General features: G+C 46.0%; 1 long non-coding RNA gene across 1 annotated transcript; it reads right to left on the reverse strand.

Annotated features, from left to right (window-relative positions):
- Window positions 1–47,434: 47,434 nt before the first annotated feature.
- LOC132657457 (uncharacterized) lies at window positions 47,435–60,413 on the reverse strand. Its single transcript, XR_009595669.1, has 3 exons — window positions 56,656–60,413; window positions 55,573–55,718; window positions 47,435–50,690 (listed from the first exon to the last, which is right to left on the reverse strand). It is a non-coding gene; the product is annotated as an uncharacterized LOC132657457 (long non-coding RNA).
- Between the last annotated feature and the right edge of the window lie 535 nt (window positions 60,414–60,948).

Below are 60,948 nucleotides of genomic sequence, written 5' to 3' on the forward strand. Positions count from 1 at the left end.
GGGCACATATTTCTAAACCAATTGCTATGGCAGGAGGATGAAGTATAATCACTGGCCCATTCTGGGTCAGCTTTACCAGTCCACATGGGATTCTGGTAGGGCCATGTTTTGCCATTATCACCCCCAATCCTTTTGCATCCCTGTGTAGGGGATGTCATGCTAGGGAGGCCTGACAGACATGGTCCCGGCACTCCAGATATTTACAAGCTCTGTCTTTGGCTGCGGGGAGGGAAGGACTGAATAACATCTGGCTTCATTTCCCACTCATTGAGGAGCTTGCTGGGAAGGGGCACTTTGAGAAGGACTAACGGGACTGCTCTTAGAATTTTGGTTCTGTGCTAAGGGAGACTAGAGCACATTTGTGCAGAGTGTGTGAATTATGACTCAATACCAACCCATGAAGGCCTCCAGCTTCCTAATATGCAGGCCGTCTTATCCTATTTACATTAATATTTTTGCTTGCCCTTCTCAGGTGGCTCTTGTGGTAAAGAAGCCACCTACCATTGCAGGAGACATAAGATACATGAGTTTGGTCCCTGGGTTGGGAAGATCCCCTCTAGAAGGAAATGGCAACCCACTCCGGTATTCTTGCCTGGAAAATTCCATGGACAGAGAAGCCTGACAGGCTACGGTCCATAAGGTCAAAAAGACTTGGACATGACTGAGTGACTTAGCACAATTTGCATATACATAAAACCTACAACCAGTTGGGTGAGAGAGCCAGTGTGTCACTGAGGGACAGGCAGTACACACAGCTAGCAAACCTAGAATCAATGTAACTGACCTTTCTATTTTTGCATATAATCCATCGTCACAGACAAAAGTCTTCATACAGGTTGGCCTAGGCAGCTGCTGATGGGAAGAGAGTTTCCTGTTTTACAAGTTGACTAGCCATTCCAGACACCCACCTGGAAGTTAAGGTACACGTGGTCTTTTATCCCAACTCCAAAAAATGTGTGTGTTGCGTGAAAAGAGTTAGTTTAGGTAATTTTATACTGGGTGATCTTTGTTACGTTGAATAAGCCTGTAACAAACAGAATTTGAAAAGTGCCTTGGGTTGGTTTCCACTGATTACATGAAAGCTGGTGACTGTTTTGGTGGTTCCTGTAGGTTGACTGACCCCAGGCCCACCCTGCTCTGCCTCAATTGGGGCCCCCGTTATACCCACTTGACTGGGTAAGGGAGTGAAAAGGAGGAGGAAGGCTCCTTCAGCAGGGCTGGAGTTCAGCCCCAGCACTGCTGGTGCCCACACTCCCCTCCTCGGAGGCCCAGGCACAGCAAGGCCAAGCTGGTCTCTCAAGTTTACCTGGAGACTGAGGGCAAATCTCCTCCCACGCCTGCTTTCACACAGCCGGCTGAAGACAGTCTGTAGCCCCAACAGCTTTTATTACTCTGCAGAGGGTGCTCAGAGGAGCAGGAGGCATTTAGTAGAACACCAGCCCATTTGTCTTCAAGGCAGACCTCAGAGGAGGGTAGAAGTGCTGTCATTTCAGATCTGAGGCATCAAGAGTAGGGACAGGGCCTGGTCTCACGGCTGTTGCCAAGCAGGGCCCTGAGGGGCTCCCAGACACGGAGGCCTTTTTGTCCCCTGTTTCTTATAGGCAAGACTCCAGCCTCCATGACCTTTTCACATGAGTTCCAAAGAGCAGATTTGAACAGTTGCCAATCAAGGAACAGCCAGGAATCTGCCTTAGTCAGGATTAAAGGGACCAGAGAAGCTCATCAAAATTAGGACCACCTGAGACCCTGCACACACCCTAATCTTGTCAATGCGTGCTAAGTCACTTCAGTCCGTTTGACTTTGTGATTCCTTGGACTGTAGCCCACCAGGCTCCTCTGGCCATGGGATTTCCCAGGCACGAATACTGGAGTGGGTTGCCATGCCCTCCTCCAGGGGATCTTCCTGACCCAGGGATTGAACCAGAGTCTTCTACCACTCTTGCATTGGCAGGCAAATTCTTTACCACTTAACACCACTTGGGAAGTCCATTCAACCTTGATGCAGGTGTAATCCTCTCAAATCTTTAGCCAAAATCTTGTGGAAGAGGGTGGAGGAATTATTAAGTCCTTGTGGAGTCTGACATAGCTCAGAAAACTCAAGTTTGCAACCTTGTCAGTAACCCCACCCTTTTGAAACTTTGCAGAAGAAGAATGCAAGATTGTTACTACCTTGATCCTTATCACCTAGCCCTGCCCGACTCTACAACCTGTCCCTTTTCACCAGGGAGTGGGGCACAGTTCTTGAGGTGCTAGCCTATTGTGTTTCCCTTTCGTCTGGCAAAGAAATAAAGCCCCTTTTTCTTTCTCCTCCATAACTCTGCCTCGTATTTCTGTTTGGCATCGGTGCACCGGGAGCCAAGATTTTGGCAGCACAGTCAGGCCTGGGCTGTGACTGAGTTAGAACACTGAGACATTCCAGGTTCATTACCACCTGCAGCAGACAGCCTTTTACAGGAGAATCTTGGAAGCTGAGAGGTTTCTTAAAAGTAGAAAATAGCCTCCTGGCCTTGGCCATGCCGTCCACTCGGCCTGGGGGTCCAGGTGGGGTATCTCTTTGAGCCCATTAGGAACACTTCTGCACCGATGCTGTGAGCTTATCCTAGAGAGGGCGAACAGCAGTGAGTTGCAGAGGAAAGGAAGCATGTACATTTCAGCTCCAAGAAGCCCTTTTCTGTTTTCAATAGTGTTAGGACTTCGAGAAGAGAGCTGTGCATCCTAGGGCTTACTGGCTCAGCTATTTTTACTTCTCCCTCGCTAGCTTTTAGGCCTGAAGAGCATTCACCTTAATAATAGTCATAACAGTCCTAATACCAGCAGCCTGCCTGTGTGAGGGCCGTTTCTTTTCGAGCAGCCTCACAGCTCTCATCTCATTTGAACAACCCTGGTAATCCTCGCCGAAATCTCTCCAGGGCTTCTAGAGCCAGCACTTCTGAACCACTTTGAGGCCCAGGAAACTGGGGGGTGAGGTGGGGGGCATGGTGTGTAATCTGACAAGGGTAGAATCTTCCCTGGAACTTTCAGCTCCAGCCCCGACCCACGGCCTTCTGGCTGACTGATTGGCAGTTTAACAAGCCAAGCTGTATCTTTCTTCTTATGCCATGCAGTCCTTCCGGGCATGGTTTGTGTGTTCTCAGCTTCACATTTTGTTTGATGATGTATCTATTCTGGGGCTGGGTGCTATTAGCATGCAAGGCTGGCTTTGCAGTTCCCACGGGGACACTGTTGGTGAGGCTCCTGTGCTGGTTGGGGAGAGAGGTGAGGGGTCAGGGCAGGGCCGCCCACCTGCCTCCTACCATCACTCTGCACTGGAGACTGGGCGACTACAGAGACAGATGGGCAGAGAAGTAACAAACTGAAATGTTCTTTTTTTTTTTTTTTTCGCCGTGCTGCATGGCTTGCAGGATCTCAATTCCCTGACCGCAGATTGAACCCCAGGCCAGGGGAGGTAGTGCTAGGGGTAAAGAACACCCCCGCCAATGAAGGAGACACGAGATATCTGGGTTCAATCCCAGGTCGGGAAGATCCCCTGAAGGAGGGCATGGCCACCCACTCCAGTACACTTGCCTGGGAAATCCCATGGAGAGAGGAACCTGGTGGACTACAGTCCATGGAACTGGAGCTGGACACGACTGAAGCAACTGAGCACGGCACAGCACTGTGACGTGAAAGCCTGGAATTGTAACCAAAAAGACCCTAATGCTGGGAAAGATTGAGGGCAGGAGGAGAAGGGGACGACAGAGGATGAGATGGCTGAGTGGCATCGTCGACTCCATGGACATGGGTTTGGGTGGACTCTGGGAGTTGGTGATGGGAGTTGTGCTGCGATTCATGGGGTTGCTAAGAGTTGGGCACAACTGAGCGAATGAACTGAACTGAACTGAACTGAGGCCACCAGGAAATCCTCTGGAGCCAGGCCTGGGCCAGACCCTTAAATATAAGTGAAACGAACAAGTTCAATTAGAAGGAATAGAGGAAATCGGTGGAAAAATTCCTTAAGTGCATTCTTAAAAATCAGTTAAGTGTAGGTGAGTGAGCAGGAAACAGTGACAGGTTCAAATAAGGTGGCACTCCCCTATACCTGGGACAGAATTCATGCTCAGAATCACAAAAGAGGCTGTTAGGCATGCAGGGACAAGGCACACTTTTCCTGGGAGGGGTGGAAGGGTAGGTTTGAAGAGAGGCTGGGGAAGAAATAACAGTGACTCTCAAAGCCTGTGCAGAAATCCTCCAGTCATGTGCATCAGGTGCAGATGAACTTCAGACTTTCACACCAGTTTTAATCCTGTATCTGTCTGGAGGGGAGGTGCAGTAGTGGCTCCTGCAACCTGTCAGTGTAAATTGGACAGTCAGCTGGGCTGAGAAGATTTCCCAGAAAATTTCTGCCCTGGGTCAGCCAGGGCGCCATTCAGATTCTGTTCTGCTTTCCTATTTGACAGAGTAGCCCCCAAAGGTAGGAGGACAGACTTGACCACGGGCTCATTTATACTGTCACACCCTGGTATCTACAGCTCCGGTGCTCATCAGCTCATCAGGCCAAGCTGAATGCTGCCAGGAGCCCTCACATAGGAGTCAACGAGGTGGGCTGAAGCTCCAGCCCCACCACTCCTGAGGCTGGTCACTCCTCTCTGAGTCTTAGTGGTTCAGGCAGAGCTAGAGATCGGTGGGTCATCATCACCCGCCCCTCCCTCCACTGATGATGACTCCCCTTTAAGGGAGAAGGACAAAAAAATGCCTCCCTGGTCACCTCCCTTTCCCTGCTTTCAAGATTTGAGAAAGGCAGAACACACCCAAAGTTTCTTTGACAAGCTGTTATTACATTTCCTTTGTCAATTTCATGTCTGTAAAGCACATGAAATTAGTCATAAAGACAGCAGTAGTGACGTTCATTTAGAGAGGCTTTTTGCTTTCAGGACGCTGCTACCCCTATTATCTCATTTGAAACAGCCGCATGACTCTATAAGTATTCTACCCCTATTATTTCATTTGAAACAGTCAGGTGATTCTATAAGAATAAATACTTATTCTGTAAGTATTCTATAAGTAAGGGGGAAGGAGCTGCAGTTCATGTGCGTGTGTCTGCTCAGCTGTGTTGGACTCTTTGGTCAAGAATACTGGAGTGGGTTGCCAATTCTTTCTCCAGGGGATCTTCCCAACCCAGGGATCGAAACAGGGTCTCTTGCATCTCTGCATTGGCAGGTGGGTCCTTTACCACTGTGCCACCTGGGAAGCCCTGGAGCTTTACCTGGTCCCAGGTAATCGTGATGGTGCTTCATTTGTGTACTCATTGACTCTTTGCAGCCTCACACCTGGTCACTTGGACACCCTGATACTTGGCATCAGGAGCCCAATTTGTCAGATGAAGAAAATAAGATTCAGGGAGCTTAAGTGTACTTGCTTGCTTCACTAATGGTCCTTTTTTGGTTGTTGGTTTTTGTTGTTGCAAAGAGGCGGATATAAATTAATTAGTGCTAAATGAAAGCTGCCTGCCCATGGCCACCCTGCGGACTCCTTGACCCCTGTGGTTCCGACTTGAAGCTGGGACACATGGGAAGAATCACTTACAGAAACAGGTCGTAAATAATTTCAGAGGAATCACACTATATACTTGAATCTCTTGAAGGGCATCAAGGAGGAGCCTATGTTTAATTCCCAACCAATCCTCCAGCAGCTCTTTCCTTGCCTCCCTAATTCCATCCCAGATTCTCTTGGACTCCATGTTCAACACTCCCTTCCCAGCCTTTGCTCTCACCCAACTCAGGTGGCTTTTGCTGCCCTTTTCTCTTCGTTTTGTACTCTTCTTGTCATTTACTTCTCAATTGTATACCTGCTGTAAGAGGTCTCTTAGACTTAGATTTATGGCGTGTGTAACTGTGCATACGTCAAAAAGAAAATAAAAATGCAAAAATCTCTTTAAGATACGTTTCAGGCATTGGGACTTTCCTGGTGGATCAGTGGTTAAGATTTCCTGCTTCCGCTTCAGGGATCATGGGTTCAATCCATAACCAGGAAACTAAGACCCCACATGCCTCATGGTGTGGCCAAAAATTAAACAAAAGTTTGAGGGAAAAAAAAAAGATTTGTTCCAGGCAATGACAACTATGTCATCACTGCCACCTGCTAACAGTAACTGTAGGGCATTCCAGTGTCAGAATTAAACCCCTGTGACCCACTACCTTGCTGAAGACGCAGAATCGTTCCTGACACTATCGGAAGCCTCTGTGTTCACCTCCATGATCACGTCTCCATCCTTCCCACCCCAGAAACAGGCATTCTCCTGGATTTTGTGTTTATCATCCCGTCCTTTTCCCTATAGTTTTACCAAATATGTAACCTACACAATGCATTGTTTGGTCTTGTTTTTGACCTGCTTCAAATTATATATATTCTTCTGTGACTTGCTGTTTCATTTCATTTTGAAACAGCCTTAAAATGTCATTCACATACCACATACACAATTCACCCGTTTAAAGTGTACATAAGGAGACCCAGTTTTGAGCCCTGGTTTGGGAAGATCCCTGGGGAAGGGAATGGCTACCCATTCCAGTATTCTTGCCTGGAGAATTCCATGGACAGAGGAGCCTGGCGGGCTACTGTCCATAGTGTCACAAAGAATAGGGCAAGACTGAGCAATGAACACTTTCACTTAAAAAATAATAATTTTTACTATATTCATAGAAATATGCATCCATCACCACAATCAGTTTTAGAGTATTTTCATCACCTCAGAATTAAGCTCTAGTTATCACTCTCCTTTCTCCCCAGACCCAGCCTCAGCCCTAAGCAACCACTAATCTACTTTTCGTCTCTAGGACAGAAAAAACATAGGATTTGCTCATTCTGGCCTTTCATATGAATGAAGTCATATAACATGAAGTCTTTCATAACTGACTTCTTTCACTTAGTGTGATGTTTCTAACATGCATCCATATCATGGCAGTACCTCATTCCTTTTTAACCACAAAATAATATTTCATGGTATGGATATGCCACATTTAAAAAATCTACTTGTCCAATGATGAAGGCTTGCTTTTTCAAATTGAACAGCATCCTGGAAGAAATGGACAGAGTCTTAGAAAAGTTCAATCTTCCAAGACTGAACCAGGAAGAAATAGAAATTATGAACAACCCAATTACAAGCACTGAAATTGAAGCTGTGATTAAAAAAATCTCCCCAAAAAACAAAAGCCCAGGACCAGATGGCTGCACAGGAGAATTCTATCAAACATTTAGAGAAGAGCTATTGCCTATCCTTGTAAAACTCTTTCAAAAAATTGCAGAGGAAGGAACACCTCCAAACTCATTCTATTAGGCCACCATCACCCTGGTACCAAAACCAAACAAAGACAACACAAAAGAAGAAAACTATAGGCCAATATCACTGATGAACATAGATGCAAAAATCCTCAACAAAATTTTAGCAAACAGAATTCAGCAACACATCAAAAAGTTCATACACCATGATCAAGTTGGGTTTATTCCAGGAATGCAAGGATTCTTCAATATATGCAAATCAATCAATGTGATACACTATATTAACAAATTGAAAGATAAAAACCATATGATAATCTCAATAGATGCAGAAAAGGTCTTTGACAAAATTCAGCACCCATTTATGATTAAAACTCTTCAAAAAATGGGCATAGGAGGAAACTACCTCAACATATTAAAGGCCTTATATGATAAGCCTACAGAAAACATTATTCTCAATGGTGAAAAACTGAAAGTATTCCCCCTAAGATCAGGAACAAGACAAGGGTGTCCACTTTCATCACTATTATTCAACATAGTTCTGGAAGTCCTAGCTACAGCAATCAGAGAAGAAAAATAAAAGGAATCCAGATCAGAAAAGAAAAAATAAAGTTCTCACTGTTTGCAAATTACATGATACTGTATGTAGAAAACCCTAAAGATAGTATCAGAAAATTACAAGAGCTAATCAGTGAATTTAGCAAAGTTGTAGGATACAAAATCAATACACGGAAATCACTTGCATTTCTATATACTAACAATGAAAAATCAGAAAAAGAAATTAAGCAAGCAATCCCATTCACCACTGCAACAAAAAGAATGAATTATCTAGGAATAAACTTACCTAAGGAGACAAAAGAACTGTACACACAAATTATAAGACACTAATGAGAGAAATCAAAGATGACATAAACAGATGGAGAGATATTCCATGTTCCTGGGTAGGAAGAATCAATACTGTGAAAATGACTATACTACTAAATGTAATCTACAGATTTAATGCAATCTCTATCAAATTACCAATGGCATTTTTCACAGAGCTAGAACCCCAAATTTCACAATTCGTGAGGAAACACAAAAGACCCTGAATAGCCAAAGCAGTCTTGAGAAAGAAGAATGGAGCTGGAGAAATCAAGCTTCCTGACTTCAGATTATGCTACAAAGCTACAGTCATCAAGACAGTATGGCACTGGCACAAAAACAGAAACATAGACAAATGGAACAAGACAGAAAGCCGAGAAATAAACCCATGCACTTATGGGTACCTTATTTTCGACAAAGGAGGCAAGAATATACAATGGGACAAAGATAGCCTCTTCAATAAACGGTGGTGGGAAAACTGAACAGCTACATATAAAAGAATGAAATCAGAATACTTCCTAACACCATACACACAGATAAACTCAAAATGGATTAAAGGACCTAAATTTAAGACCAGAAACTATAAAACTCTTAGAAGAAAACATAAGCAGAACACTCAACGACATAAATCAAGGACATAGATCCTCTATGACCTACCTCCTAGGTTAATGGAAATAAAAACAAACGTAAACAAGTGGGACCTGATTAAATTTAAAAGCTTTTGCACAGCAAAGGAAACTATAAGCAAGGTGAAAAGACAACCCTCAGAATGGAAGAAAATAATAGATAATGAAACAACTGACAAAGGATTAATTTCCAAAATATACAAGCAGCTCATACAACTCAATGCCAGAAAAACAAACAATGCAGTCAAAAAGTGGGGAAAAGACTTAAACAGACATTTCTCCAAAGAAGACATACAGATGGCTAGCAAACACATGAAAAGATACTCAACATCGCTCATTATTAGAGAAATGCAAATCAAAACTACAATGAGATATCACCTCACACCAGTCAGAATGGTCCTCATCAAAAATCTATAAACAATAAATGCTGGAGAAGATGTGGAGGAAAGGGAACACTCTGTTGTTCCCACCAACACTGCAATGTTGGTGGGAATATAAATTGATATAACCACTATGGAAAACAGTATAGAGATTCCTTAAAGAACTGAGAATAAAACCACCATATGACCCAGCAATCCTACTCCTAGGCATATACCTTGAGGAAACCAAAATTGAAAAAGACACATGTATCCCATTGCAGCACTATTCATTGCAGCACTATTTACAAAAGCTAGAACTCGGATGCAACCTAGATGTCCATCAACAGATGAATGGATAAAGAAGTCGTGGTATATATGCACAATGGAATATCACTTAGCCACAAAAAGGAACACATTTGAGTCAGTTCTGATGAGGTGGATGAACCTAGAACCTATTATACAGAGTGAAGTGAGTCAGAAAGAGAAAGATAAATATCGTATTCTAACGCATGTATACAGGATCTAGAAAACTGGTACTGAAGAATTTACTTACAGAGCAGCAATGGAGAAACAGACATAAAGAATAGACTTATGGGCATGGGGAGAGGGGAGGAGAGGGTGAGATGTATGGAAAGAGTACATGGAAACTTACGTTACTATATGCAAAATAGATAGCTAACGGGAAATTGCTGTATGGCTCAAGAAACTCAAACAGGTGCTCTGTATCAACCTATGGGGGTGGGATGGGGTGGGAGATAGGAGGGAGGTTCAAAAGGGACAGAATATGGCTGATTCATGTTGAGGTTTGACAGAAAACAACAAAATTCTGTAAAGCAATTATCCTTCAATAAAAAATAAATTTGAAAAATTGAACATCTTGTAAGATTTGTCCACACAAATGTGTAAAAGCTGCTATTAATTTCCACTGTAGCCTGTATTCTCTGTGCATTAGATGACAACTGAAGCTCTTCTCAGTGCTTTGCTATTACAGATTATTTTGCTATAAAGATTCTTGTGGTTTCTCCTGGAGCACATATGTGAAGGTTTCTCCAGGGTATAATCCCAGGAGTGGAACTGCAGCAGATAGAACCTTCCATGGGCTTCCCTGATTGCTCAGCTGGTAAATAATCTGCCTGCAATTCAGGAGACTCTTGTTCAATTCCTGAGTTAGAAAGATCCCCTCGAGGAGGGCATGGCAACCCACTCGAGTATTCTTGCCTGGAGAATCCCATAGGCAGAGGAGCCTGGTGGGCTACAGTCCATGGGATTGCAAAGAATCGGATATGACTGAGCAACAGAGCACACAGCACAGAATCTTCCATAATGATGGAAGCGTTTGATTCTCAGCGACTGGTTGCCACATGTGACTTTTGAGCACTCAAAATGTGGTTTGTGAAACTGAGCAGTTGAATTTGAAACTTTATCTAATTTTAATTCATTTAGATTTAAATAGCCATTGATGGCTCGTGACTGCTGTATTGGAGGAGCAGCTGTCTAGATAGACTTCCTCCTTCTATTGCCAGCAAAGGCTGCTGGTTCTTCCTTCCTGCCCTGAATATCCTGAGGGAACATGAGTTCTGTTCTTGCTAAATCTGTGGATTGAATGTCTAGGTTCAGGGACTTTCACAGAGAAGGAAAGGAAAAGGAGGGGTCGTGTGGTGGGCTACAACCTTCAGGCTGTGACTTTCAGCCCTAGCCCTGAGGAATCAAAGCCAGAAAGGAGTTGAGGCCAGGGAGACACTCCTGTGGTTCTGCAGAGCAGGGGTGCTGAGGTGGGCTCCACTTCACGTTGGACTTTGGGGTTTCAGACCCAGCCAACAGCGCAGAATCCACTCTGAGGGCGCACTAGACTGTGGAACATGGGATTTCAAACAGAAGACAGCATCCCATCGCTTGCTGTTTAGTTAAGCTAAGTAGCAAGATGAGATGAGAGATGAGAGAGTGGGAATGTGTTCTTCAGGGACACTTGTTTGAGCCCTGGTCCCCTCTTCGGCCTCCTGCTCTGGTGTCAGAGGTCACTGTGTCCTCTGTCTCAGATGTCACAGTACCGAGATCTCCAGCCCTCGCTGCCGTACGTGTCTCCCTGATGGCTTCTGGGCTGCTCTTTCCACTACCTTAGCCATGACATCACCTCTGTATCACATTCTGGGAATACTGTTTGGGTCTGAAGTTCCTAAGAAGGAGCTAACCCTGATGGATCTCTCTTCTTTAAAAAAAAAAAATTATTGGAGTATAGTTGATTTACAATGTTGTGTTAGTCTCTTCAGTACAGTAAAGTAAGTTATACACATACACGTATCCACTCTTTTTTAGATTCTTTTCCCATGTAGGTTATTACAATTAATGAGTATTGGAGCAGAATTCCCTGTTGGTGGAAACGTAAATTGCTGCAGAATTACCATATGATCCAGCAATCCAACTCCTGGCATGCAGCTGGAGAAAACCGTAACTTGAAAGGATACTTGCACCCCAATGTTCATTGCAGCACTGTTTATAATAGCCAGGACAGGGAAGCAACCTGATAGATCTCTCTCTTGCAGAACTTGCAGGCTCCTCATGATTGTGTGACATCCCTGATGCCTCTGTGGAGGGACCATGGTGGCTGCTCTATGAGGAGGTGGCTGTGTTCTCTGTCTCCTGGGCTACTGCAGCCTCTTTTGCTTTTGTCCCCTTGGTCACAGCTGGCTACGGGCTGGAGGGAAGATGATTTGAGGGTTGACTTGTCCCTTTCTTCCTCTTTCTTTCTTTACAGTGTTGTGTTAGTTTCACGGATATAACTCAATTGAGAGTGACTCAATTTTGTTTTTCTTTTTCATATTTTTTCCACTGTGTTTGTTACAAGATACTGAGTATAGTTCCCAGTGCTAAACTCCTACTCCCTCTCACATCACCCGCCCTGTCCTGGGGACAAAAGATGCTCTTCTTCATGGGAGTTCTGTCTGTCACCCTCTCCTTTCCTTCTAAGCCTGCGGCTGTCAAGAGTGGCTCGTGGTCACCATCCGGACAAAGTTATCCACATGTCATAACAACTCTTTTGCTGATCTGGATCAATGGCCCTCAAACACAGGTGTTCTTTTTTTTATTTTAATCTTTTTTAAATTTTGGACATGTACATACTGCTTTATTTATATTTATTTCTTTGTTTTTGGCTGCATTGGATCTTTCGTTGCTCTATACGGGCTTTCTCTAGTTGTGGAGGGGGTGGGCGGCTCCTCCCTAGTTGCAGTGCAAAAGCTTCTCATTGCGATGGCTTCTCTTGTTGGGGAGCACAAGCTCTGGGCACGGGGGCTTCAGTAGCGGCACACCTTGTGGCTTGAGGGCTAGAGTATGCAGGCTTCAGTAGCTGTAGCTCGTGGGCTCTAGAGCTCTGGCTCAGTAGTTATGGTTCGAGGCTTAGTTGCTCCACGGAATAAACACAGCTGTTCTGGATCACTTTCCTCCGACAGCGTGGCCTCAGCTCCTCCCTGGACACGTTAGTCACGCCCACTGCATGACCATGTTCATCCTCTGCAGCCCTGGGGGACTTGCAGGGATATACATCTCTTATCCCTCAGCCTCCAACAGCTGCTCTCCAGGGCAGGGCATGGACCAACCCCCACCCCAGCATCTCTCTCGGAAGTCTGATATCATCTTAAATCATCTGGAGATTTCTCATACTAAGATTCCATACTAAGGCTTAGATTCCATACTAAGCCTGTGTTGACACCAATATAAAAACAACACGCTAACTGATTGTCCTTAGAGTGAAACAGAGGCACCAGTTGATCCTGCCATTGGAGAGACAGGGACACCCCCGGCTAACTTCAGGCCAACCTGGGGAATGCTCCCTGCTGTTGAGATGTGAGGGAAATAGGGCTGGTGATCCTCACCTTAGGGGCTCCCTGGGCAAAGTGTGATCCCTCTCTTGTAAACAGACTGGAGGGATCAGCCCAGTTTCCTAGCTCAGAAGTGGTGGGGCCGTGACTTCATTCTAGCTCTTTGGACTCTCCTGATCTGAGGCTCTTTGCATGCGCAACTGGCCTGAACAGCAGTGAGCCAGAGGTATAAAGCAAGAGCACTCTTCTCTCTGCCTAGCAGTGGGAGTGCAGCAGGGGAGTTTATTTACTTATTTGCTGAGAGATGGGCAGTAAGTGACTTTTTCTTCCATGGTTAGAGCTGGTTGCAAAGACAAAGAACAAGCCCTCAGTCATTTAGTTTTGATCATCTTGAGAGTTGCCAGTGGACATTAAAAAAATGATTTTATAATTTATTTTTTCTGTGGCTGTGCTGGATCAATTTTGAGCTTTCCAGCTGGCACAGTGGCAAAGAATCTGTCTGCCAATGCAGGAGACCCAGAGCTTCGGGATAGATCCCTGAGTCAGACAGATCCACTGGAGGGGAAAACGGCAACCCACTGCAGAGTTCTTGCCTGGAAAACTGTGCTGGGTCTTTGTTGCGATGTGGGCTCTTCTCTAGTTGCGGCGAGTGGGGGCTACTCTCTACTTGTGGTGCAAAAGCTTTTCATTGCGATGACTTCTCTTGTTTCAGAGCATGGGCTTCAGTAGTTTCAGCTCCTGGCTCTAGGGCACAGGCTCAATAGTTGTGGCACAGGGATTTAGTTGCTCTGAGACCTGTGAGATCTTCCCAGACCAGGGATTGAACCCATGTCTCCTGCATTGGCAGGCAATTTCTTTACCGCTGAGCCACCAGGGGAACATTTGGAGGCTCAAGTGATAGCTGCAGAAGGGCTTTCTTTTTCACTTCCCTCCCACCAACCCTGGTCTCCTGATTTTTATCCATTCTAGTTAACCTCCAGCCTCTGAAACACAATATAGCCCTGGGAGAGCCTTCTGTAGGGCCCCCAGCCCGTGGGCCCTAATGCCCCAGCTACACTGGCTGGATCCCACAACTGCCTCAGGTATGCTTCCAAGGAGAGGATTTTTAGAGGCCCTCTTGCCATCCTCTGCTTAGTCCACCCACCCAACTGACCATCACTCTCCATATCCTCTGCAAAATGTAGTCACCCACAACCCATCAGCACCCTGCACACTTTTGCTTGTGCGAGGGGAACCACTGACTGAAACCATCCACCCTGGGCAGGCACCACAGTTACTATTTGCAAGAGTTATCTTACAATAGGAGGTCCCTGGAACTAAGGAGCTACCATCAACTCGAAGAATTCAGGAAAGGTCAAAAGGAGATGCCAGTTCATATGTCCTGCCAGAATCCTTCTTGCTGGAACCCATCTTGGCCGAGCAATGTGTGCACCACCAGGAAGGACCTTGAGCCAGAATGATTGGCCAGAGACAATCCAGAAGCTAATCCCATCACCGAGATTGCAAGTCATGTGGCAGAGCAGTTCTTGTGGGTTCCTTATTCTGCTGCTCCTACCTGGACGCCCCTTCCCAATAAATTCTCTTGCTTTGTCAGCACATGTGTCTCCTTGGACAATTCATTTCCAAGCATTAGGGAAGAGCCCACTTTCAGGCCCTGGAAAGTCCTTCCTGCAACACTTTCACAGTTGCATGTAATTTTACTCAGAATTAGCTGTGCCCAAAACTGACTGTGACTTGTTGTGGCACTTTGCTGTTGTTCAATCACTAAGTCCTGTCTGACTCTTTGCAGCCTCATGGACTGCAGCACACCAGGCTTCCCTAATCTCACTATCTCCTAGAGTTTGCTCAAACTCAAATTCATGTCCATTGAGTCAGTGATGCCATCCAACCATCTCATCCTCTGTTGCCGCCTTCTCCTCCTGCCCTCAATCTTTCTCAGCATCAGGGTCTTTTCCAACGAGTTGGCTCTTCACGTTAGGTGGCCAAAGTATTGGAGCTTTAGTTTCAGTATCAGTCCTTCCAATGGATATTTAGAGTTGATTTCCTTTAGGATTGACTGGTTTGATCTCCTTGCAGTCCAAGGGACTCTCAAGAGTCTTCTCCAGAACCACATAATTATAGAATTTGATTATTACGTAAACTGATAAAACCTAAGTGGAAAAGATTTTCTTGGAAAACTAACCTAAATGCTTTGGAAGGATTTAATAAAGGCAAATCATATGAAACAATTTTAGATGGAGATGAGAAAAAAGATAGGGGGAAAGATATTGAAGAGCCAGGATTCTGAACTCAGATAGCCTCACAAGCATCTTTACCACTTCTCCTCACTTTAAAGAAGTGGAGACTGGAAATCCTCAGGGATGAATTATAGATATGCTTCCTGTGGGAAAGAAGACTCATAACTCCCAAGGGCAGATCTACAACACTGCCCTGACTCCACAGTAAAAAAAATGGAGGGGTATTTATGTGATTTACATAAAAATAAAACATTTAAGGACAATTCATTCTAAATAATTTCACTCTTTGACTGTTTTGATTAACATGCTGGCTTCCAGGATTGAGTGGGTTGGATGAGAGAGCTCTGATTCACTGCAGTTATGGAGGATGTGGGGGTGCTGACTTGCTACAGATCCCTGGACTTCAGAGAGTGACTTGCACAGGAGCCTGTGGAGTCGGTGGTGCTGTGAGTGTCTTAAAGGAAGCTCAGCTCTGGGGGCCTCCAGTCTCACAGAGCCACCTTCCTTTCCTTTCTGCTCATTGTGCAAGGTCTACTCCCGCTTGTGCGTGAGCAGCATCAAAGCAGGGACCAGGGATGGTTTTGCTCCCCATTGCATCTCAACAGTGCTAGATTCTCAGCTAGCACGGCCCATGAATGAATACATGAAAGGGTCTCAGGAACACCAGAGAAGTTCCTAGGTCACCTGGGTGTGTGTTTTAAGAAGGACTTAATTTTTTCTTTTTTAAGAGCAGTTTTAGGTGCACAGCAAAATGAGAGAAATGTACAGAGCGTTCCCATATATGTCTGCCGCCCAATAGGCTTAGCCACCTCCCACCTCTTTGTCAATATCCCCTGCGGAGTGGTACATTTGTTGCAAACAACTGTTGAACCTACATGGGCACATCGTCATCACCCAAAGTCCATAGTTTACATTAAGGTTCAGTCTTGGTTTTGTATATCCTATGGGTTTGAACCAATGTATAATGACAGATACCCATCTGTATAGCATCATAAAGGCTATTTTCACTGCCTTAAAAATTCTCTGTACTCTGTCTCTTACCATTCCTAACCCCTGACCACTACTGGTCTTCTTACTGTCTCCACACTTTTGCCTTTCCCAGAACATCGGCGAGTTCGAATCATATAGTATGTAGCCTTTTCAGATTGGCTCTTTACAGTTAAAGTTCCTTTGTGTCCCTTCACAGCTCGATAGCTCCTTTTTTAAAAGTGTTGAATAATATTCCATTGTCTGGATGTTTATTTATGCATTCACCTACTGAAGGGCATCTTTGTTGCTTCCAGGTTTTGACAATTATAAATAAAGCTGCTATAAGCAGCTTTACAGTGCTATAAACAATGCGCAAGTTTCTGTATGGGCATAAGTTTTCAACTCATTTGGGTAAATACCAAGGAGTGCAATTGCTAGATCATATGGTAAGAGTATGTTTAGTTTTGTAAGAAACTGCCAAGCTGTCTTCCAAAGTGGCTGTACCACTTTGCATTCCCACCAGCGATGAATGAGATCATTCCTGTTGTTTTTATATTCTCACAGCATTTGATGTTGTCAGAGTTTCAGATATTGGCCCTTCTAATAGGTATGTAGTGCTGTCTCATTATTGGTTTAATTTATGCTCCCCTGATGGCATGTGAGGTAGAACATCTCTTTATATGCTCCTTTGCCATCTGTATATTTTCTACGGTGAGGTGTGCTTGTGTAAGCAAAGTCGCTTTAGTTGGGTCCAATTCTTTTCGATCCTATAGATTGTAGCCCGCAAGGCGCCATGGGATTCTCCAGGCAAGAATACTGCAGTGGGTTCCCATGCCCTCTTCCATGGGATCGTCCCGATCCAGGGACTGAACCCTCATCTCTTGTGTCTCCTGCATTCTCAGGGCAGATTCTTTACCACTAGGGCCACCTAGCCATAGAAAACTTTGTACAATATGTAAATCAAATAGCACAATGTTTGGACACAGATAGTGTTTAGGAATCCAATAGATCTTGGTTTGAATTATTTCCCCATCTACTTGCTATGTGACTTTGGGTAAATTACTTAATCTCAGTATAAATCTTAGTTTTTCACCGGCAAAATGGGTTTTTCACTGTCTCACAGGATTATTGTGAGAAAAATTAGAAAATATAAATTGCTTAGGGTAGAGCAGAACTTCCCAACCTTGGCACTATTAACATTTTGGGCTGGTTAATTCTGTATTGTGGGGGCAGTGCTGGGCCTTCCAGGATGTTTAGCAGCATCCCTAAGCTTTACATATTCAGTGCTATAGTAATTCTCACACAGTGGTGAAAGCCGAAAATGTCTCCTGAACTTCCCTGGTGGTTAGGTGGGAATGCACTTGCTGATGCAGGGGACATGGGTTCCATCCCTGGTTCGGGAAGATCCCACATGATCTGGGGCCACTAAGCCAGTGCATGACAACTACTGAGCCCAGGAGCCACAACTACTGAAGCCTGGGCACCCTAGAGCCCATGCTCCGCAGCAAGAGAAGCCACCGCAATGAGAAGCCCACGCACCACAATTAGGGGGCAACTCCCCGCTCTCCACAACTAGAGAAAAGCCTGCGTGGCAACGAAGACCCAGTGCAGCCAAAAAGAAAATAAATAAATGAAAACTTTTAAAAAGGACTCATTTCAGACTCACAGAAAGTGCTCAATAGACAGTAACTATTATTATTTGCTGAATGAGTGGGCTGTTTAGGAGGAAAGTGGAGCGTGGTGCTTAAGCGCATGGACTGCGGCCTCTTGAGTTCTGGTCCTAACTGAACCACCTACAAGCTCTGAGACCTTGAGCACATGATTTAACATCTCTGTGCCTCTGTTTCTCATCTGTAAAAGAGGGAAATTGTTATCTACTTTATTGGGCTACTGTAAGAGCTAGATGAGATGATCCAGGTCCAGCATTTAGAATAGAGTCTGTCATATTGTAAGCCTCAATAATAAGAATCAGAATAATCACTAGTCTTATTTACTATCTCTGAACAAGCAATTGGGAATCAGAGTGCGAACACTGCTTGGGGATACAGTCTTCAGCCAGCCACCCAAGAATGAGGCAGCTCTTCCTCATCTTACCCTCAATCCCAGCTCTGCAGGAAGTCTGTCCAGCTTGCCTCTTGTCTCAGTAGCTTCTCAGGGGCTTGCTCATGGCAAGTAATCGGTCACTGCATTTAGAAGGAGTCCGTGTCATGGGCAGGATTTGCCCATACTGTTGTTTCCATCCTGCCTGCTCAGCCCTCTGCAGACATAGTGCATGGGCAGAGGGCTGTCTGGTCCTCCAGGCTTCTTGCATAGAGGTGCTTGAGGCCAGACATATGGCCAAGGGGGCCAGGATTCCATGGTTAATAATAAAGATGGGGGCACTAAGGTTCCTATGCAGGGTACTGACCTAGGCACTCTACACATGCTGGGACCTTGAACTGCTTTCCTGTACCTCATCGTCACATAGGAATACAGACAAGAAGATGTGGATAAGTACTCACAGGACCATGATCTCAGTATGCTGATGGCAGAGGCACGGATGCTTGGCACGCATCTAGGAAAGTAGATAACCCCATTCTGGGGCAGGGTGTATTAAGCAGAGTCTGGTTTACCTGCATAAAACAATAATACAGTGAATCCCTACATATGAGTGAGTTCTGCTCCGAGAGAGCGTGTTCTTAAGTCCAGCAAAGTGAGCCAAGGTACCCAACTAACACAACTGGAATTGTTGTTCAGTTGCTAAGTCTTGTCCGACTCTTTGTGACCCCATGGACTGTAGCCCGCCAGGTTCCTCTGTCCACAGGATTTTCCAGGCAAAAATACTGGAGTAGGTTGCTATATATTTCCTTCTGCAGGGGATCAAGGTGCTATTTCACTCACACCTGACACTGACAGAGCGCATATTCATATCTTTGAAAGTTCAAAATGTGAAGGTGAAGGGGATTTACTGCATAGAAAATACTAGGGGCTCAGAAAATTTATTTCTCTCTTACTACAAAAGCAATCTTGAGCTAGAGTGTATCATCAGCTGTTAAGCCCCAGTTCACAGCTTAAGTTTCCTTAACCCCAGTCATCATTTAAAAACTAAACTTGAACTTAACTGACTTGATTCCTATCCTAAACTTAACCCTACTTCTAACTTCAACCCAACCCTAACCCTATTCCTACTCTGACCTGAATCCTAAGCTTATCCTTCATGCTAACCCTACCCCTATCTCAAGCTCAACCTGAACTCCAACTCTAACCCCATCTTCCTCTTAACCCTAATCTCAACCTTAACTCTAACCCTGCCCTAGTATTAACCCTAACTTTAACCTGAAACCCAATCACAGCTCTAACCTTGTATTAGTCAGGTTCTCCAGAGAAACAGCCAATTGAGTGTGTATATACAAAGGAATTTTCAGGAATTGCTCACATGATTGTGGAGGTTGGCAAGTCCAACATCTGCAGGCTGCAGACCCAGGAAGAGCTGATGTTGCAGCTCAAGTCCAAAGGCTGCCTGTTGGCAGAATTCTCCCTGGCTCAGGTGAGGTCAGTCTTGTTCTGGACAGACTGATTAGATGAGCCCCACCCACACTGGTGCTTCCCAGGCGGCCCAGTGGTGAAGAATCTGCCTGACAATGCAGGAGAAACGTGGCTTCGATCCCTGGGTCAGGAAGATCCTCTGAAGTAGGAAGTGGCACCCTACTCCAGTACTTCTCCCTGGAGAATCTCATGGGCAGAGGAGCCTGGTGGGCTACAGTCCATGAGGCTGCAGAGAGTGGGACACAAGTTAGTGACTAAGTACAATGCACATATGATACAATACATCCACATTATGAAGGGCAATCTGTTTTACTAAAAGCTCCTGATTTAAAGGTCAGTCTCATGCAAAACCACCCTTACAGACGCATTCAGGGTAATGTCTGACCACATACCTGGGCACCACCACCCAGCCGAGTTAACACATAAAATTAACCATCACAAACTTCAACCCACATTCCAGCCCTAATCTCCTATCTCTTCTGTAAAGAGTCCATTCTCCCTACCAAGCTGACTGTCTCTGCAATAGTCTGGATAACCAGACTCAAGGAGCCCCCCAGGTGGATGGAGTGGGTGGGGAAAACACCGGCCTCATGCAGCCAGCCCGCCTTGGCACAGGGGGTTATTAACAGCCAGTGGTGAAGGGAGGTGGGCAGAACCACAGCAGGAATGTTATGTTCTCAGATCCAGGCCCACCAGGCAGCATGAACATAGGAGGTATTTGCTCTACAGAGTGCTATGACTTCAGAATGCTGTTTTACCATTTGGCCTTCATGTTGCATTTAAGTACAATTGTAGCAAATTATGCTGATTTCTATTTCACAGGCTTAGATTTAATGGATTTTGAATACATATTCTCAATCTATGTAAATTATCTGCTCTGGCTTCAAATCCAGTGATCTTTATGAGAGGACTCTGGTGGGGTTTTTTGTTTTTCTCTTTTGAGGACTGTAATTTTTGTAGGAGGAGGATTTTTTACCAGCTTCTGTTAGCACTGGCTCACTGGGCATGGACCCAAGAAAGATTCAAAGGAAGAATGAGAGAGCATTAGTGAAATTCATCAGAACAAGGGAACACTTTGTAGAGAGCAGAAGAAAAGCGATAGATGGCCCTGATTGCGTATGAGTCAACACATGTGTTTTGGATACATGCAAAGAACTAGGATTGGCACTGCAGGAAATCAAATATAAGAGAGATGGTTACCAGGCATGGGGTGGGGAAACTGGAGAGGGGCAGCAGGACCAACACATAAATTGCTTTCTACTCCCTCATTCTGTGATTTATCAGAAAAGCCTTCCTGTGCACTCTACGGAAAAAGGCAACTCCCCTGTATGAGTCTGGGTAGCCTGGGAAACAGGAGATACATTCCATAGGGATTTTGAAGAGCATTAATGAAGAGTTAGGAGCAGGAAAAGGGAACTAACTAGTGACACTGAGGCACCCAGGGACAAGCATCACTGAGAAGCAGTTCCCAATCCCAGGCCTGAAGCGGTGGTAGGAAGGAATGAGAGTCTCAGCATCTCACTGGAGCTGGAGTGGCCCGAAAGGCACTGTTGTCCTGAGCTGCAGTCCTGTAGGGCATGGTGCGGCCCCTGCCAGGGCTGAGGACAAGAAGAAGCTAAGAAGATGCTCTCACACTTCCCTCTGCTCCCATCAACGGTGTGTTGAATCCAGTTACTATTTCAGGGCCCACTGTATTCAACTCTTTTAAGCTCTAATATAAGCTAGTTTGAAATCTCTCAAGGTGGAGTATTTGCACCACAGAAATGGGCAAATGCTACAAATCAGGATGTTTTTCTTTGGTGAGCTGGCTGATAAACATTTGCTAGCACTCCACTGCCTCCTGCTTTCTCATCTCGTTTTTCTGCCTAAGCCAACAGGAAAGCAGAGGGTGGGGGAGCTTGGGTGAAAGAATCCCTATGGGCCAGTCCCTGGGGCATGGAACAGGGCTGGGAGGGAGGGTGGTGCAGGAATTGTATGGGAGGAAGGGCAGCAAACAGAGAATAAGCAACACATCCCGGCTGTCACTTAAAAAAAAATTGGCTGTGGGAGGGTCTTCATTGTGGGGTGAAGGGAATTCTCTAGTTGCATCGTATGGGCTTAGTTGCCCCATGGCATGTGGAATCTTATTTCCCCAATCAGAGATAGAAAGAACCTGCATCCCTTGCATTGGAAGTTGGATTCTTAACCACTAGACCACCAGGGACGTCTCCCGCTGTCACTTTTGATCCTCTTTTATGCATGCATGCGTGCTAAGTCGATTCAGTCATGTCCGACTCCTTGTGACCCTATAGACTGCAGCCTGCCAGGCTTCTCTGTCCATGGGATTCTCCAGGCAAGAATATTGGAGTGTGTTGTCATGCCCTCCTCCAGGGGATCTTCCCAACCCAGGAATCGAACCTGTGTCCCCGCATTGGCAGGTGGGCTTTTTACCACTAGTGCCACCTGGGAAGTCCAACGATCCTCCTGTTGCTGCTGCTGCTAAGTCGCTTCAGTTGTGTCCGACTCTGTGCGACCCCAGAGACAGCAGCCCACCAGGCTCCCCCGTCCCTGGGATTCTCCAAGCAAGAACACCGGAGTGGGTTGCCATTTCCTTCTCCAATGCATGAAAGTGAAAAGTGAAAGTGAAGTCACTCAGTCGTGTCTGACTCCTAGCGACCCCATGGACTGCAGCCCACCAGGCTCTTCCATCCATGGGATTTTCCAGGCAAGAGTACTGGAGTGGAATGCCATTGCCTTCTCCGTTGATCCTCCTATCCTGCTCTAATTGTTTTAAGAAACTCATCACCACCTGCCATATTGCAGGCTCACGTTGACCCCCCTGGCTCTCTCACTAGAAGGGAAGCTCTTGGAGAGAAGGGATACTCTTGGAGAGAAGGGACTTTGATTTCTTTTCTATCAAGTCTTTAGTACATTGAACAGCTAGCAGATTCTCAATAACCTTTTTTTAAAAAAAATTCAGAGAATTTATTAATCAGTGTAAACCCCAACACAATACACCAACATGATTTTGTGCATTTAAGGGGATATATTTCCTGGCTAAGCAATAAATTGTGCATATGGCTTCTGGAAGACCTTCATTCTAAGCAGCTTTATAGTGAAACATTTCATTTAGGAATCTTCAGGTTGCTGTAATCTACATTCATTGGGTGGAACTTGTATTGATCATTGGGACCTAGTTTGTTCCAGGGTTCTGGGTTATCCTTTCAGTCCCAGCTGACATCTGGATTGAGCAATGCCAGGCCCAGAACATCTGCTGCTGCTCCAGTAACCCCTGCTCCAGTAAATATGAGAAAGGGAATCAAACGAGGAAGCTATTTGGCCTGACCAATCATCTGAAAGTGAAAGTTGCTCAGTCGTGTCCGACTCTTTGAGACCCCATGGACTTTACAGTCCTTGGAATTCCTCAGGCCAGAATACTGGAGTGGGTAGCCTTTCCCTTCTCCAGGAGATCTTCCCAACCCAGGGGTTGAACTGGGGTCTCCTGCATTGCAGGCAGATTCTTTACCAACTTAGCTGTTAGGGAAGACCAATCATCTAGTGGAGTCAATAACTTTGTTGAATGAAAGAGTACCTGGCAGAATTTAAGTGACTGAAGAGAAGTGTTGAGCTATGCAGAAGAGAGATTCTACATAGTGTGGCATGTCAGGTAGCTGCGCAACACCCAGGAGGAAAGGCCTAGCAGACAGTTGGAGAAACAGAGGTTGGAGCTGAAGATCTGTTGTTGTTGTTCAGTTGCTAAGTTGTGTCTGATTCTTTGTGACCCCGTGGATTGCAACACACCAGGCTCCCCTGTCCTCCACTGTCTCCCAGAGTTTGCTCAAATTCATGTCCATTGAGTTGATGATGCTATCTAAGACACAACCTGATTATGTTCTATCAGATTAAGGGCCTAATTGTGGAGGACACCAGTCTGCTGATACCACTGGAAGAATGTCAGAGAAGGGGACAAAGACCAACGACAAGCCTTGGAGAGGGGAAGGGAGAATGAAAGAAGCAGACAGAGATAGCCCAGACAGGGAAACAGGAGACTGAGCACGAGGTGTGGAATCTAAGGAAGAGTCATGTCAGGGAGAAGGATGGGAGTGACGCCCATGGAAACTGGCATTTACTTAACACTTTCTGAAGGAGATCAGCCCTGGGATTTCTTTGGAAGGAATGACGCTAAAAGTGAAACTCCAGTACTTTGGCCACCTCATGTGAAGAGTTGACTCATTGGAAAAGACTCTGATGCTGGGAGGGATTGGGGGCAGGAGGAGAAGGGGACAACAGAGGATGAGATGGCTGGATGGCATCACTGACTCAATGGATGTGAGTCTAAGTGAACTCCGGGAGTTGGTGATGGACAGGGAGGCCTGGCGTGCTGCAATTCATGGGGTTGCAGAGTCGGACACGACTGAGCGACTGAACTGAACTGAACTGAACAACCCATGTTTGTGCTGAATGAGGTCAAAGTGAAGCCTGAGAAATGGCCGCTAGACTGTATAATGAGGAAACACTTGTAACCAACACAAGACATTTTAATAAAGTGGTAGATTTAGAAGCCAGATTCCAGTGAGTTGAGGGATGAATGGATCACTTTAAAAACTCAGTGTATAATGCTACAACACAGATGAAACTTGAAAACATGCTAAGTGAAAAATGGCAGTCATAAAAGACTGTAAATTGTATGATTGCATGTCTCTGTGAATATACCACTGAATTGTATACTTCAAATAGGTGAATGTATTGTATGTGAATTATGTCAGCCGAGATGCTATTTTAAAACATGCTATGCTCATATAACTGAATATCAAAAAACAGAGCAAGCCAATCAAAACATGGGCAGAAGACCTAAATAGACATTTTTCCAAAGAAGACATACAGATGGCCAGTAGGCACATGAAAAGATGCTCAACATCACCATTAGAGAAATCAAAACTACAGTGAGGTATTTTCACACTGATCAGAAAGGCCATCATCAAAATGTCTACAAATAATAAATACTGGAAAGGGTGTGGAGAAAGGGAACCCTCCTGCACTATCGGTGCAGCCACTGTGGAAAACAGTACGGAGATTCCTTAAAAAACTTAAAATAGAGAGTTACCATATGATCCAGCATTCCTACTTCTGGGTCTGTATCTGGAGAAGATTCTACTTAGAAAAGATACATGTACCTCAGTGCTCATATCAGCACTATTTACAACAGCCAAGAAGTGGAAGCAACCCAAGTGTGTGAGAGGGTAACAGGCAGGAGGCTAGGGGGTCTCCAAACGGAGGAAATAGGCCGCAAGTGTCAGACATTTTTTCTCTCTTCCTTAAGCGGCGGGAGGAAACAAACTACAAGTGTCAGATTTTTTTTTTCCTTCTCCATACAAAATTAAAAGGAGGTTTCTCTATGGACATGTTTTTCTTAAGCTATGTTAATGAAACTATGTATTTGCTTTGGAATTTGTCTTTCTTCAAAATGGTTCCACCTAACACTAACTTTTTTTCTTTTCTCAAACCTTGGGCTGTTAATAGCTCAACAAACCAGTATTCATATCAATTGTTTTATGGCTGGGGGATGACACACCTCATGCCATCCTATCTCAAAAATTCATATTGTGGGAGGGGGGCCTGGTGAAACTCCATCAGCTTTGAGGTGTCTCTCTTATCTGATTAAAAGCTTTCTAACAGACATAAAACAGCTTGCTAAAGACTAGCAGGGGGGCACTCTCCATACCCCTTCTGATGTCTATGTCAGAAGTTTTCTCTGTTCCTTTTCATACTTTAATAAAATTCTGCTACACAAAAGCTCTTAGTGACCAAGCCTGGTCCCTGGTCCTGAAGCTAAGTCTTCTTTGGAGATCACGAATCCAACATTGTTCACCATAAGGTATCATGTTCATCAATAGATGAATGGATAAAGAAGGTGTGGTATATATATATTTACATATGCCATAAAAAATGAAATAATGCCAAATGCAGCAACATGGATGGATCTAGAGATTATCATACTAAGTAAAGCAACAAAGGTCCGTCTAGTCAAGGCTGTGGTTTTTCCAGTGGTCATGTGTGGATGTGAGAGTCGGACTGTGAAGAAGGCTGAGGGCACAAGAATTGATGCTTTTGAACTGTGGTGTTGGAGAAGACTCTTGAGAGTCCCTTGGACTGCAAGGAGATCCAACCAGTCCATTCTGAAGGAGATCAGCCCTGGGATTTCTTTGGAAGGGATGATGCTGAAGCTGAAACTCCAGTACTTTGGCCACCTCATGTGAAGAGTTGACTCATTGGAAAAGACTCTGATGCTGGGAGGGAATGGGGGCAGGAGGAGAAGGGGATGACAGAGGATGAGATGGCTGGATGGCATCACTAACTCGATGGATGTGAGTCTGAGTGAACTCCGGGAGTTGGTGATGGACAGGGAGGCCTGGCGTGCTGCGATTCATGGGGTTGCAGAGTTGGACACGACTGAGCGACTGAACTGACCTGACCTGAAAGTAAGTCAGGCAGAAAAAAACAAATATATGATCTCACTTACATGTGGAATCTACAATATGATACAGATGAACCTATTTACAAAACAGAAACAGACTTACAAAGATAGAAAATAGATTTATGGTTGCCAAAGGGGAAAGGTGAGTGATTAAGAATAAATCAGGGGTTTGGGATTAGCAGATACAAGGATCTACTGTGTAGCACAGGCAACTATATTCAATATCTTATACTAAGCTATAATGGAAAAGAATATATATATATATTGATCACTTTGCTGTATACCTGAAACTAACACATCATAAATCAACTATACTTCAATAAAAAATAAAAAAAATTTATTATGAAATATTTTTGCTTACATACCCTGTATTTCGTTTACTGTTAGGCACCATTATCAGAAGTATCTTTTTTTTAAATTGATTGTGCTGTGTCACATGCAAGATCTTAGTTCCCTGGACAGGATCTTAGTTCCCTGACCTGGGATTGAACCCACGCCCCCTGAAGTAGAAGCATGGAGTCTTAACCACTGGACATCCAGGGAAGTCCCAGAAGCATTATTGTTTCACACACCACAGAGAAAGATAACAGTGTACCATGTAAACTATGACACAAGGATATTTTTCTTACTACTTTGATTGTGAGATGTACTTCAATTTCAGAGAGATTAAATTTTTTAAGATGTGTGCTTTAGAACCCGTGAAATAAGGTACATAGCATACATGTGTGGTTGCAGAGGAGGCAGGCATATATAGGCGATGTATATAGGTATATATAGGCAGGCTGGACATAGGCAATGTACTAAACAAGTGTAATTGTCTGAGTACCTGGGTGCTCACCCTTGGTACAGCTGCAGCCTTTTCTAGCCCTTTCTTTTCTCTCCTCCTGTAGTGGTCACCATCTTGTCTTTTGTTTTTTTGTTTTATAATGTGGTACAATATATGTAACATAGAAGTTTCCATTCGAATCCTTTTTAAATGTGCAATTCAGTGGCATTAAGAACATTCACGTTTTTGTGCAACTCTTACCAGAATCCGTCTCCAGAACGTTTTCATACTCCCAAACTGAGCTGAGTTAAACAATACCCCTCATTCTTCTCTTCCCCAGCCCTGGTAACCACTGTTTTACTTTCTTTCTCTATAAATTTGGCTACTCTAGATATTTGACCTAAGTAGATGCATATAACGTTTGTCCTTCGGTGACTGGTTTACTTTTACTCAGCAAAATGTCATCCAGGTTCAATCTTGTTGTATCCTGTGTCATAATTTTCTACTTTTTAAAGGCTGAATAATATTCTATTGCATGTTTACATCACATTTTACTATTCATTCATTGATGGATGTCTGGGTTGTTTTCATCTTTTGCTATAGGAAATAATGCTGTTATGAACACTAGTACACAAATAATTGAGTCTCTGCTTTTTGTGTTTATATACCCAGAACTGAGAATTGCTGGATTAAATGTTATTCTATGTTTAATATTTTGAGGAATTGCTGTATGGTTTTCTGCAGTGGCTGCACTATTTTACATTTTCACCAGCAACACACAAGGATCCCAGTTTCTCCACAGCCAACATTTGGTTTTCTCTGTGTGCTTGTTTTAACAGCCATTCTAACAGGTATGACTTCCATCCTGATTTTGAGTGCGCAATTCTTTGGCTCTTCTTTATCATCGTAGTTAATACACATACCTCTAAATAATACATTGCTCAATTTTGCAAGTTTTAAAACTACTCCATTTCTGGAAGAGTCAGGCGGGGTAGGATGTGCAGGCCCCAGAGGCAGTGATTCCTGCCTTTTTGCAGGGAACTTGGAGGGGTGGCTTTTGGGGGCACAAGGTAGAAGGTGGCCCTCAGGATTCTCAGGTGGGGGCCTGAGAATCTTGTGCTTATCAGACCTGCAGCCTCACTCCCAGAGGCCTTTGTGGGATCTCCTGGAACTCAGAAAAGGCAGACCGTGAATGAAGACGCTCAGCTGCAGTGGGCTGAGGGATGGAGGGGAAGGGAAGTGGCGGCGTCCACAGCCGGAGTCTCTCACCACCGTGAAACACGACAGAGGAGCCGCTCCACCCACGCGTGCCATCTGCCGCATGGTCACCCTTCCGCCTCGTTCTATTGATAGGCTCGGGGAGAGTGTTCCACCTCAGCACAAAACAAGTTGAGTCCAGTGAAAATCTGGACTCAAAAAATCTGGACCTCAGTGTACTCAGAGTCTTACCGTCAGGGTAGGAGTTAGGGCCAGGGCTTTTCAGCCCTTCCAGTGTGCCCCAGAGCCTAAGGGGTGGAGCTAGAAGGGAAGGTCAAAGGCATCTTGAGACAGGTGCTCAGAGGGAAAACGGCCCATGCAGTAAGGCTCAGTGGAAAGACAAGTTCACGTCCTGACTCTTCCACTTACCTACTGTGTGACCTGTGGGAAGTTACTTACCTTTTCTGAGCCTTGCTTGTTCCATCTGTAAAGAGGAGATTCCTATTCTATTTGCAGATCAATTTGAGGACTAAAAAAGATAATGTATGTGAATTCACTAGCACAGTTCCTGCTGTATGTTGTTGTTTAGTCGCTAAGTGGTATCCAACTCTTTGCCACCCACATGGACTATAGCTGGCCAGGCTCCTCTGTCCCTGGGATTCTCCAGGCAAGAATACTGGAGTGGGTTGCCATTTCCTTCTTCAGGGGATCTTCCTATCCCAGGGATGGAACCCCCGTCTCCAGCTTCGGTAGGTGGATTCTTTACCGCTGAGCCACCAGGGAAGCCCTCCTGGTGTTTCAGTTCTGTTCAGTTCAGTGGCTCACTTGTGTCCAACTCTTTGCGACCCCATGAATCGCAGCACGCCAGGCCTCCCTGTCCATCACCAACTCCTGGAGTTCACTCAGACTCACATCCATCGAGTTAGTGATGCCATCCAGCCATCTCATCCTCTGTCGTCCCCTCCTCCTCCTGCCCCCAGTCCCTCCCAGCATCAGAGTCTTTTCCAATGAGTCAACTCTTCGCATGAGGTGGCCAAAGTACTGGAGTTTCAGCTTCAGCATCAGTCCTTCCAAAGAACACCCAGGACTGATCTCCTCTAGAATGGTCTGGTTGGATCTCCTTGCAGTCCAAGGGACTCTCGAGAGTCTTCTCCAACACCACAGTTCAAAAGCATTAATTCTTTAGGAACCACTTAATAAAAAATAATTATGTTCCTGTAATGGAATGCCACTCAGTAATAAAAAGGTATGAACTACTGATACAAGCAGCAACCATACCTCCTGGGAGACGCTCCCCCCAGTCCATCCATGGTTCATGGGCAAGCTGCAGGGCACCGAGGGGTGTCACTCCACCCCTTTGATCTGGCAGTTTCAAGCAGGTGTGGGAGACCTCTGGACCTCCTTGCGGCTGTGCTTCACTTTTTTATTTATGTTTTGATATACCTGTTGTGACCACGGCCACCCTGCTTTCATAGTGGCGGTCACTGCAGCCACGATTCTAAGGCAAGAGGGCATCAGAGAGGGTGGGAGGCAGAAGGGACCTATCTGATTCAAGCTCATTTTTGCTTTAGAACGAAGAGGCCCAAGAAGTGGGGAGCCACTCATGGTCCATGGCTGGCTCCTTCTGCTCCCTCCACCAAGCAGAGGCTGAGCCCCCAGTGCTGTGTGCGAGCATGGACCCTGGGTGTCTTCCTTGAAGACTTCTGTGCGAACCCGTCTTTCCCTGGCTGGCCACTGTTCTCCCTGCACTGATCCTTGCCAGGTGAGGACAGCTGGCCCCTTGTCGGGCTCAAGGGCTCGTGTAAAGTCCCTGGAGTGCTTCCAGAGTCGTGTGTGTGTGTGTGTGTGTGTGTGTGTGTGTGTGTATGTGTGTGTAGGGGTGCAGGACACAAGGAGGTTTGGAAGACTGTCGCAGCCATGTTCCTAATCCCCAGAGGTCACAGGTTCCCTGGCACAGAGCTTCTGCCGCAATCTCCAGGGCTGAGCATGCAGGCCTGAGGGTGGCCCATGGACTGATTTCGTCTGGTCCATGCAGCCATTGGTTTTTGTTCTAATCACATTAGTTGCCAAATGGAAAAAAGGAGAGATTTTTAACAAAACTCCAGATTTGCAGCTTTTTTGACAAACTGGTAAATCTAGCATCATTACATCCGCCTTGTTGAAGGACAGTGGTTGTCTGGGGTTGAGTCACAACTGCTTCTCTAATAATAGTGATAATAATGCTGATGATGGTCTTAATAATAACAACAATAACTAACACTTGGGGAGCTCTGCTGATGTGCCAGGCATACTTTGCATCCAATTCATTTATCACGTCCCCCAGGACCAACTTTGCCTATTTAGGGTTTTGGCCTGATGCCTACAAGCTTCAGTTTGCAGCCCTGTTCCAGAGGAAGAGGAAGAGCTTGGAGGGAGGAGCCTGGGGCTCTGGGGCATCTTTCAGGCTGCCACCCTGGGCTAACGGGAGAGTGTATCTCCTTACCGCTGCACCAGCCCCTTTCCGGGTCCATTTTAATCTCATTTCTGCCACTTGGCAGCAGCCATCACACTTCACACTACCTCGTCCCACTGCCCACTGTTGCTTCCAAATGCCAGCAACCTTTTTGATTTGGTTCTCAGGAGGGTGGAGGAGCACCTTGATCAGGGCCATGTCAACTTGTTAGATAGAACAGCACCAGAAGGCTCAGGGAGGTGGGGGAGGGCTTGCTGGGTGTTGGTTTATTACTTCAGGGGGCCTCGGAAGGTAAAGTCTTGATGAAATTTCATGTTGGAATGTAGCCTTGATTTCTGCAAAGCATCTGATGAAATGCCTCAAGTCCTCACAGCCAAGCTGAAGAAATGTGGGCAAGTTGATGGTGAACTAAGTGGATTAAAAAAAAATTTTTTTTAATTGGAATATAGTTGATTTACAATGTTGTGTTAGTTTCAGGTAGGTATACAGCAAAGTGAATCATGTATATATTGCAGGCAGATTCTTTTTCATCTGAGCCATCAAGGAAGTCTATGTATATTTATAGGCAGGAGACTGCCAGTAACTATCACTCTGATGGAGATCAAGTTCATCATTGTGCATTGTTATGGAGAAATGAAGTAGGAAGGCCAAGTGTTTTCCCCAGTTAAAACAGGCGTGTGCCCTTCTCACGGGCAAACACTAGACTCTGTTGTCTCCTGGGTCAAAGGGAGATGGCAGGTGAAGGATCACAAGGTCTCAGACCCTCGTTGACACTCAGGGATTCGGCTGAAGCGAAGATAATCCCTGGATGAGGAAAAGAAAAGGAGAAACAATTGTGATGAAGGAAAACAAACGAGTTAGATGAGGAAGCGGACAGGGGAAGGTGGTGTTGACTATAAAGATGCAAAATGTGAGAGTTGCGAGCTCAGTTTTATTTGGGGCAAAATGAAGACTGCAGCCTGGGAGACAGCACCTCCGATAGCTCTGAGAGACTGCTCCAAAGAGGCAGTGGGGGAAGGTCAAAATAGAAGATTTTGGTGAAGGGGGAGTTCAGTGCACTCAATCGCTTGACAAAAGATTTTCTGCTAGTCATGAGGAGCTGATGTCACCATAAAGGGATGCAGTACTTTTCTAGATATGAAGAGATGCAAGGATCAGGATCATGAAATCAGTTCCTGAAAATATCTATCTGAAGACCTGTTCTACCTAAAGCACCAGTTTCCCTAAAGCACAGAGTGCCTCACTCTCCACCCTGAGCTCCTTATGAGGAGGTTGAAGTTCAACAGCTGCAGCAGCACAAGAATCAGTCTCTGCAGAAGCAGACGGAAAATGCCCTTGTCAAGCACCAATTTGTAGCTGACAGTGAGGGAGAGGGAATGGGGGAGGCATGGAGGGTCTCCCTAGCCTTGCCCTTTCATGGGGGGAGGATGTCCAGGGGGCTGGCAGTGTTCCAGAAGTGACTGCTGGGGCTGCAGAGGAAGGAGTGGGTGACTGTGACAAGGGAAGCTGTGGGCACTGCCCCTCACACCCACTGGAATGTAGAACTTTAACACCAAACAATTCCCAAGCTCCCGAGCGTGGAGGTGGCTGCTGCCGGTGTACTGCCTGCAGTCTGGGAGCAGCTGTGGCTCTGGCTGAAGGGGCTGGAAGCCTGTTTGTCTCCTGAGAGCTCAGGAGAACTGTGTGCCTGTTTACTCTCATATATTAAGAGGGGCGAGTGGAATATTTTGCCTGGAGTGAGAAGTGGAATTTTTCTCTGGAGCTCCAGTCTCTGGGTTCTTGGTATGCAGCAGATGCTCAATAAGTGCTGAGAAAGGAAAAGAATGAAGCCTGAGTGGGAGTGAGTACTAACAGCTCAGGGGGACTTAGAAGCCTGTTCTGAAGGTGGCGAGGGCAGGAGGAGCCTCCCGTGGAGCCAGCCTCACCCCTCGAACAGATCACACAGCCCTCTTACAGTTATCCACGTAATATGTGCACATGGTTAAAAAGATCAAGTGGTACACAAGGCTTATCATGAGAGCAATAGATCCCTGCCCTTTCCTGTCCCACTCCCCGCTCCCCAGAGGCAGCACTATAGTAAAATGACCTCCCCTCAGAGATCATTTTTTAAAATATTTAGGAGTCCCTTGGACTGCAAGGAGATCCAAGCAGTCCATCCGAAAGGAAATCAGTCCTGAATATTCATTGAAAGGACTCATGTTGAAGCTGAAACTCCAATACTCTGGCCACCTGACGCAAAGAACTGACTCATTTGAAAAGACCCTGATGCTGGGAAAGATTGAAGGCGGCAGGAGAAGGGGACGACAGAGAATGAGATGGTTGGATGGCATCACCGACTCAGTGGACATGAGTCTGAGTGAACTCTGGGAGTTGGTGATGGACAGGGAGGCCTGACGTGCTGCGGTCCATGGGATCGCAAAGAGTCGGTCACGACTAAGAGACTGAACTGAACTGAATCATTACTATTTTTTAATTAATTTTTGGCTATGCTAGGTCTTTGTTGCAGTGCTCGGGCTTTCTCTAGTCGCGATGCGGGGGCTTTTTCGTGCGGTGGCTTCTCTTATTGCCCAGCGCGGGCTCTAGAGCCCGCGGGCTTCAGCAGTTGCAGCACGGAGTCTCAGTAGTGGTGACACAAGAGCTCAGTTGCCCCTCAGCGTGTGGGGTCTTCTCAGATCAGGGATTGAACCTGTGTCCCCTGTATTGGCAGGTGGATTCCTAGCCACTGAACCACCAGGGAAGTCCAGCCCTCAGAGATACTTATGGTAGCATTAGAAATATCTAACTTCACAATTGAAAAGCATTGGAAATGACCTAACCAACCATCAGAGGGTCAACGAATGCTATACCACAGCAGAGTAAACAGTGAAGAACCTCTTTATGTGCTAATTTATAGTGATCTCAGGATATAGGAAGCATAAAAAGAGATACAGGTGTGTTTGTATAGCATGCTACCAGTTATGCAAAAAAGGCAAAAAAGACATATATGTATCATCATTTTTACAGAATGCTTAGGAAAGACCTGGTACATTTGAGTAGAGAGCTGAGAGAGTGAGGAATGTAGCGTGCATGTGTGCATGTATTATATACACAGAATCATTTGTCAGGTTATGAGTGAAACTGGTTATATTTTTTGCCTCCCAGGGAAGAGATCGTGTTGGCTAGGAAATGGGTGGGAGGCATTCATTCATCCTCTTTTATGTAATTTATATGACTCACTTATCAAAAACCATTTAAGGACCTCTTTGTGGTAGATAGAATTTAGGGTGATCCCAATGGTCCCAGCCTGCTGGAGTTCACATCTGCCTCCCATGGCAAGGTGATGGGAGATTACTCCCATGATTATGTTGTGTTATAAAGGACTCTTTCTTGGCAGTCTGGAGTCAGAGTTTCTCTTTATGGGTTTGATAGAGTCAGTGGCCATGTTGGAGAAGCCCTCATGGTAAGGAACTGTGGCCTATAGGCACTTGAGGTGGCCTAGAAGCCTGAGGATGACTGCCAGCTAAGAGCCAACAAAAAGCAGGGGTTTTCAGTCATACAACCACAAGGAAATTAATCCTGCCATCAACCTGAATGAGTTTGGAAGATGATTCTCTCTCAGTCAAGTTTCAGATAAAACGCAGTTCCAGCTGATGCCTTGATTTCAGCTTAGTGAGACTCTATAGAAGATTCATGCCCAGACTCCTGACCCAGGGGAATTGTGAGATAACAAACATGTTGTTTTAAACTGTTAAGTTTATGGTGATTTGTTATGCAGCAACAGAAAACAAATATACTCTTTGAGCTGTTTCTTCTGGTACTTATCTTCATATATCTAAGTAATGCGCTTATATTTCTTTCCTTGATCTACCAAATTTAGAATTTATCCCCTGATGTTCTGATATGGCAAAGATTTCTTCTCTTCTCATGCGCTTCCTTCCCCTTTCCCTTACAGGATAATGGCTTTGATACTTTCAGTTAATATCGGTAGTCAGTGTTTAATTATTGTACTATGTAAATATCGTTTATAGCAGATCAAGTAATATGCATTGATTATATTTCTTATCTTCCTGAGTTTATCCTGGGATTAAAAATGATCTCATTTAAAATTTTTACGTAGTGCTTTTTTCGATGGAATGGCCGTTCCAGGCGCTACAGCAAGAAGTGCCTCGGCTTGGCAACTGCTCTGTGGGTTGCTTGGAGGTGAGAAACTATGTTTAATGGATATTCATCCATCATGGCTTAGAAAGATGGAATGCTTTCAGGCCATTCTTATTGGAAAAAGACAGTGAACCTTTAAAGTCAAAAGTACAGACAATAGTTTCAGGTGGCACTACAGTTTTGCTTTATTCCCAAAGGTGATTTGATGAAGCAAGGTTGTTAAAGAAATTGAAAAGTATGTTTTTAAAAAGCAGCACAGTAAAATGTACAACCCTAACTCAGGAAAGCCCTGTTTCCTGTCACTGGCCTATACGGCCACACTTGGTTATAGTTAGCCCCTGAATATAGCTGCATTCTGCTAGCCCGAATCCTGCCATGGGGAGCAACTGAGATCTATCTCTGGGACGCAAGGAGAGTTTGTTGATGTTGCTCCGTCACTCAGTCATGTCCGATTCTCTGCGACACCATAGGCTGCAGCATGACAGTTTTCCCTGTCCACTGCAGCACAGTTGGCTTCCCCGTGCTTCCCTATCTCCTGGAGTTTGCTCAGACTCACGCCCATTGAGTTGATGATGCCATCCAACCATTTCATCCTCTATCGCCCCCTTCTCTTCCTGCCCTCAGCCTTTCCTCGCATCAGGGTAGTTTAGCATACACAAATTAATCAATGTAATACGCCATGTTAACAAACTGAAGAATAAAAAACATATGAACATCTCAAGAGATGTACAAAAAGCTTTGACAAAATTAACATCGATTTATAATAAAAATTCTCAACAACATGCATACAGAGGGAACATACCTCAGCATACTAAAGTCTGTATAAGACAAACGCACAGTGACTACTCAAAGGTGAACAGCTGAAGGCATTTTCTTGAAGATCAGGAACAAGATACAGATGCCTGCTCTCATCGCTTTTATTCAACATCATATTGAAAGTCCTAGTCACAGCAATCAGACAGGAGAAAGAAATAAAAGGAATCTAAACTGGAAGGGAAGAAGTAGAACTGTCACTGTTTGCAGGTGGCATGATGTTATATACAGAAAATCCTAGAGACACCACCAAAAAACTACTAGAACTCCTCAATTAATTTGGTAAGGTTGCAGGATACAGAATTAATGTCCATAAATCTGTTGTAGTTCAATACTCTAACAATGAACTATCAGAAAGAGAAATTAAGAAAAAAATCCCACTTATAAAATACTATATTATTAAAATAACTTCATTTTTGTAATTATATCTTGAAATCAAGAAGTATGATTCCTCCTGCTGTAGTCTTCTTTCTGAATATCACATTGTGTGTTCTGGGTCTTCTATGGTTTTATATGAGTTTTAACATTCATTTTTTAATATCTGTAAAAATTGCCAGTATGATTTTTGATGGAGATGGTATTGAATCACTTTGGGCAGTATGGACATTTTAATAGTATGAAGTTTTTCAATGGCTGAACACAGAATGTGTTTTCCTTTATTTCTGTCTCCTTACATTGCAGGGGAGATTGAAGCTGTAATTCCAGGGGAAAAAAATCTGGCCTTTGAGGTGACATAAATCTTACTCAAATCCCAGCTCTACCAACTACTATTTGTCAGTGAGTATTTGTCAGAGCTTGGGCCAATTCTCCTCTTAGTCTCAATTCTTTTTGTGAAACAAGGATAATAATAACTAAAAAGGATTTAGAGGAATAAATTGAGATAATACTTGCCAATGTATGCAAAGTAGTGTAGTGCTTGACATACAGCAGGCAGTAGATATTATTATCATAGTTCAACAGATGTTTTTAATGCCATTTAGCTCTTTAGAAATACCTGCTACTCAAAGTATGACCCACAGACAGCAGCGTCCACTGGGGGACTTGTCTACAAAGTCCCCAAACTACTGAATCAGAGGCTACGTTTTACGCTAAATGTTTCATATGCATATTGAACTTGGATAAGCACTGGTCTAAACCACCTTAGATTACAAGTGGGGTTCCTGTTTATATATTTATCTTTTCCCTTATAAAAAAATATTCATTTACCTTCTTTCTCCCATTCTGGACATGTAAATGCTTAGGACAATATTATCGAGTAAAAATGTTCATTTTGATGAAGAAGCATTCACCATGGCTGTGAAGAAACTTGAATCTGTGGAATGAAATTGGATGGAAAATGTATAAATTGAGTGTAAATTAGCTGTCTGCCTCTATGAAAACATACCTGCTTTATTATCCACCCCCTAAAAAAAATTCACCTACTTTTCTTTGCACCTTGCTCCTTCGGTTCTGGCAAATGCTTAACAGCATAATTTCTGACTGGTGAGACCTATCATTTAATGATTCGATCCCATTTTTCCCCTGGTGGTCTCCCTCCTGGAGCAACTCTTCCTCCTGCTCCAAACCATAAGCTTGCTCTCCAGCCTGCTGCACAGCTATCATCCAGGGCCTTGCATTCATTGCTCTTCTCAGTCCCAGCTCTGCTGTTTCCTTGGGCCCATACCTTCTCTCTTGATTTACAGCCTAGTTTTGGTGGAGTACATACTCCAGCAGCTTCTTCTGACAGGGTACCTGGGAGGCCAATTTGGTTGAGTCTGTTTACATCTGAAAAATCCTTTTTTCCTGCCCTCCCACTCCCTGAGAGTGGCTGAACATAGAATCCAGGTTGAAAATAATCTTTTCACCCTGAGGATGCTAAAGGCATTGTTTCCTTATCTCCTGATTTCTAGTGCTGCTGAGAAATGGGTGCCATTCTGATTCCTGTATCTCTTATTATTGTGTCCTATTTCAGCTTTCATGTCCAAACTTTTTGGATCTTCTCTTTATCTTTGGTGTTCTGACGTTTCAAAATTGGTTGTAGATATTTTTTTCACTTGTAATGGTAAACTCTCAACTGGCCCTTTCAGTATGGAAATTCATGCCCTTCTGTTCTAGGAGTATTTGTATAGATATTTTAAAATTACTTCCTCCCACTTATCTTCTTTATCACTTCTTTGATTTTTAAAAAGTCTCATTTGTCCCATTTTCTCTCTTTGTCTTTTAGTTTTCTTTTCTGGAAAGTTTCCCTTCATTGAATTTTAATTTCAACTACTATGTACATTTTTAATCTCCAAGAATTCTTTCCTGTTTTCTGATTATTTCCTTTCCCATAAGGGCAATGTCTGCTCTTGCTTTTCAGAATTTTCACTAGAATTCGTTTTGAAATTGCCCTCTGGTCCTTGCCTCATCTCTGAGATGCTCTGATATCTACTCTAGCCTGCTTTTGTTTTGATCTCTTTTTCATGTTGGTGTCTTTCCTCAACTCTTTCCTCCACTAATCCTTGATTATCTGTTCATATTTCCAAAAGGCTCTATAAAGTGGATTGAAAGTTCTAAATGCTTGGGTGGAGCGTGAAGACCAGTGGGGCTTTTTACATTGGAAATTGTCAAATGTCAGTATTTAGAGATCTTTTTCTCTGGGGTAGTTCAGCTGCTCAGGAGGAGAATCCTCTAATCGCTTGCCTGGGAGCAGGATGTGTGTAGCAGGACCTGAAAATGGACCCAGAAACCCACTGTGCAGTGTTTAGACTGCAGTTCTGAGCCTCTCTCCACCCCTCACTTTGCCTGGTCTGTCCAAGTTTGGAAATTTCCCTCTGTTTCACCAGAGAACAAGGCTTGGACATCTTGCTCGGGTAGGGGTGAACAAATCATGTGACCTGCCCAGTTGTACAGGGCAGAGGAGGGTATCTGGAGAGTCTTGCTCAGTGTAGACGCCCACACCAACCTCCTCTTCCTAACCCCACTCTTGCCCACAGCTTTCTGTGCCTGTTTTTTCCACGTGCTAAGCATCCCCAGTTTTCTTCTGGGCAAATGTGTTCACTTCTCATCTGGAACCTCCTTTGCAGGCGTCTCAGCTTCTACCTCCCTCTGCTAATTTTCCTTCTCCATCTGCTTTCTGTCTTCTAAACTTTGTCAAAAATCTGTCTATAATTGTCTCCTCTCGAATCCTCTAAGTCTTTGGGTTTATACTTTCAAAAAATGCATTTGCTTTCATTTCAGTGGGGTTTTCAGAGAAAGACAGGATAAATATTTGTAGTCGTGTTTGGGAGGAAACACATTTCCTGTTCCTTGGCCTGGGTTCCAGGGCTTCTCTGTCAACTCCTGGTAGCTGAGCTCTTGGGGGGTCAGGATAGCTGCTGGCCCAGGACCAGAGTTGCCTTCTGGATGGTATCCTGTCTTTGGAGTCTCATGTCAGAAAGTTAGAACCTGGAAGAAATAAAATACCACCTCTGCTCCCACCCTGGGGACATTGTGACATTGTTTAGCAGAAGCCAGAAGCCTTTCTCTGTCAACGCCACCTTTAGGTACCCTTTTGTCCCATGGCAATGACAAGGTTGCTCAGGAATATCCTAGCCTGGGCTTAGGGTGGCAGGTGGCACTGGACAGGGGAAGATGGCCCCAGAGCAGGTGATGTGAGGGATCCTGGCAGCAGGTGGTAGTGAGGCTGGAGAGGCAGGAAGCTGACGGCTCCCAAACACTCAGCTGTCACAGGGAGGCAGGGGTCCCAGACAGCAAGCACTTGGTACTGAGGCACATACGGTAGCAGGCAGGGCCAGCCATTTGGGCTGACAAACAGTTGTTCCTGAGGAGGTTCAACCTCTGGGAAACAGCTTTAGCTAGAGGACTGAGGTTAGAGTTGGGTGAAGTGGGATGGCTGTTCCCAGGGGATGGCTCAAGGCATGGATGCTGAGGCAGATTGTGTTAATAGAGGGGACAATTCTTGAGACTGAACTTATAGGAAGGGGAGGGACAAGGGGACAAGGGATGAGGGTCCTGGAATCCGAGCTGAAATAACAGCAAGTTAGACAATCAGGTCTCCTTGGGACAGACCATTCCTAGAATCCAAGCTGAAATAACAGCAAGTCAGACAATCAGGTCTCCTTGGGACAGACCATTCCTGAGCACATGTCTGTCACCCTGGAGGTGACGTCAGGTGGGCACAAGGCCATGGGAGCCAGTAATTACAGAGGAGTCTCATTCACCAGCAGGACCTGGATGCAATAGAATTTGCTCCTCGCAGCGGACCATTCCCCAAGTAGGAGCAGACCTTGCCTCTCACTAGCTCTGCAGCAGAGCAAACAGGTGGGAGACGCACCTTCCTCTGCCTGTCACCCCCTTGAGCAAGCTCCATGGGGCCCCCCCTGGGGTGGGCTTGAGCCCTGCCCCTCCCCACTGCACCCCCGGGGGTGGTCCCACCCAGGTCCTGCCACCCACCAGCTGTCCCAGTTACGGGGCTGAGCCCAGCTGAGTTCCACTATCTCACTCTGTCTCCCTCTCCCCATAGACCCTTCCCTGTTACCACATGAGTCCTGGCGACACCCATGACTGCAGGACCCCCAAGCCATAATTTATAATCCCTTTCAGCAGGTTTCGCTGCCCTTAGGACCTCAGAGCAACAGAAAAGTAAAAGGATGATCCCCTTCAGTGACACTTGGATGATGGGAGGGAGACCCTGGGTTTCAGCTTTCCTGAGCTCAGTGGCCCTGAGAGCCTGGCCCTGGCCCAGCCCACCATGTCTCCTACCCGTGGTGGGGGGGTGGCGAGTCACCTCTGAAGCCCCGCCATGGGCATGAGCTGGGGGAGGAAGCCTCAAAGGGAAAGACTGAGAGGAACGTCGTCACCAGGCCCTGCTGGGCGCTTCAGTACATCCTGCAATTGGAGAACCAGACCGGCTCTGTTATTTCCTTTGATTAAACTTCTGTTTTCCCTCAGCCCACTGGATCCATCTTTCACTTATTTAATTCCAACTGTAATAAAAAATCTATTGAACTGCACACGAACACAATATGAGGCTGGGAGGCAAACAGCAGGCCTGGGAGGGTGGTAATGAGCAGAGAGGAATCCACAGGGCTTTGTCATCTTTATATGCTCTGGTGCAGAGCGTATGAAGTCTGGTCACACTTTGACTCAGAATGCGGGGATGGGAGACGCACTCAGTACAAGCTGGGGGCTTGGGGCGGGGGCAGGGGAGAGACCTTCGAGGACCTTGCTGATAGCAAAGTGTTGCCCTTTTCCTCAGTCACAGCTCCCCTTCTTACAGCTTGGCTTTCGTCCAGGTCCTGGGCCTCCACCCAGCCTGCAGGCCACATACCAGTGCCCTGTGAAACAGGCCTCAGGCCCCTTAAAATATTGATCTCTTTAGACTGAAATTACATGCTCTTGAGAGTCCCTTGGACAGCAAAGAGATCAAACCAGTCAATTTTAAAGGAAATCACCCCTGAATATTCATTGGAAGGACTGATGCTGAAGCTGAAACTCCAATACTTTGGCCACCTGATGTGAAGAGCCGACTGATTGGAAAAGACTCTGATACTGGGAAAGATTAAGGGGAGGAAGAGAAGCGGGTGACAGAGGAAGAGATGGTTGGATGTCATCACTGACTCAATGCACACGAGTCTGAGCCAACTCCAGGAGATAGTGAAGGACAGGGAAGGCTGGCGTGCTGCGGTCCACAGGGTTCCAGAGTCAGACACGACTGAGCCACTGAATGACGCCGACAACAGCACGTGCTCTGACCCACCTCCCTAGCCTCTAACCAAATTGTCCTTCCTCTTCCAGCTTCTGTCTTTGAGGCTCGTTTCTCTGTCTGGCCTTGCTCCACACCCACAGACCCACACTCACAGCTGATGCTCCAGCTTTGACTTCCTGAGTGTTTGGTCCCTTCTGGGCCACCATAGACTCCTTCCCTGGACGATTCTTCCAACCTTCCTGGTTCACCAGAATCCCGCAGTTGGTTCAGGCATGCTTGACTGTTGCCCAACCTGGTTATGGGGGTCTCTGAAGGAGCGATGGCTGCCTTGGTCAACTCTTTGCCTTGGGGGCCACCCTTCTGTGTTGGCAGAGCCTGACACCCCGCCATCCCCCACCAAATGCAGCTTCCCTAGGGGGTCTGGGTAAGAAGGACTGTTTTATTCCAGGGGCCTAGGAGATGCTAGAGATGCCCTCTCAGACCAGCAGTTCCCATAAGAGGACAGAATCCAAAGGAGAATTCCCAAATGATGAAAAGTGGTATGCACAGGAATGGACTCAGCATTGACCAAGCCCCAGTCCTCCTCTGGAGTAGGACCTGAAGGCCCCATGCAGGGCCAGGCATTAACCCTGGGGTCGTGGGATCAGGGGAAGCTCCCGGGTTCCCATAGGGGCTCCTGAACCATCAGGGTGTTTGGGGCCCAGGCAGAAGACATCAGTGCAGAAGCTATTTGCCAACATGTGTGAATGTATTTCAACATTTTACCAACAGGTACAGCTGTACCGGTGCATACCAGCTGGTTAGCAGTCCTGGTTGGTTCTGCTGAATGACAGTTGGGTAGAAAAACAGGCCTCAATTATAAGACTCCTTTGTGGAGGCAGATGCTTTGTCTGAAGGCTCCCTTGGAGCCACATTCCCTCAAGGCTTCCCTAGGGAACGGTTATGTGGCTGACCTCATTTTTCTGGTCTTGCCCCTGTTTGTCTTTTCTGAGAGGGGTGGGGGTGTGAAGGGTGAGGTACAGCAGAGTCAAAAACTCAGGTTCTGGGGTCAGACTATCCTGGGTTTGACAGCTATATCATAAGCTGTGTGACCTTGGGAAAGTTGCTTAACCCCTCTGAGTCTAAAACATGAGACTTAGAACACCTCTCTCCCTAGTGGGTCCATAAGGGTTCATCATGTTAAAAGCTGGTATACAGTCAGTGCTTGATTAATGGTAACTAATATTATTTAAAATTTTTTATTTATTTCTGGCTGCAGTCTTTGTTGCTGCGTGCAGGCTTTCTCTAGCTGTGGCGAGCAGGGGCTGCTCTCTGCTGTAGCATGGTGGTTTCTCAATGTAGCGGCTTCTCCTGTTGTGGAGCACGGGCTTCGTTGCCCCAAGGCACGTGAGATCTTCCCATACCAGGGACTGAACTCACGTCCTCTGCATTGGCAGGCCAATTCTTAACCACTGGACCACCAGGCAAGTCCAGTAACTAACACTGTTGTTATTAATAGGACTCTGATGGATCAACCTGACAGTTTACCCCTTGCCCACCTGATCATGCCTAGATTCAGGCCCAGCAACTCCTGGGAGCTTGCCACATGACACGCGCTGTGCTAGACCCTAGGTTTCAGAAATGAACACTACAGGTTACATACTATGCTATGCGGAGCTTAAAGAAATGAACGAGGTACTGGCCATTCACCCCTGCCTCCCCTCACACCAACCCCACTGCTATCTTGCGTTGGAATACCCCTACCTATTATGGTTTATGATCCTTGTTCCCACATAGAAGCCGAGAGGAAAGAGGGCCCACGTCACACAGGGCTGGTGCCTACACGAAAAGGCAAGGGGCTGTTGGCACAGAGGGGGCTTTGACCCTCCTCGAAGGTGATCCACCCTTGGGGAGAGGGTTCTTCACGGCTGAGGCAGGGGGTAGTACAGCAGGGTTCCTGAGCACAAGCCAAGGACAGGCCACTAGTATTTGGGTAGGGTGGGGGCTAGCCTGGGGGTGGAGGTGAGCAGGCTCTCTCTGCCCTGAGGACAAGAGGTCTATGGTTCTTTGGGGGACAGCCAGACATTCACCTCATGGAACAGGCTCTGTCCATGGGATTCTCCAGGCAAGAATACTGGAGTGGGTTGCCATTTACTGCTTCAGGAGATCTTCCCAAGCTGGGGATCAAACCGGTGTTTTCTGTGTCTCCTGCATTGCAGGCAGATTCTTTACCCGCTGAGTCATGGGGGAAGCTGTTTCAAACGGACTCTTACATTAGAGTTGACTTTTCTTTTTTTAAAGAGTTTTTCAAATGCACGCACTTTAGTGGACCATCTCATCCGTCTTCCTATCTGCCTACCTATCTAAGGTCCAAGGAGGGATCATGACTCAGATCTGGTCACCCTGATGAAACTGACAGGGTACGATCTGCCACGTCTGAAAGAATAAAAACCATATAGCTGGCAGCACTGCACTTATAAACTCAGCGTTGTTGTTGGTAATAGGGATGAGAAGGCTTCTCGTACCTTTGAAATGGAGATAATTACCTGATTTTCGAACACTGATAACTTGTAAAACAATATTTGTACCCATTGCCTGAGGCTGATGTCACAAGTTGACACATCATTTTAGAGACGCCCTCATCACGGCCTGCCTGCCCACCTGTGTCCTCGGTGTGGTGCACCTGCGGGAAGGCAAGCAAGATGGTCCACGTGCACACAGAGCCGGCCTGCTTCTCCCATGAGGGATGTAAATAGATGAGGCTGCATTTTCTACTTGTCAAGCACTAAAGCTTAATTGGGCCAGAAATACTCTCTTGGTTCTTGATTCTCGGAGACAGATCTCAGCCTTCACTAAGCATCTGTGGTGCCCGGAAGGGACGAGTGAAGTTCTGTGGGCTGGAGGCTTTGAGAAGGAGATTTTTACCTCTGTGCCAATTATGTGCATGGTGTTTGGTTTTCTTTGTCTGAACCATCACGTCTGAACCTCTCGCCCTGGGGCTGATATTCTGTGTACATCTTAGTCCCCAGCACTGCTGCTGCTGTGTCCCAAACGGAAGCCAGTGATTGAAGCCTGGTCCTGCAGGCATTAGAGTGAAGGTGGGGCTCAGAGCTCGAGAGGCCTCCAGAGGCAGGTGAGGGGAGACCTGAAGGGGTGATGATCTTGGATCTTGCAGGGAAGTGGAGGCAACAGCGGAGCCATGAGCACTGAGGCACGGGGTTATCTGTGGAGGACTCTCTGTGTATTGCAATGGTCAGGGTGGACCCTGATCCTGCCGTCTGAGAGGGGAGACAGGCGGATAGCAAACTCATAGACTTGGTGGTGTCTGGAGGTGAAGTGGGCTTTGAAGAAAAATAAAAGAATGTAATGGGAGAGAGAGGGAGTAGGAAGCTGGTTTGGAGGTGGCAGAAATAGTGGCAGGCCTGAAGGGGGCTGCCAGACTAGCAAGGTGTTTGGAGGACAGGGGAGGGGGCGGTTAGCAGGCTGTAGTTCTGGGAATGGGATATAGGCTGGAGAGTTATGGGTTTGACGGGCAGTGTGGGGTCCTTACTGACGTTATCCACAGGCCAGGGAGGGTAATGCCAGGTGTTTGGATGAGCCCTCTACTCTGTGAAGGAACTGTTACTTTATTTCACCCAAACCCTCCAAGTCAGCCCAGAGGTGTCCATCTATGACAGCATCCAATGAGCCCACCACTATTTAATGGAGGAGTGAAGTGAACCCAGAGAAGGCAAGTGACTCACTCAAGGTCACTGGCTCAGAGAGCTGCCTTTGCCTCGGGGGTGGGAGGAAAGATGCTGCTGGCCTGGCTCATTTTAAGAAGGTGAGGAGGGAGGGAAGTGGCTGTCCTGGGCCCTGGGGACAGTTCTGGATGGAATGCTTGGCATTGCTTGGGGTGAGCTTCCCCATTGGACAAGAGGACCTCCCCTGGTCACCTGCCCTCTGCCCTTTGCCTTCCTTAATTCTTGCCTCTTCCTCTTCTCTCTAAAGTGGCTTCCTACATTTCCCACCTGAGGGCCCATGGGTATGGTATGGTGGGTCCAACATGTGACTGGATTCCCTTGACCCCTCTGTGAGGAAACTCCCAGATTCTGGGACTTTCTGAGGGGAAGTTCTGCCAGGAAACACCAGCCCCACCCTGGGCCAAGGAGGAGCCTGTCCCTGGTGAGTCTGCAGCCCTGCATGAATGGTACAGAGTTCCAGGGGTGTGAATATTCCTGGCAGGTAGAGGATCGGACTTTTTCTCTTTATTAACTCCCACGGGGGCCATCAAACAGAGGACTGACTCTGGTAGAAACTGCCGGCGCCTTGAAGGGCCGAAGAATTGATGCTTTTGAACTGTGGTGCTGGAGAAGACTTTTGAGTCCCTTAGACTGAAAGGAGATCCAACCGGTCCATTCTAAAGGAGATCAGTCCTGGGTGTTCTTTGGAAGGACTGATGCTGAAGCTGAAACTCCAATACTTTGGCCACCTCATGCGAAGAGTTGACTCTGATGCTGGGAGGGATTGGGGACAGGAGGAGAAGGGGACGATAGAGGCTGAGATGGCTGGATGGCATCACCGACTTGACAGACATGAGTTTGGGTGAACTTCGAGAGTTGGTGATGGACAGGGAGGCCTGGCATGCTGCGGCTCATGGGGTCGCAAAGAGTCGGGCACGAGTGAGCGACTGAACTGAGCTGAACTGAACTGAAGGGCCTTATTAATGCTGCCACAGGCCAAAGGCAGGCGGTCACTGCTGTCGTAGCTGCCCACTGGGGTGATCCTTCAATCCACATGAAAGTCGCAAAGCCTCTCCTTTGAGACATTCATTAGCCTTCCATTAATGTAAGATAGAAGCTCACCCTGGAGTGAGCAGGGTTCAGGCGAGATCTGGAGCCTGTCCCTCACCCACATGCAAGGGGCCCAGCAAATCATGACAAGGTCCCAGTCCTTCCTTATCAAAACAGCCAGATAACTGAATTCCAAACTTAAAGGGCCTTTGGAGGTTCGTTTACATCTTAGGCCTGCCATTGGAGAGTCCCATCACCGTGGGCCCAGCCGCGTCTCCGGCTTTATCCCCGCTCCTCACTGTGGCCTCACCCCAGCACGCAGACAGTCCTCGTGTGCAGCAGCTCAGGGCTTTAATTAGCAGCTCTGGAACTAATCAACGCAATGGAGATGGCAAAGTTTCCGTAAGAATTATCCTTAGTGGGTTGTACCAGGGTATCTGAGGCGAGCGGTGCTATTGCGGTGACCTCTCTGTCCCCAAGAAGAGAACCTTGCTGGCCAGTGCAGGCAGCTGGAGTGTGAGTGGGGAAGAGAAACCAAGATGTGGTTCCTAAGTGGGCTTCCGTTCACACCTCAGCAGCCCTGGGGTTGTGAGTGACTGGGGGACGAAACAATGAATCAAGTCGCTGTGAGGAGGGCAGTCAGCCCTACTCATAAATGACATGGGGAGGCAGAGGCCGATGGCAGAGCCTCAGGCCGCCTCTGCTCTGGGAGGACAGGATGAAGTCGGCCAGCTCACTCAGCCCTTCTTTCTCTTTATCTCACCCCAGGACTGTGCTCTCAGGACCCCGGTCTCCCGGGGTGCAGGGAAGAGGGAGCAGGAGCCCGAGGTTCTGTCTCCACTGTGGACAGATGTGCAGCTCATGTTCTTTCCCACCGGCTCCTGCCCCAGCAACCCAAACGGGAAGAGGCTGTGGGGCAGGAACAGGGCAGGGCCTTTAAATACATTATTAGTTAAAGGCATAGAAGTGGGAATGGGAGAAAGGAAAAGGCCAGGACAATGAAAGGACAGGGTGTGTGTGAGACCACATCCTCCTACCCCGACTCACTAGCACTCCAACACGCACATGCACGCAGCTGTGCACACACTGCGTACACGGGTGTGCACACGCGCACGTACTCAGATACAGAGAGGGTGAAGGGAGGAGTGCGAAGAAAGACAGGAGGGGGATGGAAGGCAGTATGACGAGATAAACACTCGTTCCTCAACAGTCACTCAGGCTCTAAAAACACGGCAAATGTGGCCCCTTTATCAGTGCTTTTGAAATATGACGGTAGGTAGCAAACATCAAAGAGTCTTCTAGGCTGGCCTGCTAAGAGCTGGGTAAAAGAGAGCTGCCCTGAAGCCATTTGCAGTCTCTTCTGGGGGAGAATTGGCCATGGAGAGCTGAAGTAAGCCCTTTACATTCGAACAAGTTACCATCTGAGCCCAACTTGTTTGTAAATCCAACGAAGTTACCTTAGATACCCAGCTAACACAATCTACTGTCTAGCATGGTACTGTAATAGGTTGATAATCATTTTCACACAAATAATACATACAAACAAACACAAAAAATGAAGAAAACATTTTAAATTTTACAGCACAGCACCTTGAGAAGTACAGTACAGTACCAGTTACATCACTGATGCCTTTATGCTTGCTTCCAGACATCCTAGGCTTGAAATAAAGATACTGTACTCTATACAATACTGTACAGTAAAGTACACAAAAGCACAGCCACTTCTAGAGGATGCATATATGTGACAATGTATGCCAGACACGTGAACTAGCTTACTTGATTGGACATGCATCTTTGAAAGTTCTCAACATAAAGATTCGTATATAGGAAGTTTATTGTATGTTGAGTGCTGAACAAGTGAGGCTTAATCAACTGAGAACATGACTTGTGCATTGAAAAATAGCTTGTCTGTTTGCATTTTAATATTTTTGGCATTTAGTTCTGAATTAGAGATTTATTTTTCAATTGAATTCAAAGAAAGGTTTGGGTTTCGGTAGTTTTCTTGGGCTGGGAGAGCCTGAGGCATTTCCCTCATTATCAGGACACTGCAGGTGTCTCAAAGCCAAGGACAGGGTGGGGGAGTTGGAGGGGTGGCTGGGCTGAGTGTTGCCTGTCACCACCTTTAGGGTTCAGGTCATTGGTGGCCCCAGAATTTGAAAAGGGAAGGGGAATCACCTCATTTAGAATTACCTCCACTTTCTGTCATCTTGCAGCCAGGTGAGAAATAATCCCCGCCAATTATTTCATCTCTTAGAATACTGTCAGCATGGGAGTTCCAAACAGCTTCTCATCCTACAAATACAGATCACGCAGTACTTAGGCAGCCAGCCTTATTGCTCAGATAAGGTGTGCCAAATCTCTTCCGGGCTGACTGGAGGGCATCTCTACTCTTTAAAAAAACCTGGGAGTATACAGTGATGCTGCATGTGCAAGAAGCTATGTGAATAGATCATAAGAGATTGCAGATTACGAATGTAATAAATACAGATTAACACATACATTTTAAATAAATGCAGATACATTTACAAATGTAATAAAAAACTAGGGTTGGGACAAGTCTGTAGGGGACTCTCTCACGCCCCACCATGCATCCTCCGTTACTCCAAACAGGAAGAGATGTACACTTATATGTCACACAGGAAGGTCTTGCCTACTTTACTTTCTAGCAGAAAGAAGACAATTTGTCTTCACTGGAGGACAGTCAAGCCAATCAAAGACTGCAACAGTCCAACCAATGAGAATCCTCCATACTTTGGACTCCTGCCTCCTCCAATGGACTCTTTGGTTCTTACAGTCTCTTCTAAACTCTTTCTGGTTTCTGTATAAAAGCAAGCTCCCCTTCCTTGTTCTCTGGATTTGTCTATGGTCCGCCATAGTTTGCACATCCAAGTTGCAGTTCCTCTGGCTGTTTGTGAATAAGCTCATTTTTCCTGGTGAAATAACTGGCTACTGTATTATTAAATGGGACAAAAGCAATGCAACAACATTATTCTAATCTGTATTCAATGATGTGTGTGTGTGTGTGTGTGTGTGTGTGTGAGAGAGAGAGAGTAATAAAAGATTCCATGTGTTTAGTTCAGTACTTTAACCCTCAGCTTCGGGGTCATTAGTCTCCTTCGCAGGCTCCTGTCATGCCCTACCCTCTGGGCTTGATCTGTCTTGTCCTGGGTTGGGGTGTGTCCAGAGCTTGGATGCCAGTGCAGGGACCCTCTCCAAACTGGATCCGGGTTCTGGAACATGCCCCTGCTGTTCCTGAGCTCAGGGGTCTCTTGTAAGGTGAGTTAGTGGTTAATTTTCATTATTGATGAAATTGTCTGATGACCTTGTTGTGTGGCAGTCTCCCAGGGCAGAAGCTTTTCTTTTTTTTTTTTTTTTTTTTAACTAATTTATCTTTTAATTGAAGGTTAATTGCTTTACAGAATTTTGTTGTTTTCTGTCAAACCTCAACATGAATCAGCCATAGGTATACATATGTCCCCTCACTTTTGAATGGGAGGAAGCCTTTCTTCACTATCGCCAGTCCCTTGTTTAGTCCTTAAACAGCCCTCCTGCTCCCTCCTCAGTCCTGAGACCCTGTGGCCAGTGGAGGACAGGTTTCTTCCCTAAGGATGTCTGAATGTTGCCTTATCTCCTGGAGGCTACCCCATGCCTGTTCACCTACACTAATTTGCAGTGACATTATCTTCAGTTTTGGGGGATACGCCTGCTTGCCTGGGCTCTTCTCTGTGCTCAGCAGCTGAGCTGGGCTTCTTTTCTCTGCCTGTGCTTTGACCACTGGGCCTAGTCCAGTCCTCTGGGGTGGTACCTGATCCAGGTTTTGTGAGTCCTTCCTTCCTGGAGAATTAGATGCCGCCTTCCTCATGCCTGAGTCTGCAACTTGGGTCTGATTATGATGACAATGGCAACTACCACTGTGTATACATTGGTTCGTTTTTCACTCTCTTATGAAAAAATTTTAAAAGAGAGAGACTAGTAACAAACGGCTGTGTGTCCATCACCTAACTTCAACACTCATCAACTCATGGACAATCTTGTTTTTATTCTATTGACTTTGGTTGCTTCCTCATTTGTTTACTGGTGTATTTTAAAACAAATCCTAGGTGTCACGACATTTCAGTCATAAATAATTTTAGTCATTTTGAACTGACTTTATTTTTGTTCAGACACCAAGTTGTGTCTGACTCTTGTGACCCCACAGACTGCAGCATGCCTGGCTTCCCTGTCCTCCACTATCTCCCACAGTTTGTTCAAATTCATGTCCATTGAGTCAGTGATGCTATCTAAACATCTCATCCTCTGCTGCCCCCTTCTCCTCCTGCCTTCAATCTTCCCCAGCATCAGAATCTTTTCCAATGAGTTGTCTCTTTGCATCAGGTGGCCAAAGTATTGGAGCTTCAGCTTCAGCATCAGTCCTTCCAATGAATAGTCGAGGTTGATTTCCTTTAAGATTGACTGGCTTGACCTCCTTGCAGTCCAAGGGACTCTCAAGAGTCTTCTCCAGCACCACAATTTGAAAGCATCAGTTCTTCAGTGCTCAGCTTTCCTTACAGTCTAATTCTCACATCTGTACATGACTATGGAAAAGGCATAGCTTTGGCTATATGGACCTTTGTCAACAAAGTGATGTCTTTGCTTTTTAATATGCTGTCTAGGTTTGTCATAGCTTTCCTCCCATAGCGTCTTTTAATTTCATGGCTGCAGTCACGATCCAGTTATTTCAGAGCTCAAGAAAATAAAAGCTGTCACTGCTTCCACTTTTTCTCTTTGCATTTGCCATGAAGTGATGGGACCGGATACCATGATCTTAGTTTTCTGAAAGAGATCATTATATATATGAGACTTTATATATACATATAAAAATATATCCATCATGTCCTTATCACAGCTAGCATAGTTAATTACCTTTCTACAATTATCTTTAACCAGTTGGTTTGTCCAAATCAGGAGCCGCATGGTCTGCATATCCGTTCATTTAGTGGAGTCTCCTTAGATGCCTCCATTCCTCCGTCTGTAACAACCCCCCTTCCCTCCCTTCCGTGCTTTTGGTTTGCTAGAGAACCTGGGTGATTTGTCGAGTAGAACGCTCCTTATTCTAGACTGGGATGAATGCTTCCTTATGATGTCATTTAATTTGTTCTGCTATATTCTGTATTTTCTGTAAACTGTTATTTATTCTAGAAACTTGATTCGTTTCAGGCAATGGTGTATCAAGGACAGAGAACCATTAAGAACAGACAGCTTGGAGGAAAGGGATATTTTATCACTGACATTGTTTCAAATTGCTGGTGTCTGGCAGTAACAAAAAGCAGACTGACTTTTAGTTGGTTTTATTATTGGTTTAAAATTCTCTTCAAAGTAACATTGCACACAGGTGGACACTTGCCTCTCCCAACCTCTTCTTTGACAGGCCACTGAATTCCTTTTTTTAGGCAAGAATATTTCAAAGGTGATGCTCTGCACTTAAAATTGCATGACTGCATTAAGGCATCGGGTCTGGTTTGTTTCTTTCTGTTACCAAGTGTGTTCAAGTGGTGCAACCTGATTGTTGTAGCAGCTCAGATTCATTATTTGTAAGGGTTGTGAAGTAGTAACTTTTCAATTTCATCATCTCTTCTGATTTATTATCGAATTATTACCTTCTATAACGAAGGATTTCTCTCCTTTCAGTCAGTTATCTGAGTAAGGAGTTGGTGCCTTGAAGATGAAAGTGTTAGTGGCTTAGTTGTGTCTGACTCCTTGTGATCCCATGGACAGTAACCCGCCAGACTCCTCTGTGCATGGAATTCTCCAGGTCAGAATACTGGAGTGGGTAGCTCTTCCCTTTTCCAGGGGATCTTCCCAACCCAGAGATCAAACCCAGGTCTCCTGCATTGCAGGCGGATTCTTTACTATCTGAGCCACTAGGGAAGCCCAAGAACACTGGAGTGAGTAGCCATGCCCTTCTCCAGGGGATCTTCCCAACCCAGGGATTGAACCCGGGTCTCCTGCATTGCAGGCAGACTCTACCATCTGAGTCACCAGGGAAGTTCTGTGATGGATTAGAGAGGCAACAAATTCTTTGTTGCTCTCCCCCTTGAGAGATTAAGTGTCCTCCCACTCCCCTTGAACTTGAGTTGATCCTGTGACTGCCTTAACCAACAGAATACAGGGGAAGTGACCCTCTGCAGTTCTAGGCCTATGAGGACTGGCAGCTTTCATTTCCTCTTTGGCACATTCACCCTTGGGATTTAGGATTCAGTTGCCAAAACAAAAGTCCAAGCCAGCCATGTGGAGATCGAGAAATCCAAGCCCCTCATCCGTCCCACCAACACACCAGACATATGAGTGTGGGACATCCTGGACCATTCAGCTCAGCAGCATTTGACTGTGGCAGCAGGAGAGTCTGCCTCCCGCCCCTCCACACCCGCCACCCAGGAAAAAAATACAGAAGAATTGCTCAGTGAATTCACAGATTCATGAGAGATAATCTAATATTTGTTGATGTCTTAAACCATTAAGTTTTGGGAGACTTTGTTGTACATTAGTAGATAACCTCCTTGGAAGGAAAGTTATGACCGACCTAGACAGCATAGTAAAAAGCAGAGACATTACTTTGCCTACAAAGGTCTGTATAGTCAAGGCTATGGTTTTTCCAGTAGTCATGTATGGATGTGAGAGTTGGACCATAAAGAAAGCTGAATGCTGAAGAACTGATGCTTTTGTTTTTTTTTTTTTTTTTCTTTTTCTAGAACTGATGCTTTTGAACTGTGGTGTTGGAGAAGACTGTTGAGAGTCCCTTGGACTGCAAGAAGATCCAACCAGTCCATCCTAAAGGAGATCAGTCCTGTGTTCATTGGAAGGACTGATGCTGAAGCTGAAACTCCAATACTTTGACCACCTGATGCGAAGAGCTGACTCATTTGAAAAGACCCTGATGCTGGGAAAGATTGAAGGCGGGAGGAGAAGGGGACAATGGAGGATGAGAAGGTTAGATAGCATCACCAACTCAAGGGACATGAGTTTGGGTAAACTCCAGGAGTTGGTGATGGACAGGGAGGCCTGGTGTGTTGCAAGTCCATGGGGTCGCAAAGAGGCAGACACGACTGAGTGACTGAATTGACTGAACAGAGTAGGTAACTAAAATATCTTTTTCACACAGAGGAAGCATTCTAGCTATGCTACTTTACACCTTGATTTAACCACTTACTGAATGCTGTGTGTGCATGCTCAGTTGTTCAATCGTGTCTGACTCTGTGATCCCCATGAACTGTAGCCCACCAGGCTCCTCTGTCCATGGGATTTCCCAGGCAAGAATACTGGAGTGGGTTGCCATTCCCTTCTCCAGGGGATCTTCCCAACCCAGAGATCAATCCCGCATCTCCTGTATTGGCAGGTGGGTTCTTTACCACTGAGCCACCTGGGAAGCCCAGTGAATGCTAGATACCACTATGTATCACAAACATTGATTCTTATCTTTGTGATGACTCAGCCTGTGTATGGAGATCTGAGGTTCCACAAGGGTGACTGACTTGCCCAAGGCTGTTCAGCTATTGTATTAGTTTGCTAAGGCTGCCTTGACAAAATACCCACCAGCCTGGGTGACTAACCAACAGCAATTTATTTTCTCACAGTTCCAGAGGCTGGAAGCCGAGTCTGGGATGTCAGCAGGCTTGCTTTCTCCTGAGCACTCTCCCCTTGCCTTGCAGACGGCTGCTTTTCCCCATGGTCTTTCCTGTGCACGGGCACATCCCTGGTGTCGGCATGTGTCCAAACCTCCTCTTCTTACAAAGACATCAGTCATATTGGATTTGAACTTAAACTAATGACCTCATTTTAACTGAATGACCGCTTTAACGGCCCTGCCTCCAACGTAGTTACTTTCTGGGGAACTGAAGGTTAGGAATTCAACAGGTGAATTTTGGGGGGACATTAAAATCTGTCCAAGAATTTGTGACCATCTTCAGTCTGCCATGTTGGGTTTAGACTTGCACATTTGCATAATACCTGCTTTTTGTGAGGCTACTGGAGATATTAGAGAATGAAATTGTAATCTCTCAAAGTAATATGATTGTGATGGAAAAGAAGTCAATAATAAAGAATTGATTTGGAAATCATGGAAAGAGAGAGTGAGAGACTCTCCCCTCACCATATGATAATAGTTCAAGAGAATGAATTTCAGGGAACACTTAGCTGGGAGGTTAAGAAGGACAGTTCTTTTACTGAGAATATCTCTATGTTGTGATACTTGCCATTTTACTTAACACCTATTTACCTCTATCCTCTTAAAGCAAAAGAAAGCAAAAGATGTTAAGTGGGGCATACGTGTTCCCCAAAATATTAATGTCAGTTGTCTCTGAGTAGTCAAACTATGGGTAAATTCTGTCTTTTTTAAAACTTTCCTGTACTTTTCCATGCTTTCTCTGAGTATTTCCTTCTTTCATAAGGGAATAAAATAAACATCACAGATGTGTTTTTTGACTGACGGGACCATTCCCTTTCCCATTCTTTTGTGCTGATGAAGTCTGCTAAGAGAACCACAGATAGCACCTGGCCCACAGCATATCATAAAACCCCAGGGCAAAGAGTGGCTGTGGTGACGGGGAATCCTGGTCAGGAAACCAGGGCTGTGACGGATGATTTCATGGAAGGAGCTAGTTGAGCTTACCCAGCACAAAGCAGCCTTGGCCATCCGAGGGAGGGTGTCCAGGGCCCCTTGCTTTGTGGCAGCTCAGGGCAGCCCGCAGCCAGGGCATGGCATGTCCACTGAGCTGCCAAATGTTAACTGACTTTGACCCCTACAGCCAGCTTCCCTTCTCCACCCTCGGAGCTGCCTCAGTTTCCTCAAACTACCCTGACGCCTGAATCTACTTCCTGTTTTCATAGGAATTCAAGATGCAGGGTTTTATTTGCTTGATGTTTTCTCCCTCCCTTCTTTCTTTCCTTCCCTCTTTCCCCTGTTCCCACTTCCCTTTCTCCCTTTCTCCTTTCTTTCTAGTGGGGAAGGAGGGAAAGGGGGAAAGAGAATGGGCAAGCGGACAAAGCACACACCCTTTCTCTGTAGGGAACTGGCCACCTAAACTTACGATCCCTCTGACCCGGTGCTCAGACATCCCTTAGGATCTTGTCGAGACAGCTTCCCTGTGTTTAATCCAGAGCAGGGCCTGGCTGGCCTGTCCAGCAGAAGGGGCCTCCGTGACTTTCCACGTGGGAGCCAGGAGGGGCCCCATGTGATGGCGAGGCAGCTTGTCCGGCTCAGGCTTGTGCAGCCAGAATAGGAAAGGAACAAAGGCAGGGATGCTGTGCTGGGAGGCGCCAGGTGCACAGGATTTCTTACTTTTGAACTTTGCAACTGGACCTCACTCTGCCCCGAGGGGCTCCTGGAGCCCACCTGCTCACTGCCAGGAGCAATGGAGGAGCTGGGCTGGGAGGATGAGCAGAGCACGCTGATGGAGGTGAGGCCCTGCCGGAGAGGAAAGCTGGCCACGAGATGCTCCTGCCAGCCGTGACAGTGATGCCTTGCTCCTGAGTGGTGCTGCCTGGCCGCCAAGGGCTCTCACATTGGGCTGCCTGCCCAGAAGCAAATCTAGAAAGTTCTGTTTGAATGACGACATGAGTGCACTCACCAGGAGTCCACAACTCATGATATCTTTGATGTAAAAATTTTCTAAGAAACTTGGGAACCTCTCGGGCTGTGTAGAAAGCACGTGTCACACACCTGCTGGCTCTGGCCTCTCGGGAGCCACATCCTGGGTTGTGCGGCAAGGTCGTGGCAGCACAAGTGTGCTGGGGGCACCATGGTCCAGGTCGTGAGGCAGAGTTGCAGGAGCACAGGTGTGCTGGGGGCACTGTGGTCCATGGACTCTGAGGAATGAGAGCAAGCAGGGAAGGTGCTGGAGGAGTGGAGCTGGGCAAACCCATCCAGCTCTTTTTAAAGGGAAAAAGATGGATTTTAACATCTACATTGAATATGATGTCAAGCCACATGAAAATGCTACCAAATATTGCTAAGTTAGTTGATTTTTTAAAAAGTACTTAGTGGGTAAAAATCAGTCCTCTCTAAGTACCACTAATTAATAAAAATAAGCTTTCAAAGATTTCTGTGTAAAGATATTAAAGCCAGATTATAGCATCTTCCTTTTCCAAAACTGATACCAAAACCAAAGATTTTATCAGGAATGAAAATCATGGGCCCAGTTCACTCATGAATACAGATATGAGAACACTAAACAAAATATTGACAAACAAAATACCAGTAGGGCATTAAAAAAATGCCACATTTAGTTGGGTATAATCCCAGATGTTAGGGATGTCTTTTTTACTAGAACATGGCATATACACGTTATCATATTAACAGATTAAAAGAGAAAAACCATCTAATCATCTCAAGAGGTGCAATAGATTTAGTTTTGATGAATTTGAGCACTTTCATGTTAAAAACTGTCTCTAAAGTAAAGACAATTTTTTTCCTGGAAATAAATATCCATGAAAACTAAACAGATAAAATCCTAATATAGGAAATATAAGAAGCACTTCCTTTTAAATTGAAGTGCTGCTGATTCATAACATATTAATTTTGGCTATATAGCAAAGTCACTGAGTTCACTTCTTAAACATCTCTCAGAGCTGCCCTCCCCAGCTTCGCCCCCTTGCACCTCCTACTCAGGGCCGTATCATCTTTTACCTGGATTGTTGCACGATCCCTTACCAGACTTCCCTGCCTCTAGTTTCTGCCTTTACACTCTCTCCCCTGCATTGCCATCTGAACTTTAAAAAATTTTATTTTATTTTATTTACTTACTTGGCTCCATTAGGTCTTAGTTGCAGTCCGTGGGGTCCTGCTGCATCATCTCAGCTCTTTTGTTGTGGAACATGGACTCTCTAGTCGTGGTATGCAGGCTGAGTTGCTTTGAGGCATGTGGAATCTTTCCAGACCAGGGATCCAACTCTCATCCTCTGCCTAACAAGGTGGATTCTTAACCATTGGACTACGAGAGAAGTCCCACCATCTGAATTTTTTAAAAATGTGCATCTGGTTAAGGACCATCTGCATCTATGGAGTGGGGATGCATTGTTCCTAAAAGGGACAGGGAAACATGCTGGGAAAACACTACAGTTCACAGCAGAAGGAAAGAGTCCTGTATAAAATGGAATATTACTCAACCATAAAAAAGAATGAAATAATGCTACTTGCAGTAACATGAGTGGACCTAGAGATTATCACATTAAGTGAAGTGAGTTAGACGGAGAAAGACAAAAATCATATGATATCATTTACATGTGGAATTTTTACAAATGGTACCAAAAAATGGTATACTTACAGAACAGAAATAGATTCACAGACAGAAGACAAACTTATGGTTGCTAAAGGGAAAATGGGGCAGGGAGGGATAAATTAGGAGTTCGGGACTAGCAGATACACACTACTATATATATAGTAGATAAACAACAAGGACTTACTGTAAAGCACAGGGAACTATACTCACTATCTTGTGCTAGCCTATAATGAGAAAAACAGACATACAGAGATCATCAATAGGGAGCTCTCAGAGACTGGAGACTCACGTGAAGGTGGGAAAGTCAAGGAGAAGCTTCCTGTCTTGCTTGAGAAGTTCAGAGAATGACCTGTGGTTCTATAGCCCTTTCTTTTCTACCTCCCTCTTTGCTATTTCCATTGGCTTCCCTGATGGCTCATCAGGTAAAGAATTTGCCTGCAATGCAGGAGATACAGGAGATGTGGGTTCGATCCCTGGGTCAGGAAGGTCCCCCTGGAGGAGATGGAAACCCACTCCAGTATTCTTGCCTGGAAAATCCCAAGGACAGAGGAGCCTGGTGGGCTACAGCCCAAAGAGCCTGAAAGAGTCGAACACGACTAAGCTTGCAGGCACTTCTTTGCTGTTTGTTTCTGAGACATTCAGTTCTAGCTAACCTTTCTGCTGGGTGAAGGGAAAGTGAGAAAAATGGTGGGGGGAAGAAAAGAATTAAGTTAATTAAGATTAGTTAACTAGGATAGCCATCATTAGAGGGGCTTTAGAAGAGTTGCTATAGTGGCTATCTCTGGATTTGGAAAGCTGGAGGGTCCCAGTCCCGGCTTTGCTATGGACTCTGTGGCCATCAGATGCAAAGAGCCCACTTGTTGGAAAAGACCCTGATGCTGGGAAAGATTGAAGGCAAAAGGAGAAGGAGTTGGCAGAGGATAAGCTGGTTAGATAGCATCACTGACTCAATGGACATGAATTTGACCAAACTCTGGGAGATGGTGGAGAGAGGAGCCTGGCATGCTGCAGTCCATGGGGTCGCAAAGAGTCAGACAAGACTTAGCAACTGAACAACTACCACTGTGGTCTTAGGAGGGTGCTCATCCACTCCAATGTCCCCTCAGATACGTGGCCCTTCCTTGCATCATCAGTGAGTCCATGAGAAATGAGCATAGATGGCTGTTACAGTTTTCCTGTAAGGATGTTTTTGAAGCTTTGCTTTCAAAAGCAAAGCACTTGAAAAAAAAAAATTGACTCTTATTTTTTTAGTAAAAATATCATAACATGCCTGGGTCTGGGACTCAGAACAGAGAGTGACTTGCAGCTGCTCACAGGGATCTTTTCCAGGTAAGGACAATGACCTAAAACCCAGTCGTGGTGGCAGTTGCCCAATTGTTACTCAAAGCCACTGAATACAGTGTAAATAATACTTCTACAGAGCAGTTAAAAATGATGGCAAAACTCTGGAAACATCTACCCTAAATAACCTGGTTGCCTTACAGATAAGGCAGTTTGTGGCAGGCGTTCTGGGCAGGCAGTAAGAGCAGACTGTGAAAGAGCTGGTCAGTTATCGCGGGAAGGAAGGGGGCATGAATTGCTCCGGCACATGAAGCATGTGGCTAAATGGGACCAAAGAGGTGAAAATCAGGAAGAGGGCCTTTAGGAGGTTTTGATGGGATATGGGATCCAAATGCAGACAAGAATGCCAGGCTCATCATGTGAGGGGCTGGAGACAGAAAAAGGAGGACGGTGCAGGTCACACACAGCCCATGGAGAATCAGGAACAGCAGGGCTGGGGGACACATGTGTGGGTTAGATAGTCCCTCCTCCTCAGCACCTGGTGACCCAGCTGGAACAGATAGGCCCCGGGTGGCCACGGGGAGGTCACACAGTCACTGGCCCTTTGGAGTGCCTGCAAGGCTGGGCTTCAAAACAGGACGGACCAACACAGCATGCCTGTGTGCTGAGTTGCTTCAGTCGTATCCAACTCTGCAACCCCATGGACTGTAGCCCACCAGGCTCCTCTGTCCATGGGAATCTCCAGGCTAGAATACTGGAGTGGGTTGTCATGCCCTCCTCCAGGGGATCATCCCAACCCAGGGATTGAACCCACGTCTCTTATGTCTCCTTCATTGGCAGGCGGGTTCTTTACCACTAGCAGCACCTGGGAAGCCCAACCAATGTTAACATTTTAAAGCAATTACCTTCCAATTAAAAAAAAAAACACAACGGGGGAGGATGCAGTTTTGTCACTTACTCACTAGCTGCTGCTGCTGCTAAGTCGCTTCAACTTAGCAGTCCAACTCTGTGCGACCCCATAGACGGCAGCCCACCAGGCTCCGCCGTCCCTGGGATTCTCCAGGCAAGAACACTGGAGTGGGTTGACACCCCCTGCTCCAATGCATGAAAGTGAAAAGTGAAAGTGAAATCGTTCAGTCGTGTCTGACTCTTAGTGACCCCACGGACTGCAGCCTACCAGGCTCCTCCATCCATGGGATTTTCCAGGCAAGAGTACTGGAGTGGGTCGCCATTGCCTTCTCTGTACTCATTAGCTATTAAGTGGCAAATCAGGATTTGGATTCTAGAGGTATGGTTCTCGCCCTTGGCCTTCAATCTCAATCCTATGTTGTCTGTCTTACTAGACAGGAGACCAAAGCTCAGAGTGGCTGATTGAGCTGCCCAAGGTCACACAGTAGAAAGTGGTAGGACTGAGATCGAAACCCAAGTCCTCCAGTCCCATTGCTGAGGCTGATCCCACTAGTCCCATCTTTCCTGTGCCAAGGCGGACACGAGGACTTGGCTCTTCCTGCTTTCCTCCTGGCAGGGCGCTGGCTGCCTGAGGGGGACCATGGCGCTGAGGGGGAGGGTCATTCTTCCAGCTGCAGTCAGGGAGCTGGGGAGGGGGTAAAGAAACCCTTGTCAACATGGCTCTCTAGAAAGAGGAGACTTAAATCCCCTTTAAATACCCCTTTTGACGAGCTAGTCATTCCTCCAGCAGGAAACGGCTTGACAGGTGCCTGTTCAGCATCTGAAAACACTGCCAGCGCCTGACCAAGGAGAGTGCCTAGGCTAGCTCAGCCAGGGAAAAGCCTTCAATGTCCCTCCTGCAGGCTGTCCTTTCTCTTATTTACTTGAAGAATTCTCGTTCCCTTATTTAGCGTGACGACACACACTGACTGCATTCTAGAGTCAGTGTTCGGCCATGGCTTGATGTTCAGACTCAGCCTGGAACTGGCGAGGGTTCCCAGCCAAGTGCATCAGTGTTGGGCACAGCACTCCCCTCTCCTGGGTGTTCTGGGGAGACAAATGGGGCAGTGTGTGAGGAAGGCCTCAGACGAGCCCACAGGGATCCAGAGAGCGGTGTTGTTATCGCCCCCGCTTCATATGAGGGTCACAATTTGTCCCTTGCTCATCCTCATGTCCCTGGCACCTGACAAGTGAAGCAGAGTGGCCAGTGGGAGAGGCTGGTTCAGGGAGATGCCCCCACCTCATTCATACTCCAGAGCAGCTCAGTGGCTGTCTCCTGGGCTACATACGCTGCTCAGCTGGCACCAAAACAGAGAAAATTCATCCCTGCTCTCTGCATTCTAAAATCCTATGTTGGGAGATGAAACTCAAAATGCAGGCCATTCAGTCCTTTACAGGGAAGTTTCCATGGTGACGGCAGTCCTTGCTGAGTCGGGGCAGCCTGCCTCCCTGGAGCAGGCCTGAGTCCCACCTGTGATAACAAGGGCCCCCCGTCCTCTCTGCACTAGGGCAGGTGTTCACATGTTTCCAAGGCTCTTTTCTCCCACTCCACACACTGAACAGCAGTTAAGACCGTGAACTTCCCTCCA

The sequence above is a fragment of the Ovis aries genome, chromosome 12, assembly GCF_016772045.2.
Source record: "Ovis aries strain OAR_USU_Benz2616 breed Rambouillet chromosome 12, ARS-UI_Ramb_v3.0, whole genome shotgun sequence".
Lineage (NCBI taxonomy): Eukaryota > Metazoa > Chordata > Mammalia > Artiodactyla > Bovidae > Ovis > Ovis aries.